The sequence below is a fragment of the Apteryx rowi genome, unplaced genomic scaffold (assembly GCF_003343035.1).
Source record: "Apteryx rowi isolate R43461 unplaced genomic scaffold, aptRow1 scaffold_426, whole genome shotgun sequence".
NCBI lineage: Eukaryota > Metazoa > Chordata > Aves > Apterygiformes > Apterygidae > Apteryx > Apteryx rowi.
In genome coordinates, this window is record NW_020450679.1 from 78,603 (window position 1) to 148,956 (window position 70,354).

General features: G+C 46.9%; 3 protein-coding genes across 4 annotated transcripts; 1 reads left to right on the plus strand and 2 right to left on the minus strand.

Moving 5' to 3' along the window:
• Positions 1-6,012: 6,012 nt before the first annotated feature.
• Positions 6,013-25,278, minus strand: ERP27 (endoplasmic reticulum protein 27). Its single transcript, XM_026076129.1, has 7 exons — positions 25,185-25,278; positions 24,783-24,883; positions 21,222-21,359; positions 17,261-17,377; positions 14,526-14,651; positions 6,774-6,971; positions 6,013-6,066 (listed from the first exon to the last, which is right to left on the minus strand). The coding sequence occupies exons 1-7, from the start codon at positions 25,276-25,278 to the stop codon at positions 6,013-6,015; spliced, it is 828 nt and encodes a 275-aa protein (XP_025931914.1).
• An 832-nt stretch (positions 25,279-26,110) lies between these two features.
• On the minus strand, positions 26,111-35,131 carry ARHGDIB (Rho GDP dissociation inhibitor beta). 2 transcript variants are annotated; one of them, XM_026076127.1, is made up of 6 exons: positions 34,917-35,131; positions 31,083-31,271; positions 30,439-30,522; positions 29,481-29,557; positions 27,910-27,973; positions 26,111-26,935 (listed from the first exon to the last, which is right to left on the minus strand). In XM_026076127.1, exons 2-6 carry the CDS (start codon positions 31,258-31,260, stop codon positions 26,736-26,738), a joined length of 603 nt encoding a protein of 200 aa, XP_025931912.1. In that variant the 5' UTR covers positions 31,261-31,271; positions 34,917-35,131; the 3' UTR covers positions 26,111-26,735. The 2 variants fall into 2 exon arrangements, with proteins under 2 accessions (XP_025931912.1, XP_025931913.1); XM_026076128.1 differs by lacking the exon at positions 34,917-35,131 and adding an exon at positions 33,255-33,418.
• Positions 35,132-51,382: 16,251 nt separating this feature from the next.
• Positions 51,383-52,980, plus strand: PDE6H (phosphodiesterase 6H). The gene is made up of 3 exons (XM_026076125.1): positions 51,383-51,522; positions 51,922-51,962; positions 52,904-52,980. Exons 1-3 carry the CDS (start codon positions 51,383-51,385, stop codon positions 52,978-52,980), a joined length of 258 nt encoding a protein of 85 aa, XP_025931910.1.
• The last annotated feature ends 17,374 nt before the right edge of the window (positions 52,981-70,354 follow it).

A 70,354-nucleotide genomic window follows, 5' to 3' on the forward strand; every position in this document is an offset into this window, starting at 1 on the left:
GATCAGAGTTCACCTTGGTATCCCAAGCAGGCTGGTACCTCCATCCAGTGCAGGGCAAAAACCATGAGGAGAGACAGCCTTGATCTGGCAGCCAGCATAACATCACAGGCTTGGGGACAGCTGTGCTGTGTCCAGTTGCACTCAACACCTATGGTACAGCCAAGCCACTGAGAGCTGGGAGGAGGACACAGCACTGGAGGCGGCCAAGGTAGGGACGGCAACACTGCACTGATGCCATACCCAGGGCCTGGTGTGGACAAGTAGGCACAGCTGTTTATGGGCTTTTCCTCTAATCTGGAGAAATGTGCTGCTTTGCAGCTCGTGGGACTAGCCTGCCTGCCTGGTTTTGTAGGTACATTAGCAGTGAAGGGAGAAATTCAAAGGGGAGAACAAGTACTTTCTTCTTCAGTGTGCATCTGTGGCTTTGCAGGTTTTTCCACTGAGAATACTGCTCTGTAGCTTCCTCAGTGACTGAGCCAAAAGGGGTCAGAGAGGAACTTGATTCACAGACCCAGAAATACCACTGCTGTATTCCCCTCCCCATCATTATCAGTTCCGTACGGTACCACTATCGCTTTCTGTCGCTGACCCTTGCCTGTCCCTGACAACATCACCCCCGGGGCAAGTCCTGTCCTTCTCCTAAACCAGTCTGTGGCTTTTCCCTGCCCTTCTGTTTCGCCCTCATGCAAACCACTTCCCCAGTTGCATCCATCAGGCAATATTTCCCCCCCTGTGTCAACTGCCCCCACATCTTCATCAGCCCGTGGGCTGTCGTTAGTGGTGCTGAGGAGAAGCCATCCTGCGTGGAGGTGCAGAGTGACTAAACCCTGTGGTTTGTCGACCTGGAATAGAGAGCTTGCTCCTAATATTGCTGCCCGGACTTATTGGTTCTGCTTTCTCCGGGACAAGCAGTGGTGTCAACCACCTGTGCCCTTCACCCATTTAGTCTAAGGAGAACAAGAGCTCCTGCCATACCTTCCATTAAATTTCTACTGTCTCCTTCTCCTGGGAACTCGGGCCCAGCTCAGTGCTGGACTGGTATATAGCAAGGAGCTTTTGAAATTTCCTGTTCAAAGTTGGCAGGGCCCTGGCCCCTAACACCGTCACTAGAGAGAAGGTAGGAGGCACAGCCCTGGCTCTGCCGCTGTGACCACCCTGCAGAACACGTCAGAGCCAGGAGCCCTAAGAGGTGTTGCTGCCCTTCAAAGTGGAGGGACCACCTTCACCTTTGAGGTGGTGGGGGGCCTCTCAGCCTCTCAAGGTGTTTCTGTAAGCAGTGTCAGTCCAAACCAGTGGTACTTGCACAGTAAAGTCAGGGCCCTCCCCTCTTCTTCAGGTGGCATCCAAAGGCTGTTCTTGTCTTGCTCCCGCTAAATTCCCTGCCAAATTCCCTACAGCTGAATAACCACTTTTGGCTGGGCCCAGCACCCTGGGTGCGGGGGGACAAAAGCAGCAAAGTTTAGGTGCAGAATGTTTGGACTGAAAGTCTTGGTTCAACCCATAACAGACTGGGGCTAGTTGAGGGGTTTAATTCCCTCACATCCAGCAGTGTTTAGACTTTGGTTTGGGATTACGCTACACAGAAGCGAGGAAACAAATTCTGTGTTCATGGAAAGGAGCAAGCAGAGCCTGCGTCCCTGACAGTTTATGCACCGCATGTGTCCTGTTGACCCCCGTGTTCCCCAAACATCCTTACCCAAGCTGACATGCAGTACAATTTATATGGAGACGGCACTGTACCAACTGCTGGAAAAGACAGGAACAAAAATGACAGAGAGCTGGGCCTTGCCTTGTAGACCTCAGGACAGAAGAGCAGCAAATCCCAGCATCAACTCCTTTTTCAGGTCTCTTGCTGGCCGGTGGGATCCTTGACCTAGAGTCAGTCTCCTGGATATTCCTACAGCGCACAGAGGGGTGTATGTACCTGAAAGAGGGGCTGGGTGAAGCTGAACACCGAGTGGGGAAACCCCCCACCAAGCAGTAGGAAACACTGAGGAGGCGGCTGTAACATAAACCTCTGCGTCCCCAGGGCACTTGCAGGGATCAATGGGAAGTGCCTGAGAGACAAATGGTGCCAGTGCGACCTAGCAGCTGGCTTTTCCCCAGGGAGTGTATGTGGGGAGCACTCCTGGGACCCAACCCTTGCCTCTGAGGAACATTTACACATCTTGTGCCACATAGCACAGTTCAGGAGGAGAATACACAAAAATATTGGTCCTCTTGTTCAGCCTCTAGGTCTCTATAACATCCTGCTCCTGGAGGGGAAGGGTTGAAATCCTTTCTCATAGAGAATGAATTTGAACCTGCATCTTCCACAGTTAACCCCGTTCACTGTGCCCTGGGGTAAAGACAGCAGCTCTTGCAGCCCTCCCCAGTCTAGTCTAGCTTTGCTGTCAAGGAAGCTCAGCTTAGCCTCCTTGCTAGCCAAATAGCGTAGCTTGGATTGAGGCCCTGCTGCAAAGTAGGAGCTCTCACCCCATGGCATCCCCACAATACTGAGTGGGAAGGGAACCCCCACATCCTGCTCTCCATCAATTTGCATCTCATTCTTCCTCCCCTTAAAACAAAGCCACACAGCTTCCCCAGCCAGTTCCGAACATCCAGGCCAAATACAACATGCACTCAAGAGAGAGAAAACCCAGCTGGGAACAAAACCCAAAATAAAGCAACAAAGAGAAGTCGCCCCCAAAGAGGTGTGCAGGTCCCTGAAGCGTGATTCCGTCTCTGGTTTCTATCTCAGGCACAGCATTGCAGAGGCTAAGGCTGCTGCTGAGGCTGCATTTCGGAAGCATTTGAGCTCGGGGATTGAAGCAGGCCCCCAGCACCACACCTTTGGCAGTGTGCTGGGGATGTCTCTACTGTGCAAGTGACAGAGAGTAATGCAGAGCAGGTGGAGGAGGAAGATGCTCTTCCTGTGGTTGCCCTGCGGCTCCCAGAATTGTTAGGTGCAGAGCTCTGGAAGGTGCAGAGGGAATTAAACTCCCCAGTGTACATAGATGAAGCTCCTGAAGAGTGGCCCCTATAATTAGCTGTGTACACAGCTGACAGTCACTGGGGAGGTTGCTTTTGTTCTCAGGCTTATTTGCAGAACCAAGGCTTCATTCACTTCCTATTTTGTTTCCCTCCAGCGCTGAATAAGAGTCACTTTGCTGTGCCCAGGTCCTGCAGCTGTCATGTCCATGCAGGGCCAAGACATGAACCTCAGACACCCATGCAGCAGGTTGGTTCCCCATCCGGTGTTTGGTTTGGATCACAGAGGTGCGTGACACTGGTAGCATCTCCAATGCCAAGGCTTCTCCCAGATGTCTCTGCAGAAGGTCTTCCCACTTTACCTCAAGCACTGCAGAGACAGCAATACAACCCGTCCTAGTGAGGAACAAGCTATAATTGTAAAAAGGAGCAGTTTCCCCACCGAGGGCTACTGCTAGGACATAAAGCCCAGCATGTTCTCGGATTTGGACTGGTATAAATACAGGAGTTCAAGAACGTCACACACCACCAGGATGTTGGAAGGCAGGCGCAAGTTTGCTCTGCCTGGGATCTGAGCCAGTGCAAGTTGAGCCAGCTCTGATCCCCAAAGTTTTATTGCCAGATGGAGCCCAGGCGAGACCTTGCCTCTCTCCAAAGCTCTGGAAAGGCTGAGCTGCTAACCCCCTCACACAGCTCTAGGATCAGAGCCAACTCCACCTGGGCACTGACCACTCCTCCCTCCCGGCACCCCAGAGGCCTCCAGGACTGCCTCACACACGGCACACAGAGGCCCGGCAAGCCTCATGCATCAGGCAGGGGACTCCTCTGCCACAGTCAAGGCTTCATTCATGCTCTTCCAGTCCAGCCCTGCAACCCCTCCCTTCAGCCATGGGCTGAGCCACCAGCCCAAAGCAGTGAGACATTTCAACACCCAGCTCACTCCAGCTGTTATATGAACACTACACCTATGGACCAAACCTTATGGCCTTGTAGGCTCCAGTTGATGGCAGTAACACCCCACCCCCAGGACCACATGCTGGTGGCAGAAAGTCACTGCGAAACCATACCTCAGAAGAGAGTACACCTGAGTAAAAGAGCTCCACGGGCTGAGGGCAGATACCAAACTGAACACCTTTGCCAGACTGAAGGCAGCAATATGCAGCATATAATGCCCCAGACTCACCTCTCCTACTATCCTTAGTTTTATTATCTGGCTGTGGCTAGAAGCAATACTAAAGATCTCATGGGCCGCATGCCACCTGCAAACCAGAGGCTAGGGACTGTTCAGCTGTGAAAAGGGGATAAGTGAACAAAGGTGGTTTTCCCCTCTCTCTCCTCTTCTGTCCATGCACTCTTCTGAATTGCTTCCTTTAGGAAACAGTTCTTGGATATTGTCTTGAACACTTAGCTTCTGAGATCCCATGCTGCCTGCCTCCCTACTGCTTAGAGAAGAAGAGCTCCCCATGCAGGGAGACACAGTTTCAGCTTTCCAATGCACAGCACAATCCTGAATACCATTTTAGTCATGTCACTCTTCCTTGCAAATGTGCAGCAATGCCAATTCTCTATAAATGGGAGCTGTTACAGCAGTGGGCATGCTTTAGGTAAGCAGAGAAGAAGGGAGTGTAGAGTGCTAAGGTAAAGTAAGTCCAGCTGCATGGGTGACAGCCTTAGGGAGAAAAAGGACTTTGGCTTGATCCTCATGGAAAAGGCAAGAACTAATGTGGGGTTGGCACCTGCCCTTCTATTGTACTGACAGCTTCCCTCCTGAGGCCCTCATGGTGGTGGACGACAGTTACTTTCCCTCCAAGCTCCTGACTTCCCCTTCTGTGGCGTGTTTGCCTCATCTACAAGAACTCCTTTCTATTGCCATTTCTCCCTCTTGGTCTGATCTCTGAGAAAAGGCTGAGTTTTCTCAGCCACTTAGGCACCCTGCCTCAAGCCAAGTCTCTCAGGCCCTCAGAGACAATGCAGTCACTGTTTGATGGGAGCATCCGTATGCCATGCCAAAGGATACTGTGCCAAGTATGAGGCAAACCTATGGCAAGCATCTGCTACAGCAGAACAGAGAGATGGCTCATTCACCTCGCCTGCAAACTCCCCACCCCATTCTCCAGGGCTGAAACCTCAGATATCTGAGGTCAATACACAGACAATAGCCTTTCCCATTAATGCAGAGTTGAGACATCCCCTATTTTGCAACATAACTTTCTACTGCCACCACAGCTCCCATTCCTCTTAGCCTAGAGCTGCATCTCAAACTTACTCCTTTTTGGTGCACCAGTTCCGACCTGATGTACCCAGTGCTGTTCTGATCTCATACCCTCAAAGAAATCTCTCATCCTCATGGAAATACCTGTTGGTCCTGAGTCCAATTCCATGGGGAATGACCCTTAGAAACTGATCTGACTGGTTACGCATTGCAAGCCTGGTTAAATAGAGAAGATTTCTGAGCTTGCCCATTCAGAAATCCTTAGGCTTTGTCCTTAAGTGAAAGACATGGGGAGTGGGAAATCACATATTTGCATGAAAATTCAGGCTATTCACTTTCTGCTTTATTTAGTAAAATAAATGGAAAAGTTCATGTGACCTCAGACAACCAATCTGTTCCTAGTGTCAGGAGGGACTGACAGGGGATGCTAGCCTGGCACCAAAAGCAAAAGAGAAGGAAGAAACCATCATGAGGGAAACAGACCTGTCAGTTTCTCTAGGAGCTACAGGCTGTATCTCTGATACTGCCATGTTGCTGTATTACCCTTTGCTCTGATAGTGGTGGCATAGAAGGACTCAAGTGTAGGGAAAAAACAGTGCTCCTGGAGTACAGAGAAAATAGAGTTAGAGCCGGCAAATGAGAAGGGAGGAGAGATTCCTAGAGAGGACAGACAGCATATATGTATATGGTAAGGAGACAAGAAGCCATGGCTGACTTGGCCCCTTATTCCTACTGTCCCAGAAATTCCTGAGCAGTGCGCCTTAGTGAATTCTTCATACATCAAGAACAGGTGACTCTGGGCACAGTCATCCTGCAGGCTGAGAAGGAAATCAGAGTTCCTCATTGACAGCCTTCTCCTCTGGTTCATCCGGTTCATCTTCTTTCTAAAACACATTAGAGCAAACATTTTTCAGTTTTTCAACATGGTGATGATAGGAAATGAGCCAACTTAAAGGCCTCCTCTTGGTCTCTATGCCACTGCCCTGCCTATCCCATTTCAATTGCACAACACAGGCCCCTGACATGTGAGGCATCTGTGCAAGGTGAGCTTTGGCAAAAAGAAAACTCTAACACTGAATGAACATGGAGATTAAATTGTCCTTTCCCCAGCAGAGAGCTCTGGTAGAGTCCTGAATCCTTGTCTGTGTACTCCATTCTGCAGCCTTCTTGACAGATTTCCTTTCTATCCCCACTGTCTGTCTCTCTGATCCCCTCCTGTCTGCTACCAGCCATTGTCCCCATTCCCAGTGTCCAAAAGCACCCTTCATCCTGTATCCCCAGCTGCTACTCTCAGAAAGTAGATGCTTCCACCAAGACCTTTTCATAGTTGCAGAGGTCAGTGAAGTCTACTTGCTGTAGACTAGAAGGCAGAGGTCAATGAAGAAAGAGGCTCTCCAAATACATCCATCTCTGCTCTGCTCTAGACCTAATGCTTTTCTGATATCCAGATACAAATGAAAATGAAAGAGGAGGTGGCAAGAGTGGGGACAAGATCAAGCAACTGAGGGTATTTTCCTCAAGAGCTTTTTGAGCAACAGCATTTTCCCACAAGGGTCAGCTTCCTGTAAACTATACTGGAGTTCCCCTTTACCTTCTGCTTTCTTTGTAAGAAAACATTACAGAAGTCCTGCACATGCTCAATGGAGACTTCATCCAGAGGCAACACATCTCGTTCCTCATCTGGTGTGTGGAATATAGCCAGAGCTGGCAGCTGGGACTTCTTCAGTTTGAAGAATGACACCACTCGTTCGTTGCCCTTCACATTGCTGTCTACCAGGACAAAGAGAATCTGTGATGGAAAGACAAGAGAAAGGGTGAGCAAAACAGAGACTGAGAGAGAAAACAGATCCCCAAACAGTGATCATACAAAGAATAACAGTGATATTATTTCAGTGAGTTAGGCTAGATCTGAGGAGATGTACCAGACTCCATTAGGACAACACTGCCAATGTCTAACTGTTCCCTGCAGTGCATTTTCCCATATTTTATCAAGTTCAGACTCACAATAGCAAACAAAGTGTCTTATTTTTCTTTTTTTAAAATGTATCCACACTATGACAGGAAGGCAGTCTCCATTTCTATTCTCTTTAATAGATGTAGAAACAATATGTCTGCTGTCTTGGTGGAACATGTAGAAGAAGCTGACTCCTCTCCTTGAGTGTCACTAGGATAAGATGATCACATTCTTGCAAGACTTGTGTGGATGGAGAACCAAACTCAACCGCAAGAAGATGTCAGTAAAGTCCAAGGCAACAAGAACTAGCAAAGATGAGAAAGAGTGTTTAGAGAGTACCAAACATGAGGGATGTATTTAAGTTAGCTGCAGTGACGAGAAATAAAGGTGCAATGGTTTGGGAAATGGGAGGAGCTGTTGGCAAGACACCAATGCCCACACAGACCAGCTCAGTGGAAAATCATTCAGAACTGGTGAGAGAAGCCCAAGAATGAATAAACCAGGACGAGAGTGGCCTACAGTTTTCCAGGGTCCCGAATATTCTTGGAGAACAAGGTCAAGCCAAGGATTGGTGACCAGCTCCATGATTTCATTTTAGATGTAGGTTTTATCTGTGATCTTACATGGTGCAGCAGGAATAGATAAAAATTTAAAATTCTGGACCTTGAAAGATTATCAGTAACATGTACATCTCAAAATTCTTTGTTAAATTATCTGTTAATGCTAATTGCAAACATTATATATAAATTTCATAAAATAAAATATATAAACAAATTCAGAAATTCAGTCAATGACCTGATTAAATATTACCCATTGGCAGGTGACATCCAAGCCAAAGAAGCAAACATCCAATTAATATATGTCATTTTATCTTCACTGTATCCTGTGTGATCTACTTGGCCTAGCATGTTATATGCACCTATGCACATGGATATGCCTTAACTTATACCAAAAAAAAGAAAAGTTTAAAAAAAGAAAATTAACGCACTGTGAAGATAATGGGCCTAGTTCCCAGCCTGTGACTCATGATTTTCTTTTCAATCAAGAACACTTAAGTCAGTTCAAAATTTTTTTTCTTTTCTAAAAATAAACCTGGTATATCTCAAATTCTTCACTTTAATAAATTTTCATTTATTAAAAAAACAAGTTTCTCCAGAAAACTTTCTTAGGCAAAAGCCTATGGGAAGAAGAAATAGTTAGGCTGGTGAAAGAGTTAACTGCAGTTAATCACTGTGATAACGAAACAGAAACAGTAGTTTCACTAAATATGACTGATATTTACTACATGCAGTTTCTCTTTCAAAAGTCAACTATGCCCCAAAGACAACAAGCTAATGAGCAGACAGGTTGTGGGGACCTTCTCCCAGAGGGCTAAATTCATTCTTTTGGGAAGAGTAAAACCTCATGCCATTTTGGCCCAACCCAAGAATCTATAAGCTGTGCATGGGAAAGGAACATAATTTCAACTCCACACTAGGTTGACATGAACTTAGTATGCATCCCCATGTCATCTCACCCAATCAGCACACAGACATGCTATTCTTGGTGATGCGTCCCTGGCCAGATATGAGATTATACCCAAAGTATAGCCAGTGTATGAGATGACTGCATTTGGACATGGATTACTAGGCAATCTCCTTAAAGTGCCAAACTGGAGAAAAGGATCTGTGATGAAGGATCTGATCTAAGAGGTGAACATCAGGTTTTCAGATGGAGCAGATGGAATTTGAACAACGGTTATGTTTTAGGGCTCTCCTTCCAACTAGCAAGCTGGAAATAGAGGCTGGTGTTGGAGGGAAGCACTCTCAGAGAGACTGTAGAGGAGATGGTACCACATTTTGACCAAATGTCTTTATGTCATTTACCACTTTTGATCTTCCCTTTGAAAGATCCAATGGACAACAAAAAAGCATTTTGTTAATCAAATGCCAGTCAAGAGGTTAATCAAAAAAAGCATTTAGAATTCCTAAGGTGTTAAATGTTAACACTTTCTATGCTAAAACTCTTCAGCTTTAAAACAGATTAATAGCATTTTAAAATAGTAACATAAACTTTAGTTGACATTCTTCACTTTATCAAACCTCCAGCCTTTTTTAAAAATCCCCAAACAAAAAAGCTGTAAATATTTTATCTATGAATACAAAAACAGAGTAAGAATAAAAAGAAATAAAAAGGTTGAGGTTTAGACCTCCAAACACTTTTTTGTCTGCTTCCATTATAGAAGAAAAGAACTAAAACACAAACAACTGGCCCATCAGCTAGAAAGGCTAAGACAGCATTCACAGTTCTTGACTTGGATGTGTCTAGTGACTCACACTTGGCTCAAGATTTTCAAGGTGCAGAAGTACAGCAAAAGTTCCTTCCCCTCTTGTGAGTGATATTCCAGAAATATAGGACAGACTGCAATTGTATCTGTCCATTGTCACTTGAAAGAAGACACCTTAATGCCTTCACTTGGCTATTAGAATGATTAATTCTTGATAAGAGCTGTGATATGGCACTTTTTTTTTTGTTTCAACAAAAAAAAATTATGCATCCTATGCTGGATATGCTCCAGTGTTCCTGCCAAAGACTGTGTAGTTATGCAGTTACAACTTTGAGGCAGTCAGCATGGTGGATTTGTACTGAGGCCACAAACACAGGAAGCCTGATCTCCCCCAGCAGCTGGAAACCGAGCAGATTTCTAAATGGGGACATTTCCATGACTGATTTCTCCTGGTGGAACTGGCATTTTCTCATGATGAATTTATTTTGTTGAAAGTTTCCCAACCGGCTGTAATGATAAAGAATGAATGCAGCAACTATTGAAAATTATACTGACCACCCTGCAAGGAAAGAACAGGTCTTTTACCCTGACTGTGCCCTTATGCTTCCATGGATAGGAGCCACTGTGCTTCCAGTACTGTAGCCACACTGAAAACTTTCCCAGCATTCAAGGAGACAGAAGGCAAAATGAAAACATGAGCAATTTTTCTGAGATGAAGCAATTTTTGTGATACATAATTTCAGCAATTCACTCTGCTGTATACATATTCCCTTGACTGGTTTCCTCAGTGTCCTCAAAGTGATATGATGCTGACTATTCATGAGCCAGACATGTCACCCTAGCTTTTCATAGATCAAGTTAAGAGGCTAGATCTGAAACTATTCCTGCATTTCCCTCAAGGAGAAATGTATTTTGCATATTTAGGACAACCACATACTACATTTCCATAAGAAAACAGAAACCCTTCCTAGTGGACATACTTCAGTTGTTACTCACATTCTTCACATGAGACAAGATTCATCTTGTCAAACTTCTGCCATTTAAAACTTCATCTGGTCTCAGCCAGTCATCTAGGCCCTCTCTATAATAAGTGGTGAGAGGCATTTTATTCCACCTGTTCTAAAAGGGAAGGAAGGACATGCCTGTCCTTCTCCATCAGCAATGGAAAGAGCCTATGGCCTTAGCTAGGACCACTTACCAAAGTTATAGTTCATCAAAACAAATCCCACTTCTGATGCCAACTCTCATATCACTGTTAGAAGCCAGTAGTTTCATCCAAAAGAGGTTTGTTTTCTGTCTTGAACTATCCTGTACAATAGCTGTTTTCTTCGGTTTTCCACAAAGTTGTTTCATCTTGTACCAGTGTTCTCGTCTGTTTTTGGAGGCCTGCTACTAGAGGCAGTGAAGATATGCTGCACGCCTGAGGCACTCCCAGCACCAGTTCCTCCCTCCACACAATATTCCAAGAACACAGAACACAGTGCGATATTATCTGTGCACTATCACTTGAAATAATCTCTCAGAGAATTTTGCAGACTGGTACTGTCTTGGTGTCTTGACAACTTGATTCCTAGCCCAGTGCTTTTAGAACAAGAAGTTCCTGGTAAATACTAGGATATGGAATGATGTTATTGCTCAAGGAATTCAATTTAATTGAGCATAGTACTCCAATGGTAGAAGCCAATTTCATATTTGCTATTTCTTTCTCTAAGGAAGGCAAACAGGAAGGATGATCAAGCCTCTATCCAGTGTTTGACCTTGAGCTTTATGGAGCTACAGCCTTCATTCTTTGAGAAAACTGCATAAGCAAAGAGATCAAATTCTTAAATTTGAGTAACTTCTCACATAGCTTCTGGTAAATCAAAGGAAAATGAAAACATTAGTCATGATTTTAAAAAAAAGAAACCTATAAAAACAACTTTACTGCAGGTATCTGTCAAGTGACATACACAATCCATGTTTACAAGTTCCCCTGTTTATGACTAAAAGAGACATCTAAGTATTCTCTCTCTCAATTTTGGAGACATCAGTGTCTCACAAGAAAGATAAAAAGTGTATGAATGACTGTCTGCAAGAGGAAGGACACTGTCCTTTCATTTCTATGGAAGAATTCCTAAAGAATACTCAGCAGTTTCTCAGAATTCATTTCTAAATGGGTTCCACATACAAGTTAAAAGCGAATTTGCGAGCATCATTACCCACATCATTTTGACATTGTATACCAAGTATATCAGTTGCAGCAAAAGCTGCTTTTATTTTTCCCAAATAACCTTATTGAAACTTCTGCAAACACCCATGAAGTTCACCAGCTGTAACTGTCATGTTATACTCTCCTACTGTGGAAAGAAAACTGACGACACTTATGCTAGTTTGGCTCAGTGATGCAAATCCTAATATTTCCTTTCCAGCAGAAAGCCTGGATTTTTGGCAGTACTTTTCCAAATAAGCACATATTTGATTGCTATGGGATCTTTCCAAGAAGGCTGGTGGATTCTCTCCTGCAGCTGCAGTGCTCTGAGTTCTGTCTGTTTGCTGTTACCCATCCACAATTTTTTTCTTAAGGTCTGCTACAAAAGTACCATATTTCTTTTTATTCTTGTCAGCTCTTGGTGACTTACCATTATCTAACATTAGCACTTTCCTCTCCAGCTTTTTATAGCCTTCTGGTTCCACTATAATGTCTAGAGGAATCTAGAGTGTCTTCAGACACTCACTACTGCTCAGGGTACAGTTCAGGCTGTTTTCAAATAACAGCCCTCACCCAACCTGCACATTGATTCTCCATTTGAAAGCTTGAGTTTTCTCTCAGACAAAGATGAAAAGACCATAAACCAGAGATGAAGGGACCATAATCCAGGAACTGGCAGTAGATCACTTCCTTCACCATCCATTCTCTTCTCTCAGACCGCAGCAGAGCTGTGTGAAAGGATCGGTACCTCCTCCCCCACTTGGGAACCCTCTCAAGCCTCTGCACGTGCTCTGTGCTGTCACTGTGGAAAAGGTACAACATGCACCGAGTCTCCCCTCTCTGTTCTGGCACTCTGCAACCACTGTGAAACACTGCAGGCTCAGGTGGTACCTGCTTACAGGGAACCTGAACACCTCTCCACTGGACAGCAAGGATTCCCTACTTGAACTTCTGACAACACTAATGCACAGACAACCAGCCTACAGGCTATGAATTATTCATCAGTCATTCTAAATAAAATTTAATTCAATAATCTTGCATTTATGCACAGATACTTTCTGAGCTAAAAAAGGCAAAATCTGCTCAATACTTTGCTTGTTTGAAGTAAATCTGAGTTAACCTGGTAGCCCTAATAACAGATAACTCCACTTGGAAAAATTAGCCAACAGAGATTTCCATGCTACTGTGCAGTGGCTGCTTCTGGTACCCAAACTAATTCAGGTATTTCTACATGACAAAGCAATGGAGACAACCCTGAGTGGACATATTACTCTGCTTACTCCTTTCAATCTAGATCTAAAATCTAGATACAGACAAACAGACAGATGGGTCCTAGCTCTCTCATACTGCTTTGTTAAGAGGGCAGTCCAAATCACAATTTAGTTCTCAGAGTGCAACTCCTTTGGTGGAAAGAACTTGTTATACTCTCAATCACTTCATCTATGTGCCTTGCAGTATCACTGAAGTGAAATGGTAATAGTCAAATCCTCACATCTTTAGTCTCGATATTTTCCTCTGGCAAACTCCCACTGTACTAATTTGATGGGAAAATTCCCTGCATGAATGAAAAAAAAGACACTAGATTTGCTTGTGGCTAATTCATAAATTATCTGGACTTCAGTACAACATTTTATCCAATGCTTTGTAAAGTATTTCTAGGAAAATTAACTCACATCCACGCAGATCTGGGCTTGTCACATGAAGTGAAAACTGGACGCAGCCATATCAGCAAAGGATAGTGATGCTGAACAGTGATGCACTGCATTAGAAGAGTTAGTTGGTGGGAGGAGACTTGTATCAGACTCTGCAGCTCATGGAAGACAGGGATAATGATGTCACTATAGCACATATCTCATAAGAGATGTCTGGAATTTTTCAGAGAAAGGAGTTTTCTTTCATCAGTATGGATTTATCACAGCAAAACACTTTTCAAGAGACCTTTTGACTTTGATATATGGTTTCTGACTGGTCTCTTGCCAACAGGTGGGAGATTGCAAGGTCCAAAGTAGTCCTGCCATGAACAAATTTCAAGACTTTTGAGGGTGCATGGTTCTGAGGCAGCCCCTCCATTTCAAGCTGAGGATATACTTGCTTTTTAATCTGCCCCTTCAACAACACAAGTAGATGCCTGCAGGTGTTCTTGTTCCCAAATCCCAACTTTTTCCAGCCTCATGCTCCACCACTGCTGCAAGCTTCTTCCCGCACCCTGTCTGCCATTCTCCCCTGCCCTAAATGCCTTCCCATTGTTCCAAATCCTCATTTGCCTGTCAGTTCCTTCCTCTGTTCCCTGGACACAAATTCCTCTGTAATTCAGCTGCTGGTGGAGAATCAGCCATAGGAAGATTTACTACTTGGGGAGTCAGCAAAGGGGTGGGAACTGGGGGAAATTTCTCTAAAAATCATCATCTATCCCACAACCTTACTGTGGGAAATCTGACGAACCTATCTGCCATTCCTTTAAAATAGCCCATTCCCCAGGACCCAACCAGAAGGCTAAGAGTTAAGAAGTACCATGACATTAATTGCTATCTGGTCACTTATATAACGCTCCTTGGCATCTTGCAGGCTGTATATACAAAATCACCTCTCACACCAGTGGAATGTAACCACCGCAAGACTGAACTGGAGCAGCTGTTTGTCATCTCCCAGTTGCAAGGGAACAAAACCGGACCAGAAGCAAGGAAGAACAAAATGTCCTACTAAGAGAGTGGGGGAGCAGGATACAGAAGAAATTTTCTCCATAAGGAGGCAAACTGGCAGAAGATGAACAGATCCAACCCCTCCACTTGATTATCCAGCTAATCCTCTTTTCCTCCCATTTGGCTTTTGCTCCCCTATCACACAGGGTAGGAGATGATGTCCCCCCATCCACAGAATAAATCACTGTTCTCCCTTCTCTCCTTGATGGATCGTGTTCATCTCTGTTTGGACTCACCTTCCCCTGGAAGAGCTCTGCTGCCTCACGAAATCTGCGCATGCGCTCAGGATGCTCTGGGGACCTCTTGTCTGTGATCAGGAGGAGATGAAACTGGACAGAACTGTGCAGCAGACCAATTGCTGTCTGCCAAAAACACAGCCATCACCGACATAGAGAGAGAGACATAGGCAAGAGATTAAGAATATTCAACCTGCATTGGATGCATTGCCAGGCAGACATCAATTCTCATATTTTAGCTGAAGCTCCTTTGCAAATAACCCTTACAAGCAGGACAGCTTTCTTTGTAGGAGGGTACGGTAAGCAGCAGAAGGGATCCACTTTGGGTTCTTTGTAGAAGCTCTTAACCTCCTGGTTTCACTTATTCCTGAGCCAAGAGTCTTAAGACCACAAGGGCAAAGCCTCAGGATGGCCAGTGACTAGGCAAGTGGATTGTCTGGATACAGCAAGCTGAAGTCTAGAGGGGCAAGGAAGTGGAGATGGAAGGCCAGCAAACACTAAACCATGGTGCACTGAATCACTGAGGTCTGGCACCTGGCTGAAATGGGAGCAAGAAAGTAGGAAGGATTTGTGGTGTTGGGACTGGTGTGTCCCCTCATTTCCTTTCTTTAGCATTAAGCTGTATGTAGTGAGGAGGATTCCCCAGTAGACCCCATTTCAGCAGCCTCAGGAGCTGGGCAGCCCAGAGACCTGAGGGTTAACATTGTTTCTGCAGGTATCCACTGGGAAAAGTCCTGGAGCTGGCAGTCCCTCCATCCCCTGGGGAAGGGCCAAGCAGGCAGCATACACTGGCCCTCTGACTGAGGAGACTGGGGCTGGCATTGACCAAGAAGTCATTGCTCTGTCTCCAGGCACTGGGCAATTTGTCATCTTACTTCTCCTGTCCTCTTCCTGCAATGCAGCCTCTCCCTCAAACTAAACAGAAGCCTGGCCAGGCTACAGCTGACCTGCTGCCTCCCCCGTGCCACTGAAACCACAGAGATGCAGACAGCCCAGCTCCCCACCAGCACTTCCCTGAAGGAGCAGAAAGTTTTGACACATGCTAAGAGTAACAGTGAAGGGGTCAGGGAGCACACTTCTGCAAGGACTGTGCACCACAAAGCATCTATTTTTTTGGCGGCCGGGACTTACCTCTTAGCCTAATGTTTATCAGGCACTTTGTATCACTTAACTTCTGTGTAGTGTGCAGATGGGGCACGAGATAGTGTAGAGGGGATGCAAATCAAGGCTGAAGAGTGTTAGAAGAACTCACAGGAGAAGACAGGACTGGAAAAATAGAGGATGAAGCCAGGCAGCACCGAAGGGCACTACAGGACTGGGCTGAGAGGGTGCAGGACTAGTGCACCAGTTGCTCTGGCAACTCCCCACAAAGGTGTGTTTGTTCACACAACCTTTTGCAAGAGAGATCAGCATGACTTACTAGCATAGGCTCATCAGCATGGCTGGATCACATCCAACTCTCCTGGAAAGTACACAGGGTGATCATTGCCTAAAAATTGCCTACAGTATGTAGACGAAACAGTAAGGGCCCCAGGATAGGGATAGAAACTCTTGGCAGGGCTTAGATCGATCCATGTGACCCAAGACTTTGCTGACCTGTAACATTCTTAAATGGAAACAGCATATGCACTGGGAATAAATATTTATGAAAATCCAAGTTACATTAGTGGAGCTGGGAGGGCTTCAGGCCTTGGACTGCAGGAGGCACTGTTAATTGCAGCATATTGGTAGGACTCCAGAGGGTCAGGAGAAAACTGGAACTGGAACATGTGTACTGCAAGTCAGACTGGAGGGGACTGGCTGAATAGCTCAGGGACTTCTAGGTCAGGAAGACAGCCTGAGTACTGAACAGGACACAACAACTCAAGAGCCCAAAGTATCATCAGAAATGCGTGAAAAGGAGCAATATTCTAATCAATTGCCAAAAGATACAATGGAGGCTAAAATATTACAAGGATTCAGAAGGACTGGGTGTTTATAAAGATAACAAGAACATCCCTGCTGCCATTATTTGAGTATTTTCAAATGGGCTGTAAGGACAGCTGGGCAGGAAATAGCTTTTCTGTCCCAGGAAATATTCTGTGATTTTGAAATATTTTTTATCATCCCTTATCAAGATGAAAACCAAATCCACTTTTTTTTTCTTTTTTTGGAAAACAGAACTTCTACAATATTTCACTTGGAAACAAAATGGAGTATTTCCAAAACAAAATGCCCTCTCCCCCGGCAGGCTGCACCTGAACTGGGGAATGGCCAGCCCTCTTAGTGATCCTTGGCACTGGTTTCAAAGGTACAGCTTTGAAACAGGTTGTGCCATTCTCCTTTGATTAAACTAAGCCTGGTCAGCACTATTGTAGCTATTCAGAAGTCCAAAAAAAAAAACAAAAAAAAAACAGGAATGACAGAAGTCAGCCTTGTGCCATCACGGCTTCTGGGACACATTGGCTCCATAGTAACCAGCCCACTGAACTGCTGGGATCTCAGGAGAGCCTAAAAATCCTAATCCTTGGTACCCCACTGAATGAGGGGAGAGACACGGGGACCCCGGAATTGCCAGGCAGGTGGAGGGGCAGTGAAGATGGCCAGGACAGGAACACTGTATGAAATAGTCTGATTCTGTTGAACTGACAAATTCTGGGAGTTGCACACATCTGCGTGTACAAACTCTTGGGCCAGAGGAGGCCCGAGGAGAAGGCTGAGTGCCAGGGCAGGGGCTGTGGAGAGCTGGTAGTTACCACAGGGTTGTACTCAGTCACCAGCCGGAGCTCATTCATCCGAATGAAACGAATCATCTTCTCAGCATTGACTTCTTTCCCATCTGTGATATCCAGATCCCTCCGGTCATCATCTGCCTGAAGACATGCAAAGACACCTACAGTCACAGCTGTCCCCTCCCTCAGTACTTCCTCCAGAGGAGCCGATGGGCATTCACTCACCAGTGCACACAGACACCCCTTGGGATACCACCTTTCTCTCCTGCCCACAGCATAATCCCCATTTCACGACATCCAGACCCATTAGATTTATAGATCTGCCTGAGCATAGAGAAAATTTTCTCCCACTCTCCCTCAGTCTCCCAAGGACAAAGCAAACTCATGGCATAATAGGAATTACTAAGGATGCCAGATATCCCCACAGTAGCAGCTCCTACTGCACTGAGACAGGGAGGATTAGCTGATAAACTTTTCTAGGGGCTGGGGGGAGAGATTATTAAAGCAGCCTAACTCCTTGCATCGATCTTGGCTTTACATCGCTCTTTAAAATCTTCATCTGCTTATTCTATTTCTTCTAAAAGTAATAAACATTGGCATGGGGCTGTATGGATTTCCTGGAAACATTGTGCAAGCAGGAAATCTCTCCAATAAAAAGAGTTTTTTTCTCCAGTACAGCAGAAAAAAAATCAAGCCCAGCAGATTTTAGCTTTAGAGGAAAATCCATCTTGCCACACATCTCCCCACACTTCACCCACCCACCCAAATGGTGGTTTAATTTGTTGAGGTTTGTTTGACCTGGTAAACAGAGAAAAAGAAGGCAAACTTTAAATAATAGCTAAACCACCCAAAGGGGCACAGTTGCTGTATAGTAGAGGGATGGGACCATGGGAGATGACTGAGCTGAGCCATAGGGATGCTGGGCTGTGATATGCAATAGGATCAAAGTTTGGGATTTAAAGACCTTTTATACACATGTTGTATGAGGTTCTTGGGGCTAAGGAAATGTCCACATACACACCCCAATTTTATTCCCTGCATCTGTACATCCTCTGAAAGCGCATGTTAGTTTTTCCAGTGGTGGGCAGACATCCAAAGCCCCCTTTGCTGTTCTGTGGTCATTAGCAAGGACTTTGATCTGGCGCTCTGTCTGGCCACCCAAACTGGTGCTTTTCAGACTGTGCAGCCTGACTCCTCTCTCAGATTTGCTCCAGCATAAAATGAAAGGGCATCTCCACTCTAGTGATGGGATCAGGCCAGCGCAACACCTATGTGGGTGAGACCAACCTAAAGCACCCTGTACCCTACAGAAAGCCCTCTCTTGACTTTCATGGGCTTTTGCAAACATTTGGCTTCTATTTTGGGACAATAATATCCTAAATGCATTCTCAACGGTTACGATTCCAAGAAAATAAGGCTGAAAAATATCCTGCATCTTATAGTTTAAGCTCTGGTCAAAATGTCTTTATCACTCCATGTAATTAGCTAATTAGCATCTGTTAATTATGGGTTTTTTAGGTCTATCAGGCCAGATTCTTCACTAGAATAAATCAGCCTAGCTCCACTATCTGAAAAGAAGTCTCACCAGTTGACAGCAGCCCGTCGTGCTGATATCATTATGGTTTAAACGTCTAAGCATTATATGTGTTTCATGCCACACAAAATGGAAGAAGTGGTTTATGCCTCTGATTCACTGCTATCCTGGTCATGCATCTTTATATTCTTCAAATAAGTATTTGACTGCAAGTACCTGTCCCAGTTCTTTTTTCTTTTCTATGACTCCTTAGTCCTACACATAGTATTCAGCAAGGAATAAAAGGAAAAATAATGTGCCTGACTAACTTAAATTTAGGAAAAATTCAAAATTATGCAAGTGAATTGTCAACCACGTCACCTGTCTAGTGTATGTTTCTTGTCTTTTTTTTTTTTCCTATTAAACCAGGATTTGACTGTAAAAGCTGGACTGTGAATGGGGAAGATTAAGTATTATCCAAATTCCAATACCACTTTCTTTTATCAAACGCTGTCCCAATACAATTATTCTTAATATCTGTCACAGTGCAAAAACAAAGGATCTTTTCAATGTTTTGGAAGAAAATCATCATGACTAAGAACCACAAGTGAGATGGGTGTTGCTTCAAATTGCAACATCTGCACAAGGCAAATAAAAGGTTAAATAAAAGGCACTTGCCTACATGTTGCTCATTATTAGATCATTCTCCTCATACTATTTGGACTAGGCCAGTGGTAAACACAGGGCAGGAAATGATGAGAGAAAGGGGAACAAAGTGGCTTTATATAATCTTTGTACGACCTGGATCTAGGTATGGGCCAAGATACCATACTTAGATTCTCTAGCACACAGAGCTTCCTAGTGTGCTTAGAGCTCCATACAGCACTTTATGGGCTTTTATAACATCTTGTACTACCTAGGGCCCTCTCATCCTCAGATACACCTCTCTTGCCCAGCTTTCAAGTGTCACACTTGTGTGATAAGAGGCAACACAAGGAAATTCATATAAACAATGGAATACTTGCTCTTAGCTTTTGTTAATATTTTTGGAGCAAGTACAAGACCCTTCTCAATATGGTCCCTTTAAACTGGAGCAAACAAAGCTTCAAATTCAGAGTGAGGCACCCAAAATTACAGCAGGAGTCAAAAAAAGTTTGAACTTGTACAGCATCCATCCCTAAGAAACTGCAAAGTAATGTTTTGAATGGGTCCATCCCCAAAGCATAAGAGCTAAGACAGAACAGAGTGTGGATCTGGTTTCAGTCACGAAGGAAAAATTGTGCATCCAGAGAGACAGTTTTGCTTGCCTGAAGTGACACTTGGCAAGGTTTGATTTCAAGCCTGCTGTGTTGATCCATTGTAACATGGTCTCTAGATGCTTTTCATGTGTCTCAGGAGTCTTTCCAAAACCACAGGAACACCAGCCAAGTAACACTGAGCTCCAGGCTGGTTGCTTAGAAACAGAGACATCATTCTTTGCAAAGCACTGGGTGCTGGACCAGATCCACAGGGCACACATTTAAAATGGAGAATCTCATCACGTGTCATAAGTGCTGCATGTCTTAGGGATGCATGCTCTGTAAGGGAAAAGCAAAAGGCCACTTTGGAGCAGGAAGTTCTACGGATATGCCTTTTAGGTGTGCAGGTAGACTGACTGTTAGTGATAAGCATTTTTTGGCTTGCTAGCACTAAGCAGAGATGAATAATCTTTAGTCCTCTTCTTTATCAACAGAGATTTAATTTCTTTTGTAATGTGATTACGGGTCATTTTTAAGCTCTTGTTCTAAAGCCTCTCTCACTAAAAATAGTAGGCAGTGTCACTTCTATTGAATTTTAATTCTGTAAGTATATCCTCTTGTATGGCATAATGTTTACCTGGAACTGAGCATTCCTTGAAAATAGCCCTGGGATCCACCTGGCTTAGCTCTTTACAAGGCACCGAGGCAACACCTGGTCTCTGTAACACCCGCCCTCTGCATCTCCAGCGCGCTTTACGCATTCAGCAGGCTGCACAAGCAGGACCCGTTACACACGCGCAGAATGCCTGGCCCTGCTACGCGTTTGCCTTCTCCTCTCCAAATATCCTCCGCCTACGACGGAGGATATTGTCCCACCGTGGCGGGACCGCTGCGTCCCATGTGCCACGTGGGGGATTTGCAGGGCCCTCCGCACCAGCAGCAAGGCCGCCAGGCCTTCGGCCTTCACGCCGGCTGCGGGGTGCGAGGCCAGGCACCCCCATCGCCGCTCAGGGCGCCCGGATTTGAAGAGTCGGGTGCGGGGGCCAGGGTGCGGGGGCCCTGGGGTCCCCCGTCCGTGCCTGCCTGCCTGCCTGCCTGCCCACCAGGGGCTGCTGGGGGTCGCCAGGGTGCGGGGGCCCTGGGGTCCCCCGTCCGTGCCTGCCTGCCTGCCTGCCTGCCCGCCAGGGGCTGCTGGGGGTCGCCAGGGCCCGGTGCAGCCCCGCGGCCCACGCACCCTGCGGAAGAGGGCGAGGGTGCTCGCCGGGGCGTCGTACTGGGACCGCGCCGCCGGGCTGGTGCTGAGGCCGAAGGGCACCTCGGGGATCAGGCCCGCCGCCAGGCGAAACTCGGACGCTTCGGGGCTCTCCAGCTCCTGCAGAGAAGGGAGGGGAGGGAGAGGGAGAGGGAGGAGGGAGGATGAGGAGCGGCGCCTCCCCACCGCCCGCCCGGACGTGGCGCGAGGGCGACACCTGGCGCCCGCCGCGGCCCCCTTGCCCCACTGACTGCCCCCTCGCCCCACAGCCTGTCCCTTCACCCCACGGACTGATCTCTTCGCCCCACATCATCCCCCCTCAACCCACCACCTGTCCCCTTACCCCACTGTGTGTCTCCTCGCCCCACAGCCTGTTCTCCTCACCCCACCACCTCCCTTCCTCACCACACACCTGCCCCCCTCACCCCACCACCCGCCCCACTGCCCCGGGCTGGGGTGGGAAGCCAAAGGGGCTGGTAGGGGCTGGGGTCAGCGGCGAGGGGCGAGCTGGGCTCTGCAGTCCCGGGGCGCCCCAGACCAGCCATGGGCAAGGAGGGGCTGGGCAGGAGCCCCAACCACACAGGGTGTGAGGGTGCTCGCCCAGAAGCCCTGCCGTTGCACATGGTTTCTCTTGCTCCTCCATTTGCCCCACAAGGCCCAGCAGGGGACGGGGCCCATGTGTGTCACTAGGTCCCATCAGGGCCCACAGGGACTGCGTGCGTGCACCCATGTGTGCGTGCACCTGCACGCGTGCATCCATCTCCCCCGCAGGGCCCTTCACAGAAACAGAGCTCCCAGGATGGGGAGGTGGATTAAAAGCAGCTCCTGCAGCAGGGGTGGAGAGCGCCTTCCTCCCCATCTTGCCCTCCCGTTGTCTCCTTCCCCGCACTGCTGGGATCCTGTGCAGAGATCCCTCCCCCCGACGCCTACCTCACCTCACAGGGACAGGGAAGGAAAGGCACCGGGGCGGCGATGCCAATTACCTACTTTGTCATGTGCTGGGAAGCTGTTCATCGCAAAACCACAACTGCCAGGCAGCTACAGCAGTGCGGAAATCTCAGCTTGCGTTTCTTTTAAACCTTGTTTATTATTCCCATGCTCACAGATAAAACTGTGATGATGTAAGGCCCTAGAGCTCTTAAAAGGCAGGGGAAAAATCCAGAATCCAGAGGTATCACACTTAAATATATACATCTTTTACATATATATGTATATAATAATTTTAAGATAACCTCTTGGTTCTGGAGTCAAGGTTTACAATTTTTAATGGCTTGGGTTAGCAACAAAATATCCTGGTTCCCTCTAAAAAACTGTCTAAACGTATCCTCTAAAAAGTAGCTAATACAGATATATTAAATGGTGGAAATGTGCAATTTCTCAGCAATTTGGGATCCATTTTCTTTCATGCAGTGAGAGCATTAGCTACAGCCCTAGCCCATATTAAAGCTTCCACTGCTGTTTCCATTCTGAACTTTTCTTTTGAGTGATGTATCTCTTGATAGTTCTACTTATTGGATTCAAATTCTCAAGATACAGTGTCTGCTTGGAAATTGTTTTGTTTTTCTTCTTGGTTTCAACAGTCAGCTCAGCTGCTTGCGAGCCCAAAGAGAATGGAAAACAAAATTCTTTCCTCATTCAAAGAAAAACAACTCTCGTGACCTGTTTTGGAAATGCCAGCGCATCAAAATGGCTTTGGTGAGAGAGCTAAAGTATGGCATGAAAATAAGCTCACTGAGTTTTGGAGCATTCCTATGAAAGATGGGGTCTAATAAGGCCAAGTCTGACCTTTTCGTGCGTGCACACTGGGTTTCTGGAGCAGTGTGCTGTTTTCTCGTCATGGCATGCTGTTCCCAGTAAGGGAGGCCATGCTCATTACACACAGCGCTTGCAGAGCTGCATACTGCAGTGAACTGAAAGGCTGCAGCAGAGAAATGATTTATGGTGAACAGAGAACATGGACATCATTTGGATGAATTTAGTCTTGGGCAGAGGGCCAAGACAAGCCCTCATGGCACACATACCTCCTTATCTACTGTTTAAATGCAGCCCTGTTGTGTATCACGCATTGAACGCAAGACACATTGCCGCTTCTGCCTCATGCTCGCTGCCGCCGAGGTTGTCCCCCCAGTGCAGCAGTCTCTCCCTGCTCTAGGATCTGGCGTGCCGAATGTGATCAGTGTCCTGTTAAATCTGATGGATGAAATCACGGAGCGGGAGGAAGGTCGTGGTGGTGCAAGACACCGGTGGCCGTGCCCCAGCGTTGCTTGGCCCAGAGAGCAAACACTCTCCCTGCCACAGCTCAGTGCAAGGCCTCTGCCAACAGCAGGCGACAGTGCCCTGGGTACAGCCCGGCCACAACATCAAACAGTTACCCTCTGTGAAGGAGACATCTGAGCACTTTCACTCGGTATATGCAGCATGCCTCGCTGGTTTGCCAAAGCATAGCAAGAGCAGCCTCCGAGGGAGCTCTGCATGCCCACAGGTGCACAGCATGCAGCAGCTGATGCTCCGCGATCAGTGCGTAGCACGGCCGCTGGGGCACCTGCCTCCGCACTGACACACTGGTTGCTGCCCATGCTGCACAGGCAGAAACATTGTTCCTCGCTCGGTGATGTTCTGTGAGATGCCTTTGCCCTATACCGAGGGCATGACTCCCTCCCTAGGCTGCTCTCCAGCCTCAGGCACAGGGCAGGAGGAGGAAAGGAGCTATTTTTGAATGGATGAAGTCTCTCTCTGACAGAAGCCATGAGGCAGTACACAGGCAGCAGGAGCCCAGAGCAGAGTTCAAGGAGAGGGGAAAAAAGGTGCAGTGGGAGAACTCAGAAATAGCAAAAATCCTGTTGGCCTCTGCTTTTTGTTGCTCTAACTCCATACATGTTTTTGTCTCGTTTCATAGGGAAAAATATTCATGCCATTTTGGGGGAAAGGGACACCCACCTATCAGTCATTCTTTAATATCTTTGGCCAATTTCAACTGAGTTTAAACACAGAAAGGCAGAGATCACAAAGCTATCAACTTTGGGGAAACAAAGCAGACAGATAGAGAGACCATGCTAATATCCACCCTGAGGGGAGGCTGCAGCATGAGCCCAAATCCTCCTAGACTTCAGAAAAACCACACCAGCACTCCTCCCTGAGACATGACATCCTCGGCTCTGTCATGCAGGCAATGCCTTGCTCATTTTCAGTGATTAAAGCAAACAACCAATGTTCCCTCTCACCCCTTGCCAGTTCACTGTATTTCTCAGCCACCCACATTCCCATTTTGTTTCCCCTGCAGCATTTCCATTCCTCCTCCTCCAGGGCTCCTACAGACTCCTACACATTCCTCCCTTGCTCCATCACTCTCTCTACACATAGACCAAATTCCTGGCATTCTCCTTGTGGCCTGTCGCCTAATCCCTCCACGTGTCTGTTACAGCCTCAGCATCTTTCCAGAGAGGGAGCTGCCTTTAGAAGGTGTTTACACCACATCCAGCCCCACACTCCCATCAGGCCAAGCCACAGCTAACACTAGAAAAAGGAGAGGTGGTTTGAACATACCTGGAAGAATCCAATGACTGCCACCTCTGCGCCACTGATGAAGGCTTTGACGTCCTCTGTATTGTTCAACAGCACAGGTTTCTTTGCACTTCCAGCCATGCCTGGACAGGAAAGGTCAGGATTGGACAGAGAATACATAAAGAGCAGCTCAAAGAAGTTCCCCCACGCACTCACAGGCATCACACCCTTTACATGTTTGCCTGCACTCTCAGCACACCTCTCCCAGTACAACACTTGCATAGCATACCCTGAGGAAGCAGGCTCAGCATAAGGAGGCCTCACTCAGCATCCTTCTCCACTCCCTTGCAGACCCTCATGGACTTCTCCCCCCTAGAAACCTTTGTGGCACTCCCCCCCGCCAGACCCAGACTTCTCCCTGAGCCAGGAGGAAAGCTCACTTACCATGGGATGCAGAGCCTCTGTCATCAGCACATCCTGCTGGGGAGCCCCCGGTGAGGAGGATAATGAAGAGACATGTGAAGATGGAGGTGCCCATGATCCCAGCTTCCCTTCTCTTCACCATGCCACCCTGCTCTGGTTCTCTACTAGGCAAGTGACACGTCAGGCGTTTCTTGGTGGGAAGGGAGCAGCTGGCCCAGGGCAAAACCTTCAGCTTCTGAGATAACTGCCTGGCAGGGGGAGCACACAGATGCCTCTCTGTTGTGGAGACATCAGCCTTGGAGAGAGCCCCACCACCAGTTGGGTTCTCACAGACACTGCCCATCACCATGTCCTCCTCATCCACAGTGTTGGGCATCTCAACTACTCAGCGCAGCTCTCCTCGCACCCACACAACCAGGCACCATAAATTGCTAAGAATAGCCCTGCTTGTAGAGGGAGGCCATTGCACTTTCCTAAGCGCTCTCCCACAAAGGGTCATTCTCCCTCACACTCGGCAAGTAGGACAGCCAGCGGGACAGGCAGCTCCTGCGTTTGCTCTGGCCAATGGGAAGCAGCTGCCATGGTAAATGTTAAACATGAGAAGGGCATGTTATAGCTCCCTGGGCTCATTCGGTTGCCACCCTGCACGAGAGGTGAGGGCTGTCTAGTCCAGAAGTCTGCCCAATCATGGCCAAGACTTTGGGCTTCAAAGGAGGGTTCATGAAACCTGCAAAGAAAGCAGCTCTGAAATAGTTTCCTTATAGGGGAAAAATGCCTCCTGGCTCCCTATGCATTAGAGTTTGGCTGATGTTTTGAAGCAGGAGTTATTTCCCTTCAGAAACACACTCTTATGCTTACCTATAACACATTCTTCACATAAACCTCACTGCAAAACTCTGAAGGACAGCACCAGGAGATCTACTTCAGGAAAGAATAAGACACTCATGCAGAAAAGAAGAAAGAAACTGGTTTTATTCTTGGGACACTGAAGTCTTGTTACAGCATCTAGCTGCATCCCCCTGACTGTTTTTTGCCTGCACAAGAATGGATTTCAACAGGGTAGGGCACCACATACAGACCAGGAGACCATCACGGGAGGTAAGCAGCCATTTATGATGAGTCAGAGCACATGGCAAGTGTAACTCAGATAGGGATTTTCCAGGGACCAGTCCGCCCTGCCAGGAGAATCGAGGAGCTGGCGAGGTGACCTTGTTTCCTAGAAAAGGCACTTCTGGGACCGGAGTTGGTGTAGAAGGGGACATGGAGGCAGCAGGAGAAAGTACTGGGAGCAGGAGAGGGAGATGCTTCCCAATTTAACCCATTATGTGTCATGATGGGGCAGTGGTGAGAACGGGAGAGTTATTTTCAGTGTACCAGAAGAAGCAGCAAAGGCCGTCTGCAGGCCTGTGCACAGACTGAGGCTGGCACAGAGCCCCCTGCATCCGCAGAAGGGGCTGTGAGGGCTGCGGCCAGCCGCAGTGGCAGGAGTGGGAGCAGCGTGGTGGACATGACCCGCCTGGAGCCTGGTGCAGGAGGCAGGGGGACGGGAGGGGGAAGGCAAACTGAGTGAACTCATTCGGTCCATTCCTTTTTGATGGACAGGTTCCACTCCCAAGTGAGATGGTCGTGCTTGTCATCATCCGTGAAAAAGGACTTGTTGTGGTAGGTGCCTCGGGCCAGCATACCCTTCGGGGCCTCTTCAATCGGCGTCAGGAACTCGTACTCCTCTGGCCGCGGCCCATAGCTGCCAACCATGAACGTGGCTTTATCCACTAGAAGAAAACAATCCACAAGGGACGAGCCTCTCAGGTGGGGAATAAACAAGGGGAGAAGAGACCAAGAGCATGAGCACAGATCACAGATGGAAAGCAAGCAGTGCGGAGAGAAAGGGACAGAGGTCAGCAAAGGGGACAGAATCAGCAGAGGAAACAAGAAATTGGATGACGTGAAGCACAGGAACAGCTGAATAGATAGAAGGATGGACAGGCAGATGGACAGATGGGCAGACAATTCAGTCTGTACCCTCTCTCATGTACACGCTGCTGGAAGGGAGTGGATATACATAGCGTATTGCTAGAGATCTCTCTTGATCCCTTCCTACTTCTCTTTTAGTGAGAAGACAATGCATCTATGCTGAATGGGATGCCAGAGCCTTAGAGGTGGCTGCATGCAGAGATGTGAATGTAGGATACATATGTGAAATGGGGCTTTCCTCTGCCTAGCCTAGGCAGGGCAGCACTGTACAAACGAGAGAGGTGATGGGCAAAAACAGGACCCCGCGGACAGTGCAAAGCTTCATAGAGCAGCTCTGCGTTTTGCCACATGCCTCTGGAAGACTTTTAGGGGGTGATAAGCTCTGCAAAGGCTGTGCACTCTATAAGGGGTAAGACAATCTGTGGGGCAGGGTGGGGGGGTGGACAGCTCTGTATGGAGAGGAAATCTCTGTGGCAAGCACTGTCTAAACAGTGTCTCTGGGGACATCTCTGCTGCAGACTGTGGTATAGCATACAGATACCAGAGCTGGCTTGCAGGGAGTTCACACAGACACAGGAAGCAGTTGGCCTGGGTGACTCAAAGTTCAGGCTAATGCACTCTGCTGGGAAGTCTCCTACGTGGCAGCAGAGAGGCCGATTGGGCCAAGGGGGGCTCTGTCCCAGCCCAAAGCTGCAGGGGACACTTCTGTGAGCAGAGGGGGCTTGTGGGGGTTGGAGCATTGGTGTGCAGGGCAGGAAGGTCTCTTACTCACCCTTCACCCCTGTCCGGTAGGTGTGCTGCACGTATTTCAGTCCTGACACAATGTCCCTGTTTACCTGCAAGAAGTGACCAGGAATAAGTGTTACAGCGACAGTTTTGGTACACTTATCTGTTTTTTTTCTCTCCTCAGAGACATGCCCATCTTGGCTCCCTACACCACTGCTCCCAAGGGCCCAGCAAAGGACATGTACTGCTGAGGGGAGCCCTGATGTTATTCCTCTACAGTCTCCCAGAGACCTGTGGCATCATCTGTGTGGCTGAGGGCATCTCCCACCCTTCCCCATCTTTCTCCTGACTCTGAGGTTGACTGGAGCGCATCAATCAGCTTCCCAGGATGGGCTGACAAGGGCAAACCAAAGTGAAGCAGGGAGTTCCCAGATAGTACTTTCCATGTTGAAAACTGAAAATGGTGACTGGAGTCATCCCTTTAGCACAAAGAGGTGGACAAGATTAGCTGAGCTCTCCCTGCTGCCCTGTAAGATCAATGGGGAGCTGGCAAGTTTCTTTTCAAGACATGGAGGGACATAGTTTTTGTCCATAATCTTTCCTCAAGTCTCCCAAGGATAGCCTGGACATATCCCTTGCTGTCCCCACCCAGCACACACTGCCTCCCTGCAGCATGATTCAATCTGGAAACAAGATGGGCAGATCCTTTTACATCCCAGGAGACAATTCACATGGTGCCAGCCCTTTCCAGCTTTGGGACTGAGGGAGGGAGTTAGAATAACTTGTCTGGTTCCAGGCGTCTTCTATCAACAAGGCTGAGATACGTATGGAAATGTTTCATAGCACAAAGAAGGGCTGGAGGTGTCCCTGGGGACAAAGTTATCTCCAGGACAGTGAACAAGCCTCAGAGAAGGAGGGAAATCTTTCCCACAGAACCCACATATTAACACTTTCCCTCTCTTGTTTCAGGAGACCTATCCGCCTTTCACTTTCTCTGCCAAATCCAGCTTTGTTTGCAACAAACATTTGTGAAGATAATCACTTCAGTGCTGGATGCCACACTCCACTGTGTCCATGTTTCATTTCCAATTGGAAACAGGCGAAATGGCTGACACATGCTGATTGGGAGAGGGGAAAATGAGCCTGTTTGGGTATATCAGGACACAGAAGATTTCAGATATCTTCAGCCAAATGCTACAATATTTCATCTTTTTACGCATTCATTAAGCCCAGCAATGCAGACTGAATAAGTTATAAAAGTACTTCATAGAAAGCAATCTTCTCCTTCCCTTACATTCCCACTATGTGTGGATTAAAGATTTTCTGATGGCTAAAAATTCAAGCCAAACTTAGCCAAAACTACCTATCTGGTGCCAAAACTACCTGCTGTTCACCATCATGGATGGATAGGAAGCAACTTTTTCCAAAAGATGAGCAAACAACAGCAATCCCTGGGAAAAGCTGGTCCTATATTGAGTAGAATGACACCTAAAGCTAGGGGTGCTTTCCTTGGGCCTGGCTTTCTGGCAGGCATGCTGCCAACTCTAATTATCTGATAGACTGCTGGTGACGGGCTTCAGCAACTGATGAGAAGCAACCAGAAGGAAAGCAACTCACTTTGAAGTGGATCTTAACTCTGTATTCAACTCCCTCCTTTAATACGAAGGTCTCTTTCTTCAGTGCTTCAAGGTCACCTGTAAGGAGAGATTCAGGCCATTAGTTAGAGGAGAGAGAGACCACACGCAGGGGGCTGGGATGGAACTGGGATTGGTGTGGGAGGTGAGCATCCCTTTGAAAGACTGCATGCCTGGAAGAAGAATGTACAAAGGTCTGTACAAGCATTCGCACTGTGAGCATACATGCACAGAAATGCCTGGGCCTGCGTATGTGCATGTGCTGTGTCCACATCTGTGTAGGTAATGCACGAATAAATACAGGTCAGATATGCATGACGACATTTATGTACAGACTCACAGTTAGGTATTCATGGGAGTGTATAATATGTTTCACCCATGCCCAGCACCAGGCTCGGGTGAGCGGGTGATAGTAGCTGGGCATGTTTCACAGCTCCTGCCTGGTGCACGAGGCTGCCCAGGCTCAGCAGGGCTCTGCGTGGTTTCAGTTGAACAGGAAACCTCTCTGCTGCTCCAGGCCCAGCTTCCTCTTACTGCTAAAAAGCCCATATAAGGTGAAGCCTGAATCTCTCCCCATGTCCCCAGGAGCCGGAACTACAGTATTGCTCGATTCTGAAGTTTCAAAACAGTCTGTTACCCTAATGACTGCACATGCCTTGTGCTTGTGAGACCTAATTGAAGGGAAATAAGAGCAGAAAGCAAGAGAAACCCAAGAGCTCCTAGAGCACGCTAAATGAAGAAAAAGACCCTTGACACTTTCCTCTGTTACATCTCCTTGTCTTTTTCATAAATGTGTACCTTAAATAAGCAACAAGGCTAAGGTATCCCCAGGGTTCCTCTACAGCCTGCTGTAGCATCCCCAGGACAAACTCCTTTTCAATTTGAAGCATGCCAGGGCCTTTGCTTGTTCCCCTGTGTGCCCGAGGAGAGTCTTTACCTACCTGTAAGGTCCATAGTGATTGGTCCTGGAGCAGAGTCACATACCAGGGTGAGTCGGGTGACCACCACGTTGGGAGCTGTTGGGTCTGCAGGGTAGGAAAGTTAGGGGGAAGCTGTCAGCTTGCAAAATTAAATGTGGGGGGAGGGAGGGGAAACTAAAGAAACATGGTTGCCTTCCCACACAGACACTACACTTGCACAACAGGGCCCATGCATCTGCACCAGTTCCTCAGCAGGGATCCCTCCAGTCACCATTCCAATACCCAGAGACCCTTCCTCTACAGGAGACTCCCTTCTTAAGATCCTTCTGAGCAGCAAGGTCCCCTTTAAACGTATACCGGTCCCCTCCTGTTTCTCACCCCTCAGGAGCCCCCCAAGGCTAACACACCTCCCACCACAGGTCCCTACCCTGTGCTAACACTCCCTACTACTTTACACCTAATGGTCAGGGCATCCTTCCTACCTCCTTTCTGTGCATCTCTCTACCTGCCCATCCCCAGTCCATCCCCATCCCATTTCAGCAGAAGCAGTGTGCATGCCTGGCCAAACAAGCTCCCTCTTGTCTGGGGCTATCTCACCCCCTGCCCACAACACACTGTTGTTATGCATCACCCCAACCTCTTTGCATCAGGGCACTCCAGCTTACCTGCCACTACGGGCCCATCTCCCAGCAGGGACTTCTTGTACTTAGCGAGGCTTTCGTCGTCCTTGTCCAACTCTTGCAGCTCCTGCAGTGTTTTCTGGGGAGGAGGTTTGTAGTTGAGTTTCCCATCCAGCTCATCATCATCTTCCTCCACATGAGGTTCTTGGGTCTTCTCAGTCATGGTCACTTGGTCTGGGTAACAGAGGACGGGGCAGTTGATGGGATTGCTCCACAGGGAGGTAGCGTCCCCGGGGGCACTTGTTCTGGGCACAGTGCAGCTCAGTCCCCCAGGCTGCTGGGCAGCCACCTGGTCCCACCACCGAACTCAGTGGTATCGTCACAGGCAAATGGCGGCAGCGATCAGCTGCAATGCTGACGCTGCTGTGCCGATACTCTGGCTTCAATACAATCCCCCTCCTGCCCCCTCTCGTCTCCCTGCAGGCATGATGCGCACACGCAGACCTACACCATTCCTCCCTCCTGGGGAGGAGGCTGCGGGAGCTGAGCCTGAAACCAGAGTGATTTACAGCCACTCTGTGCAGCGTGATTGCTGGCCAGCAACCCTGTAATTACAAGCCACCACACAAGGCTTCAGCATTCACCAGCTATCTGGCACAAAGAGCCACAGCCAAACACCAGGGCATGGAGAGACATGAATATAACCAAGGCTGGAGGTTTCATTCGCCCTCTCGTAATGGGGTTCTAAGCCCCACTCACACAGGGTTTCACAAAGAAATTAAATACCTGATAGCAACTCCCTTATGTGAGCAAGTTAATGAAAGCTCTCAAGAAAACAAACCCGCTTCAGTCTATCTGCTTGTGTTCCTGGTGTTCGCTCCTAGGAATAGCTCACTCCACTACTGGCCAGGTCTCCTTCCTGCTGAGGAAGCATGAGGCAGGTGCCTGCAACAGCATCTAGCCCAGCTGCAGAGTGGCTCTGCGTACCTGCGCTTTGTCAGAAAGGCTTCTCGGGAAGGAAAGGAAGTCAGGCTGGAGCCCACGTTCACGCTGTCAGCATTGCTGGGACACAGGCCACTAAAGGCAGGAAGACAGGGAAGCCGCTTGGGTGGCGTCCCAAATGGGAGCCAGAGTGGGGAGAGATCAATGGGCGGGCAACCAGGCGAAGTGTGTGAGAGAGGAAAGCAGGAGACAAAGGAAGGTGCAAAGGAAGGGGAGGTGAGGCAGGACTGTGTCAGGTCCCCCTCACTCAGCCGCTGGCCCCGTGGAGCCAGCCCCATGCTCTTGGCTACTTTCTGATTCTTCAAAGAAAAACTAAAAAAATGAGCAGTGCTCTGGTGCAGTGGATGATGCAGACAGCCAAGGCATTCCTTTCTGTATGGCAGCAAGGTCATCTGGTCGAGCTATGCAGATCTCATTTCATGTCACTTTATCCTCATATTAACTCCTTTTCCCAGTCCCTGGTTATTTGCAGTTCCTTCATAAAGCCCTTTATCCCTCTCCACAGCAGCCCTTTATCCCTCTCCACAGCTACAGCCCTAGTATTTGCCCCTGCTCCCAAAAGTTAAGTTGGGAGCTACTGGAATAGCTTTCCTGCTCATTAAAACAGAAAGGAAATAAAAAAACATGCTACAGCTCAGGGTGAATCAGCAAGTGGAATCAGGCAGCAATGAGTAATACGCAGACCTCTAATTGCAATCCCAGTGCAGTGAGACCAGCGGAGAAAACTCAAGGAGGGGTGTGTTGGCAAAGGCGCTTAGCAAGTTACAGAGGGACAGAGAAGGACCAAACAGCACAAGAGCAAGCAGCCTCAGCCCGGCATGTTAATGGACAACAGCTATGATGTAACATTCTGTTGCAATGCCATTTTGCGATAAGTCAGGAACCAGTGCAGGGAGAGCAGCTGAGGGGGAATCCCAAGGCAGAGGGACAGGAAGGAAGGAATGTCCCAGCAGACAACTGCTCTGGGCTGAGTAATACCCAGCCCTGGCTCTGGGAGTGCAAAGGACACCTGAGTACCATGGGAAAGGCACCTGAACTCACCCTCATGAGGAAGGAAACCAGAAGCTCCCTCCTGAAAGAAACGACTGCTCATGCCCCACACCCCACTGCTCTGCAGCCTCAGCATAGCCACCTTGCAAAGCCCCCGATCCCCCAGAGCTGTTCCACACCAGGCACAGGGTGCGATGAGCTGCAGCAGCCCCCATGAGGTCTTGCCTTCCACTTTGGCTCCAGCTGCAGATCTGAGTCATCTCCACTCTCCCAAATTTCTTCACGATACTGGGCTGCATCTGCCACCACTAGAACCACAGAGCAGAGCTGCCCGTCTGCCCTTCATCCTCCATTGAGGTTTGATGGCTTATCACAGATGAGGGAGGGACACAGGAAAAGGAGACAGAGATCTCTGCAGCCCCTCGCCGAGAAAAGGAAAAGAATAAAGGGCTGGACCGGCTGGTTGCTCCCCATCTCTCAGACTGTCCCCTCCCCTCATACATGCAGCAGAGACTTTTCCTGCCAGCCTGTGTGAGCAGCTCACTTGAGGAGGGGATGCTTTTAGGGCTCTGAAAACCTGGACGGGCAGCCTGCAGCACCAGCAGCTCCTAGCGGATGGCACCAACCAGTCTCTGCTCCCACAGGAGCAGAGGCCTCAATCAGACCCTGTTCCAGGGTTTCTCCCCAAACTGTGGCCCCGTCCCTGCCAAATTCCCAGGCAAGGAGGTGGCCAGCAGGAAGCTCACGCCTCAGCCACCTCTGCCCCTCTCATGCACAGCAGCATCCCAAGGCTAGGGGAAAACACCAGGGGTGGAGGGGAAGAGCATGAAAAGCCAAGGAGAGGGAGCAAGCTGTTCAAGGGGAAAGCTAAGGATGGGCACGAGGCCTGGACACCAAATCTGCTTGCTCCAGTCCTGGGACTGGTCCTGCCTTCAAAGAGAAACACGCTACCAGGTTCAGGCACCTGAGCCTCTCCAGGGTGAGGGTGTGAGTGCCTGTCAGGGTCCCTGGGCTCCTGTGTCAGGGCTCAGGCCAAGGGCCAGGCTGGCAAGAAGAGCCCCCAGGGGCTCAGGCCAAGAACCTGACTAAAAATGAGAAAATTAACCCTATAAATGCTTTACACAAAGAGAGACGGGGCTGATTTGCGGCCGCATTTTCCTTGCTTTCCTGCAGCCCCAACTCACAGTCGTGCATCACCAGCACCTCTGAGGCCTGGGGGCTTTCACAAAGCCACAAGGAGAGGGACAAAGGCAGAGTTTCGGGACTCTCTGCCAGGGAGAGACGGCTTCACGAGGCCGAGGAAACATCCCTGCTGCAGGATGTTAGCTGTGCAGGGGGGGTCGGTGGCTGCTCCACACCTGCAGCATGTGAGGGTGGGAGGCCAGGAAGGGGGCGTAGGCATCACTTCAGCCCCCTGTGCTGCCACTGGTCCCCCCCGGGCACAGAGCGGGGGGCGCAGGGGCATCACCGCGTTCATGCGTCCTCTGCGCATCACATTCGCTCCCCCGAACCGTCCCCAAATCTAGGGCTTATCTCCGGGTCTGGCAGGGAGCGTGCAACTTTCCGCGGTGGAGGCGTAAGGCCCTGGCCCTAGGGGCACCCCCGGCGTCCCCTGGGGGCAGCAAGGGAGCCGGGAGACACCTCGTGTCACCCCCCCCGCCACCCCGGGGGTGCAGGGCCGGTCTGCCCCACCGCGCTGCAGCCTCCCGCTTCCCCGTCGGGCGCCGGCAGGGCCCCGGCGCCCCGTTCCCGGGGCAAGGCTGGGGGATGGAGCCCCGCGCCGGGAACAAAGGCGCGAAGTTTGGCACCGCCGCGGCAGAGCCTTTCCCTCTCTCCCCCCGCTGTCCACGTCCCCCCCTTCCTCGCCTTGGCCGCGCTCATACTCACTGGCTGAGCGGCGTCTGCGTCCGGGGTCCTTCTCCGCTCTCAGCTCTCAGCTTTGAGCTTTGGCAGTTGGAGCAGGAAGGAAGTTGGTGGGAAAAAAAAAATAATAATAACGCGCACACACACGCGAAAAAAAAAGAAACCACCAGCAGCAGCAGCAGCCCACTCGAAGAGGAAGCCCTGAGCAGCAGCGTGGCTGTGCATGCTGCAGCGCGCAGCTTCTGCGGGACGTGGCGGGGGCCGGCGGGGCGCGCGGCGCTGCCCCGCGCGGCGCTTTGTGCGCGGGCGAGAGCTCCGTGCCGTGCCGTGCCGTGCCGGCCGCTGCGTTGCGGAGCGGAGGGGAGCGGGGGGCTCTTTGTTCCTCAGCCCTGTGGGGTTTTTTTTCTTTATTTATTTTTCCACTTGCTGGGGTGCAATGAGGGCAGGTTTCGAAAGCTCGTCCTGATTTACAGCAATTAAAATGAGAGGAGCATCAGGCTGAGCGCATATGTGCAGACATGGTGGGGGGCGGGGGGAGGATGCAAACGGGGGTCATTGCAGACGAAGCTCATTTTTCCTGGTTAACACACGTTACCTGCTGCTCTGGGTGACTGCACTTAATAAGTTAATTGTTCCCATCCAGACCAGTTTCAAGCATCAGCTACCTCAGGAAGAATAAGCTCTCATTTTGCAGGGATGTTTAAGCGATCTGAAAGATTTTACACCATTTCCTTTCTGAAATATCAGAAGATTTTATCTTCCTCTTTCACTCACAAAGTGCCCACTTAGTTCTTCAGTGACATAAATCCTTCACACACGCACTCCTCGGTGCAGAATTTAAAAACAAATGAGATCATTGGTTTCCAACCTACAAACGTGAATCTGCAATGATCGATGGACTGCTTTTAATGCATTTGAAGAAGCAAACTGAGCAAAGCAAATCTATTGTCAATGGGCTTAAATTTACTGCACAGGACTGACATGTCCATTAGAAAATGTTTAGCCTACACAGATTTTAAAGGGTTGCAAACAACTAAGAGAAATCTCTGTCAGGGATGGACAGACCTCAGACAAGGGGGACTGATTCTCCCAGCCTACCATTGCTTTAATTCAGGCTATGGATGCCACTTTGATTCTGAAGTCGTGCATTTCAAGGGACAAACAGAGCATTATAAACAGTAAAATAAGTTTGGGTGGTGATGGCAGGGTCTGTAGCCTCAGAAGCATTTTAAGTCTCCATGAATTAGCACAGCCACCAACAGAAATTATTTTATTCTCTGCTGCTATTTCTCACTCCCATGCTCACCCTCCACGCAGACTAGCACATGAGTGCTGAGCCGAGTACAGCAACTGAGCTGTCTTAAAACTCACCTGGCAAAAATAAATAGGCAAATAGAAAAGTACATATCCATGTTAAGCCCAGATCAGTTTCCTAGCCTGGTTTGCAGTGTGACCAAACGCTTGTTCTAGCAGAAGGAGAGGGATTGTGTGGGCAAGGGAAGGAGCAGATGGGGATGGGGAAAGGACAGAGCAACTTCCTTCAGAGGCAGCTCCAAGTTAGGGTGCCTCAAATTGTTCACATGAACAGTCCTGGCCTGGGAAAGGTGTGAAGAACTGGATGTGTTAACTACAGTGAGCTTGGGGGAAAAGGCCTTATTGTGCAGCCCCTGCATCTTGTAGATCATCTTGTCTTGCTTACCGTGGTGTTCAGACTAACCCACTGATTTCAACAGACTTCCCAATTTGCACTGAGGGACCAGAACACCCTTTGGCTGGGAAGGTTGAGGTTATTGTATGCTCATGGCTTGGTTGAAGATTTCCTTCGTTTTAGCAGTTGTGTACAGAGACCTGTGCAATTGTATCTCTGGCATATTACAATCATTTTTGCTTGTTATTTTTATCTCTTTTTTTAGTTGGAGGAGATAAATATCATACTGCCTATGTTTTTATATATCAAGACCACTAAAAACACTTTCATAGAGGTATAGGGATGTATAGCTGGGCACCACCATAGGTATGTGCACTGAACCTATATGGGAATAATGTTTGCCTAGTATGCAGGAGAAACAGGTTTTACTCCTAGACTGGAAATTAGCTTGTATGCAATCATGGGCAAATCATGTCATTGCCCTGGGCTTCATCTTCCTATGGGTAGGAGAGGTGAGAAGGAGCTGCAGACTTTGGATATGCACCATGCCAAGCAGATGGGATCTTCATCCTTCCAGTCAGTGCATCCAAGAGCCTGCTGGGCAGCCACGTCACTGATCTGCTGGAAGAAAGGTACCTTTTGAACTGGGTTATAGCAGAACATCACGAAAAGCAAATCCTCACCACCAAGTATTTCATCTCTGACAAATGGATACTATGTGGTGAAAATCATCTCCTGTCAGACTTTGTCCAAGCACAGCCAATTCTTGTGTGTGGCAAAAAGAGGCAAGGCCAGCGGATAGACTGCACCTGCTTTATTGCAAAAGAAACTGACATTTCAAACGTCTGCTTAGTTAGAAAATATTATTTTCTACTTAAAATAGCATTACTAGGTGCTATTTATTTTCTCCTCACTGATTACAATTGGTTGACCACATCAATACATGTTATCAACCACTGATGTCTAAATTTATTTCAAGTGAATATCCAAAATCTTATTCAAATTTTTAAAGGCTTGTCTTTCAACTATATAACCTTTACTCTCAACAGTCTTATGACTTCCATAGTGTCCTAGTTTCATTGGACCCACCAAATCTTGTTATTTCTTAAAAATCATGAGATTAAAAAAAATAGACATAGCATTTTTTTCTATTTGGGTTTAGGCTGGTGCCACCTCCAAGTTGCATAAACTGTTCAGTATTTCTGGGTTTGAATTTTTTTAGACTGGTGGTACATTGCTGCTGTATTTTGTTAAACTTCATCGCCATGTTCTACATAAGACATGGCTGCATTGAGGAAAGGAACTACCCTATAGAGGCTATTAGAAGTGGTTATTTCAGCAAACCAACTCCTGTTATAATCCTTTGTTTTTATCTGCTCTTTAGTTCCAAAGCTTTTAAATTTAGAGATGAAATTTCCCAGGGTAGAAGTTCTGGGGGAAAAAAATTAAGAAAGAATTCAGTATGGGAAGGGAATATACTTTTTTTTTTTAAACTGTGAGAGGGTCTACAGTGTAACATTTTTTTTCCTGCTGCTTGTGTAAAATGGTTTTGGAGCTATTCATTTGCATTTGTACAGAGCTCAGTACATAGTGTTACTAACTTAAATTTCACTCTAATGAATAATTTTGTTGACTCCTGTCACTGTCATGAGCTTTGCTTCCCCTTCAGACTTTATACAATCTCCAAGAAGACTAGAGGTAATACACTGAAAGGACAATCTCATGGTGCAGCAAATTTATGTCAACAGAGCTGCTGCAAGGTAACTGTCAGTTTTGACTGCTGATGTCCCTAGGATGGGTAGCATCCCTCACGACATGCAGAAATCCTTTATCCGCCAGAGATCACGGAGGGTTAGTCAGGCCTGAGGGAGTCACATGGTGATGGGACACAGGGGAAGGCGGTGGGTGAGGGCACACAGACATGGGGCCGTCCCCCGCCGTATGCAGGGGCATCCACTGCATCCACAGGTGCCAGCTGGCTCCCTGGTAAACCCAGCACCACCTGCAACTGCCTCCCAGTTAAGCAGGATAAATGGGGGGATGCCGCCACTGAAGCATGAATTCATTCAGTATGAGTAAAACGCAGGCTCAAGGCACCCGAGGATTTGCTTTAAAAGGCAACATCCTAAGGTTGATCGTGCTGTGCCCAGCCTTCTTTGTGCCACCAGCCCCTCCAAAACCGCTGCAGAGGAGAGTGTAGGCAATGGGGTGGGAAGGACAGAAAGGGGATGGGGGTCAGACATGGTCCCACACAAGGGAGCCACTTTTCAGCATGGAAAGCTAGCTGAAAGGGGGGACACACTTTGGGGTCCAGAGCACCTAGTAGGGTTTTAGCTGGGTTTTCCACCCCCAATCCCATGACAATCCCTTCAAACCACCTGGACACAGGACATGAGGGATCTCAGCTGGGTGAGAAGTTGACCCCTGAAAACATGACTGGGTACTCCATCGCTCCAGCTGGTCCAGAGAAGATTTCCTTGAAAGATGGAGAGAAGACTGGAGGTTTAATGATTGTCTAAGTGGCTTTCAGGCCAGTTAAAATGCTGTTCGTATAATTCCCACCTCCAGCCTGAAGGTGCACAAAGAGTTCAAGTGCTGCTCCTGAAGGACTCGCCTCCCATGAGGAGGAGTCAGTTGGTCTGGGGCAGTGAGGGAGGAAGGGCAAAGCCAGCAGGTAGGAGGACGGCAAGGCAGAGGGAAGAAAAGGATTTAGCAGGGATAGGAGAGTAGGGGCAACATGGAATCAGTTTTTTCCAGAGGCCAGTCAGAAAAAGGATGAGGACTGACAGAGCAGTCCAGTAAAAGAGAGAGACAGGGCTGTGTATATGGAAGAAGGTCTCTGCCACTGGGGAGAAGGGGTCTGTCTCCACCCCTTGGGGCTCCAGGGCCCAACATGGAGAAAAGCAAGTTTATCCTCCATTCCTCTCACTGGCTGTTGTGCCAAGAGCCAACATTTTGCAGTGGGTGGTGTCCTAGAGAAGTCCTGGACCTGAGCTGGATTTGACAGAGGACCAGATTAATTTATGGCCTCTCAGGTGGTTACAAAAGGTCAAATCTCAATATGTGTAACCAAATCTCAGCCCTAAACTGCTCACTGGGCAGGGTGTTAGGGAGGTATTTATCCTAGCACTCCTCCTTGCAGTGCCTTTCCTCCGACACAGCCAGAGCTGAAGCTGGGGCTAAATTAGTAGTTGTGGCAGATCCTCTCTACCTCTGCTGGCCTGAGAAAATCTCCCCTGCCAGCTGCACTCTGCCCTGCCCATGCTAAGCATCCCTCAAGAGAGGGAGTGCGATTTTATACTGGGAGTTCACGGCTCAGGCTCAGGCTGTGTCAGGACCCCCACTAGCTCTGCCAGGGAAAGCGTGGGCTGCCGCGCAGGCAGGAGCCCCTGAACCAGCATGCCTCCCCTCCCAGCTGTGCTTCCCCTCTCCTTTTTTTTTTTTTCTTCCATAAATAACTTTCACCTCTATGGTTCATGTACACCATCAGCTATGGACCCCGCTACTAAATCTTTGTGCGTGCAAACCTTTCTGAACATCCTTTGTGCAACACCTGTATCCCCAGCATGCAATGATAGCCCCTAAAGGATTCACTGAGTTTATGATGTGCTTAATGATACTTGACTGGATCCCAGAAGTGGGTTGCAACTCCAAGTCCTCAGTACGGAAATAGCCTTAGAGACTTTCCAGCAAGAGGCTTTAATTCACTTTATAGAGGTGTGCACCTCCACTCGAAAGCAAGCATGTAGGGGTTCTGAATTAAAAGGAAGGTCAGAATCTCTGACCGAAAGGCCATAAGAAACATTAAAACCTAAGCATTTTCAAAATCCCAAGGGGAGAACAGGAGGCTTAGTCTCTGGCAATATATCTGAGCAATAAAAGAAGAAAATTTAAAAAACTGATTTACATTTCTGTCCCCTGCCTTTTTGCCCTTCCACAGTCATTTCCATCAGGGATCTGCTATTGCATCACGGCTAGAGCATTTAGCATCCGTGTGTCCAGGAGGGGAGCAGCCACCCAAGAGACAAGATAATGGAGCAGGAAGAGCTGCCTCCTCTGCCCATTAGTGGAGTGTTCCCAAGGAGAAGGCAAGAGGCTCCCCAGAAGCAATCGTTCCTGTTTGAAAGGCTCAGCTGTTACATGAAAATATCGTAATAATGGTAGCAGTGGCAAAGAGCCGAACTGAATAAGATTGCATAGCGGTGCTTTTATCTGGTAGGAGGAGAAAAGACAAATACGTCTGCAGCATGGTGTGAAAGCAATAGGAAGAGATGTGTCCCCTTAAGAAGAAGAAAGGAACATTTTACCAAAATGTTTTAGAAGGGCCATTCTTGATTGGGTTGCTGGTTGCCAAGGAGAAAGAATTGATTGTTCAGAAAAAGATGAGAAAAGGAGCTGTCAGGAAAGAAGACATCTGGAGCTGACTTGTGCACAGTTTCTTCTTCTTAGCCCAGTGACACTGAATCATTTGCTGCTCTGTTTTAAACTGAATAAAGCTCTGGAATCATCTGATTTCAATTTAAATAAAAACACCCTCTTACAGTTTCTTCTTTTTTTTTTTTTAAACAAGACAATATTCCTTCCCTGTTTAGTTCAATGGGTGATCACTTTCCATGAGTGCTACTGGATCGTTCAGTCACTGCTTACAGGTGTATGGCATGTAGTTCACAAAGAAGGAATCAATATAGAAAAACAGAGAAAAATCTAAGGAAGATGCTTGAGATGACGCTGTAAAACCAGTGTTATTCGGGTACATTTTTAAGAGCAACCACATGTTCTGCCCTTCTGGCAGTCACATAGATAACAAAAATAAATACTTGGGCTTGATCAAAAAATGGAAAAGCCTGTTAGGTCATAGTTCAGTACTTTATTGTTGGGTTTGTTTTGTAAATGGCATTCAGGAAAAAAAAAAATTTATAGAAGAAAAAGGCAGAGATATTTTAATTGTGGGCTGAGTAAAAACGAGGAAGAAAGGAGGCTTTTTAAAGTGATCTAGTAGATTCAATACCATTGCAGCTGTACCAATAGCCTGGATGCAGACATTAGGCAAAGTTAGCGTATGGAAACAATACTCACTAATGTTACTGCTTTCTCATGGGACAACTCAGCAATTAGTGGGGGGATGCTCTTAAACAATGAATCATGTAGCAGTTATAAAGTACTGAGCTTTTTGTGCTGCATGGCCAAGCACATCAGTCCCCACAGGAGATGTCTGGACGGCTGGGTCTCATCTGCAGGTCTATGAACTTTCTGTACATCAGTTTCTATGTTTACAAATGGGGCTGATGAAAATATAGCTCCATGCTTTGAGATCTTTGAGTGAAATGTGCTATCTAACAATGAGAGGATTCATTCTGTTTTTCCTTGTATTGATACCAATCAGGGAGAATAGTCTTGTGAGTGTTAGGTGGTAAGACCATTCATTATCTGTTCCACAATAGGCCAGACACACTGCTCAGAAGAAAGAAAATGTAGCTCTAATAAAAAATGAAGTGTGTGACAGGCTACATGGGTTCTATATCATCTGCTATAAAAATCCCCAGCACACAGCATGTCCTAAAGTGTTGGCACCTGGGAGCCTGAGGCCTGTAATGATGTTCTGACATGCACAAATTGAGCACCCTTGGCTGAGCAAGAAAAGCAGGGAGCTCTTTTTTTCCTGAGGAAGCCTTGGAAATGCACCATGCCCTAATTGCTCAGTCTCATGGCACAGGTTTGGGTGAACTGTCCAGTGTTACGGAGCACCCCCATCGCAGGAAGCAGTGGCAGGGTGGCAGGGATGTTGCTGCCACTGTGTTGTGACACCAGCCTTTGCATTGCCCCCCAAGGTGTGCTACAGCCCCCTCTGCCTCCCTCATGCCTAGCGGAAAAGCTTCTCTTTCAGGCATTTTTCTCAAAATTCAGAGAAGTGAGACAGCTCCCTAGGAAGCGGGCACAAGCACATGGAGGTGAGTGTAATGCTGTGCCTGACTGGGAGATGGTTCAACACACAGTGTCTTTCTCCTTTCAGGGGAAACAACTCCCCAGCCACTTGGCTTGTGGACTCACTCATGTCCCCAGTGCCACCCAGCCTCTAACATAGGCAGGGACATTTCCAATAGTTCAGCTAAAACTTAGGGCTTGATTTCTGTTTACTCAAAGGACCTTTTCTCCAGACTGACCCTGGAAGTCTCTCTGTAGAGCCCTGACAGTGGAAAAACAGACCACAACCTCTTTCAATCTCTGCCCCACTGCCAGACCAGTCTCCAAGGCCTGAGTGGAAACGGGAATCAAGACCAAGCTCTTTTGCAAGCTGAGCCCAGAGACACTCAGCATAACCATTGTATCAAGAAGCAGGCACAGATTTCCAAAGTCAGCAAGCCCTGCTTGCTGGAGGTTGTTATAGACACTTAATCCTGAAACCAGAGCAGTGGTGCAGGATTTCCTGAAGGAAGAGTGATAAAGCTCTCCAAAAGGGAGACTTCTCTGCAACTCTGATGGACTGATTTGCATGCATTCAAACAGCCAAATATCTGTGCCAGGCAAAGCCCAGTCCCCTAGAGCTGTTTCCCTTTTTTCACGAACGCAAATGAGAGGCTGCTTAGGAACATGATGAGCGTGGGGCAGCGGTCAGAGCTACAGCATGTGATCTTCTCTTGCAGATACCTTGGTACACCAAGTTTCTCACTGAAATACTGTTAGCATGACAACCTCACTGGCCTTCTGCAAGACACACAGACAATCACACTCTGAATCCAGGCCTTTCTCTAGCCAGGAATTCAACAAAGCTTGTTAGGTTGCCTATCTGCCAGAGGGAAACCTAGGTTTAATGCCAGATGCCTTGGAAATTCCCTACTCATTTCTAGTCAAATATGTTTGTGTGGCAAGTGATAAAACTCTATCAATAAGGCACAAAAGGCTCAGGAGCACCTGGCATAAGCTTGCAGAGCTGTGTTTCAGAAGAGTTAACGTGGCCCGTGCCAGCCATCCGCCCTCATCCCCTGCATCTCTGAGCCTGAGCCTCAGCTGGGATTTCCTCCCACAGTCCCACAAGCTCAGCCAGGCCCTGGAAAAGTCGCTGTCTTGTAAACTTGTGTTTTCTTTGCCATTCAAGCGAACTGCTATTTCTGGTACAACTATAGTTACCATAGCTACCAGCTCATAAATAGGGTCAGAAACCTTGGGGCTCTTTAAGTGATTCCTTGGAATAGGGAATAATCTGCCCAGAGGTATTAATGGTTTTAATGCTCACGGTTTTCCTCCGGGGCCACAAGGACTGCGCTGACTTGGCCCTGCAGCTTCTGGCGCAGCTCTGGTCTGGTCTCAGGGACAGCTGCTGTGGCCTGAAAGGCTGGTGCTGGCTTTCCTGGGATTGCAGGGCAATGGGAAGAAGAGCCTGGAGAAGAGCTGGGTGGGGCAAGGAGGGACAGGAGCTGTGGACCGGGAACAGAGCAGGTACGCGATTCCTGGGCAGAGCTGGTGCCTGTCACTCTGCAAAGAAGTTGGACCTGCACAGCCCCCAAGAGCAAATGCCACCCTGTTTGTAAGGGAAAGGGGGACAGAGAGACAAAGAAGGTGGAAGCAGAGGGGGGAAATGGCCTGGGGATAGCAAGAGGGTAAAAAGCAACACAATAAGCAGGACTGATTGGGTACTTTCTGCCACGTTTTTTCTCAGTGGGAAAAAAATAGCTTTTTGTGACACAATGGAAATTTTCTCCCACATGTCCACTTTTTGTTTAAGAGAAATGAACTAGCTTTCCCTGGAAAAAAAACAGGAAAACAAAGGGGATGTTTTGAAAACACACAGGCTGAAAAAATATAATTTTTTATGGTTAAAAAAAAAGAAAGCCTGTAAGATTTCAAAGCAAAAAAGAGGAAAAAAAAGGAGAAAGAAAACACTCTTCCCGGGAAGACTAGAGGGTTGCAAAGACGATTCCCCAGGCAGCTCTAACTACAGAAGAGCAGGCAGCAGGGGAGGGGAAGCACCCAGAAACCTGCCTGCGGCAGATGGAGGCCTGGGAATGAGCAGCGGGTGCGGGATCCGAATCAGCTGCCAGCAGGCTGCACCTGTTTGTATCCACACAAGCAGGTTCCTGCCCACAGGAATCGCTGCTGCTGTCAGGAGCTGCTGCACGCCATCAACCTCTGAGCGTTTGTGCACAAGCTGTAGTCATCGCAGGGATGAGCCAACACCAACACGATGCTGCCCCCGTCCTCTTCCCGGGCCTAGAAATAATTGCACAGCCCTTCTGAAGCTGCGTGTCTGTCCTCAGACATGCAGGAGCACTGAGTGTATTTGCTGCTTCTCTTCTGGATGCGAAGCCCCAAGGCTATGTTCAGGTTTTATTTCCCAGTTTCTCTGTGCCCGCTCAAGAGCCAGGACCTTATCGATTGTTTTAAATGGAAACTAAGAGTCTCACTGAGGGATTTAGCTCATCTCACGTCAGCCATTTGAAAGGCCAGAGGCTCCGGCTATCAAGGCTTGTGCTCAGCACCGGGGGGCTGCCATGCTCCAGCCGCCTCTGCCAGGGGCTGTCGGGTCAGAGATCCTGTCTCTTCTCAAGCATATTTGGTCAGACCTAAGGGCAGCATAGTGCTCCCAAATCCCTTCCTCCAGCCTCAGCATTAAACACCATCACAACTTCTGCAAGGGACTCCAACAAGATGAAGCAGCCTGGCCATCGCTGAATGAAAAGGGACAGTCTCTCACTGGTCGTCCCTCTGCTTCCTTCTGCTCCGCAATACTCTGATGTTCATTATGCAGCCCCTTCCTCTAGGAATACTTTCAGCCCTGCAAGCCTTGATCTCGCTTTGTGAGCTGGATCCTCAGCAAGTGTAAATGAGTGGAGCTTCAGCAGCACCCACGGACCTTGTAGGACTGTTGCTTTGCCCTGTGGTTAGGCCTCAAGCCACAGAGCTGTAGTCCATGCCTGAGGTGCTGTGCTGCTGCAGCTGAGGATGAGGATGATCTAGCAGGGCCCTGGTCCTTCTTTTTTCATCCCCAGACTCCCTTCTTTTTCCAAATCTCTGACAGTGATCTCTCAGGCAGCACAATGGGCTACTAAAATGAGAAATACAAAGCATCTGATAAAACAATGTGTGTTACAGTCAAGGGAGTTGTGTAAGGTTTGAATTCAGCCTGAGACATCCTTTCTCAGATAATATCCTTACAATTGTAACACTACCAATACCCATGCATGGCCTTTAGTTTCTCACTCCTTGCCTGCCGCCTTTGCCGCTGTGAGACACAGACCTCGCTCCCCTGCACTCAGCACAGGACACCTCCAAGAGACCTAGCTGTTACCCTTAGCCCAGGGCCTGAGACAGGCCACCCCATCAGCTAGCCTACCCTCATGCAATACTAAGGTCCTCCTTCTTTTCTCCACCATCCCATCTGCTGGGTGCAGCTAAATTCACTGGGTCTGTGCAGTATGTCTCGGTGCTGTGTCCTGTGACTCACTCAAACTGACTCACTGCTCTCAGCGCAGAGCTGATGGTGTGCACCGCACTGTCCACTCACTCCTCATCCCTGAGGTTCTGCTGAGGAGCTTCTCGATATGCTCTGCAGTACAGGGGAGGGAGATGGGTTGTCTGTGACCAGCTCCTCCCTTGTGTGTGTGTGCGTGTGTGTGTGTGTGTGTGTGTGTGCGTGTGTGTTTGTGTGCCTACAAGCAGTGGTATCACACAAATAGCAGGTGATTTCCTTGTTCCATCCAGAGATTTCCCCATGGGAACCCCCAAAGTGTTCCCGGGGGATGCTGCAGGCAGGGGTGTGCTGTCCCGTAGGAGCACACGAGGCTCTGCTGCTCCCCCAGACCTTGCTGGAGCTGCACCTGCAAGGAGCCGGGGTCAGAGTTGTCCCCACATGTCTCCCCTCCGTCCTGCCCATCCTTGATTGGCACCTTGTGTCCTGATGTCACCTGGTGGCAGCATATATCTGGAGAGGAAGGGACACCTTGAGACATTTTCTACACAGGCTGGAGGATGGGAACTGAATAATTTGCAAGGGGAGCACTTGGCACTGTGAGTATTTCTAGGAGCTCAAAGCAATAATGAGGGTAGAAGGGGGAACAAAGCAGGAACTGACTGCAAAACTCAGAGGAGAGGAAAGTCCTGATAAAAAACCCATGGGGAAAAGTTTGGATTTTTGTGCTTGGAAAGTGGAAATGGACCCAATAACTAAGAAAGGGAGTTGTAGTTTTTGTATGGTCATTTTCTATTTCAACTTAACATTAGGGCTCACTGCCTGGAGTAAAAGCAGGTGCTGCAGGGGTGGTTTGTCTCAAAGTTTTGTGGCTCCGCAAGCAGCCAGCTCTGTCCTGAGTGGGACCGCTCAGTTTGTCATGCTGCACAGCCCTTCAGCCAGGGCTTGCTGGTGGCCCTTGGGTTTGTGGACTCAGCTGGCCGAGCCTTCCTGTGCACAGTGCCATGCCAGGGGGACATCTGAGGAGTGCTAGTTATAGCACACGGTTGTCTGGACTTGTAGCTGGTGTTTCCTGCCCAAGTGCCCAGTGGCACTAGCAGAGCACGTCGGTGGGGAGTTAATGCTGTGCGATGTCACATCTCTGGTGCTACTGAATCCCTTCTTCAACCAAGACCTTAGACAGTCTTTCCTATGATTTCCATCAAGGAAGCAGTTGTGTGAATATAGTGAATATAGTGTGAATATATTGTGAATATAGTTCTGCTTGAAATTAGTTTATGTCTTTTCAGTTGCATCCTCTTTTATTTCTTCTTGATCTTAAAACTGTTGCTAGAATAAAGGGTCCAAGATCCTGTGTAAAACAGGATCAGAAACGGTTGAACTTGCATGCATTTGTTCCATCCAGCTCAAGAGACTGAGGCTGGAGCTGTGAGACCCCTGACACCTCACAGACATCTTACACTGGATACAATATTCTTTGATGAGAGCCTGGCTGCAAGAATGATGCCAGCAACTCTCATCAGGTCAACACCTGAGGGTGCAAGAACCCTATTAAAAGGAATGTAAAAAAGAAGGTATTTCCTCCTGGATGCTGTCTATTCCCAGCGTAACACTGCATGGAGGGTCACAGCTCATGTGGGTTCTGTATCTTGCACCCTTGAGACACCATGAAGACAACAATGCACATGGAGGAGTCTGTATTTGAAGGTCTCGGGGGGTGGGGGGGATCAAATCCCACACCGAATCTCTCTGAAGAAGGTCATGCAAGGCATCTGTGTCATCTGTCAGGGAAATTTTCCATAGAGAATAAGAGATTAAGGGGGTGGGGGGAAGGGGGAAGATTAAAGAGATGACATTTGACAATAGTACTCAAGCCTCTTTAAGTTCAAAGAAAAGTAAGAGAAGGACGATTAACCTGACCAGCAACCCAGAGGTGAAATATCTGACACAACTGGGTTAAGAACATTACTGTGTATTAGGTATAATTAGCATTTGGATGCAAGCAAGGCTCTTACCCAGTGGATTAAACCCCAGACTGAGCAGAAATGCTGTCAGGGACAATTAGCTAACACCTTATCAGAGGAAGGGGCAGAGGAAGTGTGTGGAAGAACATCTTGTTGCTCATCATCCTTTGTGTCCACAGCTAACAGCGCTCACCCGGGAGCTGCATCCCAGTGCCGGCGGCAGCAGATGAGCTTTGGTGACAGCCCAGGAAGGCAAGGGGAGGTGAGGCAGCACAGCACTTGCAGAACACTGCAGGAGGAGACCCAGTCTCACTGAATGCTTATCAAGCCATCTGGTGTGGTACCAAGGACTATACAACTACCCACGTACAGGGAGGTGGAAGGCTGGGAAATACTGCTGGGAAGCGGCCGTGGGTGTTTCATTTGTGCCTGTGACCCTGGGGAGTCTGATCGCTCACATCTGGCTGTGTGCAGGCTGATTCCCAAGCTGTGGGACTGGGGCAGCTTCTAGTGCTGTTGGGCAGCACCCTCTCCAGCACGAATGGAAATGCCTTTGTGTGTGTGTGGTGGAAAGTGAGTCCCACCAGCTCACCAGTGGGAGGGTAGCTTGATTTTTGCTGTGAGCTGGAGGCTGTGCTGTGGCATTAGGGTTGCTTTCCATCCTTCACCTTAGTTTAGTGATGAGTGGGGATAATAGGTATGGGGAGGCTAGTATGGAAGAAAAGACAATTGTCCTTTTTAGCATCATTGAATGCCCTTTGTTGAATTCATCCAGGTGAGAGAGAGGATGTAGTGTGGTTTGATCAGATCCTTTCTCCTACCAAATCCCAGCTATGCAGTATCTGGCAGGTGGATACAACTCCTTAGGAGTGAGCTAGAGGGAAACTCCAAGGACTGAGTCTTCCTGTTAGCTATTTCTTCACTGAGTGATGGCCAGGGGCAACACACGGACTTAAGAAACTAAAAGGAGTTGCCCCTTGAGGAAATTTTTGTGATTAAAGTACTGTGCTGGCAGAAAACAGGGGGCTGGCAAAGCAGGGTGTGAAATCACTTGAACACTGAGCTCAGCTGCCTCTTACAAATTTTGGACATCAGGCTAAAGGTTGGAAAAGTTAGCCCTTTTGTTCCTTCTGTTGCACTCTTGGGGGTGGCCCTTGAGAGGGGTCCCAAGGCTCTTCACATGTCAGAGGAACTGAAAGTGCTTGGAAGTGGGTGTGCGGCCTCGTATTTCAGGAGGGGTATGTAGCACTGCAGCCAGGCACCCTACTGACTCAAATTTCTCCTGAGACCAAGGCATGCTGCAGACATCCCATAGAGCACAGGTTTCCTGTGCACAGCATTTTGTTGTAGAGCAGTACTTTTAAAATTCCTCCCTGGTCCTGAGGAACAGTGAGGCACCAAATTCTCTCTTGATGTAGATTCACACAGCTCTGTGCAACTTCAAACCAGTGGCCCAAAAAAATGGAATTCAAGAGATTTTGGAGTAACTCCCAGCAGTGCAATCGAGGTCACACCAATCACTGCACTTCTGTTCCCACTCTGTAAAAGACGAAGTTAACAGTGTTTGCCTGTTTTGCCACAGCTCTGTGAGGATAAAGCTGTAAATACTGGGCAACTGCTCAAGTACTTGAGAGATGGCAGCCACATAAGTAACTTCTAATGATTTTGGCTGATCCCTGGGTTTGTGGGCATGTTGTCACTTAGGAAGCATGCCCTCCTGGGCACTGTGTGCTACAGGCAGGGAATAGCATCTGTGCATACTTCAGCTGCAGACACAACCATCTGCCGCTCCATTTGCGACTGCTGGAACCTGTCCAGCCTCCTGCAGCTGAGGCAGGAGCTCTACCACAAGTGGCAGAAGAACTAGCATGCCTCTATGTGCTATCAGTAGGATCCATCCTAATGCCATCACAGATGGAAGGATGTCAAGGGGGAAGTATTCCCAGAATGCCACAGATACGGTAACACGGCTCTTGTCTTCACACTGGGTTCACAGTGACACAGAGAAGTTGCTTGGATGCTCTTTCCTCTTGCACCTCAGACTTTGCTTTCCGGCACTTGGGCCATTTCAGGCACTGCCAAAGACATGAACCTCAAACTAAGAAAAGAACTACCTCATCTTGGATGGCATGTGTGGTTCTGAGATTAAAAGTCTGAAGTGTCACTGGAGGTGAGACTGGGGATTAGGCCAGAGCACTATGGTGACACAATGGGATTAGCTGGCCTTTAGTACCAAAATCCTGAAGCTAATTCCATCAGCTATCAGCACGGCTGCACAGGGACATACTCTGGGAGAGAGGAGTTATGTCATGGTCATGGGGAAGAATGTGACTTCAAGGAGGGGGTGGGGGGAAATTCGCAATTATTTTTGTCCACAAATGCACTTGGGCAAACCATTCTAACATGCTAATTAGCATGAAATTTGATGAGAGGCTGGGAGCTCCCCCTTGGGCACTGGTGAAAGTCACTCCTGTCCTGCCAGGGAAGGAACCAAAGCTGTCAGGGCAGCAGCTCTGCCCGCCTAGGCAGCAGAAAGGTATCTCCCACATGAGAACTGCTCCCTGATAACCACTGAGCTCTTGCAAAGTGGAGCTCTGGCCTGACCCACGTGCAGTCAATGCATGTAATATGATACTTCAAATCATCAAAATGGATAACACATCCTGGGGAAAGTTACAAGCTCTTCTCTCCTGAGAAAAATCCTGAGAAATGAAGTGCTGCTTAAACTACAGTTTGCAATGCTTTGCCTTAGCCTTCTTTAATCTTTCAAGCATCCTTTGCTATTTCCCAGAAGGTTTAGACTGACAAATATGAGGCCACAACTGCAGCTGCGTCTAGACTAAGGGTCCATGTAGCTCAGTATCCCATCTCCACCAGTGTCCAAAAGGCAATGTTTAGGCAGGAGTATAAGAATAAGAGAAGCATACCATGATGACTCCCAAAGATAGGATACTTCTCTGAGCCAGAATTGTGTCTTTGTGGCTCCTAGTAGTCATATTCTGAACTCATGAGTAAAAACACCAGCACTGCTGTTGCAGGACAAACTAGAAGACAAGCAACCTTGGCATTAGCCTTCCTATTTTGTCCAAATTGTTGGACCAGCTGCTGCAGCAATCCATCTCCAAGAGTCCAGCCATGTCTGAGAAAAAAAGAAGGCATAACTCTCCACTACTCTCCAGGTCACCACACTGTGGGGTTAAGTGTCTTTTTGTCCCTATCTGGAGTGTTCATGGTTTCACATCCTAATTCTAGCACACAGAACAAAAGGCAATGCTGTCATGCTACTCTGTATGTATTGAGTCTTTCCTTATGTTTAATCCTGTCACAATACAACTCTCCATAATTATTTTGTCATCTGACTATTGGTACCTAAAATTATAAGCAAAGTGTCGTGCCTTTGTTTCAGTCCTTGCAATTATCTTACAGACCGAGGGACCTGAGAGAGGAGTGTCCCGACACACGCAGCAGCTCAGCGATGAGTGAAAACCCCCCTGCCACTCTCAACCCTGGAGATGCTCCAACTGGTCCCACCACACCACGCAAGGGGCCGCCCAAGTTCAAGCAGAGACAGACAAGGCAGTTCAAGAGCAAGCCTCCTAAAAAAGGAGTAAAAGGGTAAGGGAGTTCATGATCCCCAGGGTAGGGAGACAAGGGCGTCTTTCCTGCCCACTCGCAGAGTCTGGGGGCACTGTAGCGGTGGCATCCCACCTTCCTGGGGCTCTGCACAGGGGGAGCTCTGGCAACAAAAATAAACCATTTTCATTGGGTCACTGTTAAGCAGGGCTCCTGAAGCACAGTTGCTCCCAGGAAGGAGCCAAGAGGCTTCCCCGCAGCCCCAGGGAAGGTCCCATGATGTCAGCCGCCCTGGCCTGGCCCTGACCCAGAGCTGTTCCTCCTTGCCCGCTGCTCACCCAGCCGCTTTCCCAGGCAGGGTAACTTGGGTCATGGGCAGACTCCCCTTTCCTGGTTGCTGCCAGTCCAAGCTCACCACTTGTCTGCTCTTTTCTCCCATAGCTTTGGAGATGACATCCCAGGCATGGAGGGACTGGGGACAGGTAAGTGCTGCAGGATGTTGTTGTCACGGATCTCATTAAAATAGCAAGTGCAATCACACTTCTGCATGGGAGAGGACAATCTGCGGAGTCAGGCAGCACCCTCGCTCCCTGGCCTCTCTGTAGCTCTCAGGACCATGGGAGAAGTCTAGCACTCCCTCCACAAGCTGTCATGCTTATGCTCACATACACTACAAGACAGAAAGGCCATTTAGGCATGCTTCAATTTTTGAACACTTTCACTTGGCTATGAATGTGCTTGTTTGTCTTTGTTTTCTGTTAATACTCTGACTAAAAATTTCAGCAGCATGAGGTTTTCAAAGAAATGCCAAATGCTAAGCTATTAATACAGGAAAATCACAGGAACTAAATCTCATGGTTAAGTATTTGAGTAAGTATTTGATTCACCAGAATCCTGGTTTTCAGAACTTTATGCACCCACTTGGGGTTGAGAAACACACACTGGATGACCTGCGACAAGTCACAGCTTCTTAAGCTTCAATCACAGCTGCAACTATTAATGAGTTACAGATCTTGAATGTTGTAGACCAAATTATTCAGCATCTGATTTAAGGTAACACATGTCTTCGAGGAGATGCCACAGTCTGGCAACAGGCAGTTTAGAAGAAAGGGAGAAATCACATAACAGGAATGAATTTTCACACCAGTCTACACAGTCACTGAAGAGAGTATAGGATATATTGGTTTCCTCTTGTTCACAGAGAAAGATGGCACAGGAGAAAATACAATGATCTGGTTAAGTGTGATAGTGCCAGATTTGAAGGGCTTGTCTGCCCATTTAATCTTCAAGTAGAGGCTCATTTTTCTTGTTCTTCCCATCTCTTAATGTTTCCTCAGTAAATCTAAAAGCCTTTCTATTCATACAGAAGAAATCCAAGATGTGCAATGACCAGAACCCATTTCTCATTCTCTCTCTTTTGCAGATATCACCGTGATTTGCCCATGGGAAGCTTTCAGCCATCTGGAACTGCACGAGCTGGCCCAGTTTGGGATCATCTAAAGCCCCAGCATCTCTCCTGCTGTCACTTGGTGACTCCACAAATCTCAGCATGGTCTTCATCACCTTTGACACTTACTTTTGGCCCTTTCACCCATCTGCTGACATTTTACTGCTCATGGGCAGAGTGGCTTTGTAAGAGCTAGCTATGAGCAATTTCTTTGCAGATCAATTTGGCAAAGAAGTTATTCAGGATCTTGAACAGACCTCACACTTCATGTGATGAAACTACTGAAAATGTCTCAATGTCTCCCTGTAAAATAGCCTGTCTTCTCCCACTGCTGCAGATCTTCATGTGTATGGAGACAATGGGATACTGCATTTGAATTTTTCCCTTGGTTAGCTGAGATACTGTGTGCATGAGTGTGCATGTACATCCATACCTAATTATACCAAGCCCATCCTTTTTTCTTTCTTCTCTCCCTCACAGCTTTCTATATAGGATTTCTGCAGGTATGTCCCCATGTTATCTGAGCCATCTGAGTTGCTAAGAATATATCCGTAGAGAACAGAATCAGAGAGTCACCAGTCCAGACACTAGGACATTTTGCAATAGGAGGAGACCTTTCCCCAGGAAATCACTTTAAGGAATCTACTCCTAAGATTTACCTCATCAGCAAAAGGGCTTGGAAATGTTCCCTCTGCTGTACTGCTCATCGACTAGTCAGCAGCCATGAGATTCTGGCTGTTCGAATAATGTTAAATGAAAACTTGTGGTGTCCAAGATCAATAAGGAAATGTATTAATCCTACCAGTCATTCCTCTTGTACTCATGAGTGGTTGAAATTCTAAAGAGACTCGCCAAAGGACGCTGCTTTCCCTCTTTTCCAGTGGGTAGCCTCTGTGAAACCCTTGCACTGTCCCCATGCCCGTACATAGTTATAAGAGGTGTTTTCCTCCTCAGGACATATTTGCTGTTGGTTAAGAAGACAGAGAATCATTACAGTTTGTCACCAGACAGTGCCAGCAGTCCAACCTTATCTAGCATAATATGGTGTTGTATTAGTTGCTTCCTCTTCCTTGTATTTAGCATGGGGCAAGTCTCCCTTCATCCCACCTACGCTGGTTCCCATTCACTGCAGAACAGGAAGGCTTTTCTCTTCACCCTCTGGCAACTTCACGCTCTAGAGCTGGCTTGGAGAAGCAGTCGAATGGCTGTTTCCCAGGGAGAGAGAGCAGGCAGCAAGGCAGGGGGAGGTTGGGATACTGATACATAGGCAGTCACAGAGTGATTCCCTTTAACCTGACTGATTTGTGCCTCCTGGTCCCTGGCAGCCCAAGTGCTGGTGAGTGGTGAGGCACTCATGCCTGCTTAAATGATCAGGGAAGCCCCCAAGACTCCCTACTGCCCTTGCATTAAGGAAGGGCTTTTGTTTTGTTCAGAGGCAAGGAGCAAGCATTGCTGTAGCTATGTGATATTCACAAGAGGAGATATTTTTAGTCATTGCCTTCAGCTTCACAAAGCTTGTTGTATAAAAACGACTTCCCCTCCCTCAGTTTATCTTTCGTGTGTTGAACATGTTCATGGGAATAAGGAATGGTTGTGGTGAGGAGAGCAAGTCCTTCCCCTGTTCGTAGTCATGTCTAGGAAAGATCGATCCCCACCCATAAAACGTTGCTATAAATCCATGGCTGTGCTATAGTTATCAGCAACTGTCATTCAAAAAATAAAAGCCAGCAGTTTTCATTTAAAAGATAGCTTCAACACCAAAAGCTAAAGGAAATTCTTGTCGGCAGTCCAGAGTACGGCTTTTACTTTTCAGCATTTCTGCCATTAAGAAATAGCAATAAACACAGAGGCAGTTCAGAACAGCAGCACAATCACTGCACACGAGTCAGGTACCATTTGGCTAACTGCAGTACACAGCTATTTCCTTTGGCAGAAACAGTCTGTCCTCTCTGCTTACTCCTAATTTCTCACATCTTTCTCACCTTTTAAAGCTTTCCTTATTTCCCTGTGTGTTCTGTGTAAAAGTGACATTTTATTTAGTTTTTACTTGTAGGAGACTGATTTCATCTTTTTTTCAAGCTCATGTTCTAGCTCTCTCCTTTTGTGTTTAAATGTGCATGTTCCTATGTCAATGCTTGTGCTTTCCCTCATGTTACACTGTCCTGTGGCATGTGGTCCTTATTTCACCTTCTCAGTCTGTTCTCTTCTTATAAACTATCTGGGAAAAGACCCATTGGATCCAGTTTTGGATCAGCAAGAAGCTTTCTGGCTGCCTCTGTTATCACTGAGTTCTGTTTTTAAGCAGGAGTATACCAAGAAGAAAAAATTTGGATTAGTCCCTTCACTCCTTTTTTCATCCCAGGCCTTGGGAAAGCAGTACAAAAATACTGAGATTCCCTGCCAGAAGATACTGGGGTATCTGCAAAGTTCTTCTTAGTCCAGGGACTTAAGTGTTTCAGCAAACAGGAAGGTACTGGTGTAGTTCCACCTCTCTGACTGCCATATTCCCTGCTCCCATCAGAGAACTACTCAATTCTCCTTCCTAAACCAGACTAATAGTACACACATACCCCAGCTTTCATGCATGAATGAAGAGCTTTTTCTGAAGATGTTCTGAGCCACCACAGCTTGTTAGTTATTTTTAAACTCTTTTTTTTGTGCATTGAAAGGGATTACATTTGTTTCTTGTAAGGAATTCTGAGACATAGAAATGGAGTCTTAAAACATCCTCACAATTGTTTTGTCTGAGGTTCTGAGGATTTTTCTAAAGAGATATATTCCCTGGAACCTTAATTTAATTTAATTTCTCAAGCAGTGAGAGTTGGCTGTGATAAAAGGAAGCAGGGGTGTTTAAATGGATCTTTGAAGGTCTTCAGTCTATATACATTGTAATACGTTACTCTTTGTTCTTTTACTATAAAACAGGTCAAAAGCAATAAAAAATAATAAAAGTTGTTTTAAAAATCCTAAAAATGTAGTTTGTCTTACTTACAAAATATATCCAGAGAAAGTCAGATGACTTAACTTTTCATTCTAAAATCCTTTCATTGGGAAAGCTCTGGCAGCTACTCACCATGACAGAAAACTAGCTACTTTATCTCCAAACAATAGGCAATAAAGTCTAACTGTGGTATCATCTGAGAAGCAGATGTTCTCTGAGTGATGATTTGTGTATTCTTGGGTTGAAATCTTTGGCCAGTTAGGTCTGTTGGGACCCTGCATGCAACTGCGTGTCAGTATGTTTCCACCCCACAGCAATAAATGACTCAGAGACGTGAATACCACTCAGTTCCTTCTCAGTGCCTATGACTGCAAGACAGAGCTGCAAATTATCCTCTTCCTTTGCTTGTTATTGTTGCTGAACTTTCTAAATGTTCATATGGGTTTGAAGTTGGTTAGAGTCAAAGGCCTGCTGCTACATACTGCTAGGTGTCAGCCTCAGAAAGTGTTTTCTTTAGTGCCATCTTTGGAGATTTTTTCTTGCACTTCATCACTGACTGCCTAATGCAAAGTCTTCTGGCTTTGAATGTTGTCTGTCCTGTGAGGCACAAACACCAGTTAGCCAGGAGTCTTTTTTGGCTTTGCATAATTCCTTTCCTAACAGCACTTCGAAAGCCAGTGAAACCTCCTTTCATATGGTTAGTGCTACTTAATAGGACCGACTTTAAAGCTGGGTTTAGCTGATGCCTGGACAAATTCTGTGTCATACCAAGAGTGCCCTAGAAGATGAGTCACATCCTCACTGCCCTCAGTTTCACAGCAGTGAACAGTGAACAGGGTAGTGAGGCAATTAAGTAAATCTAAATCTTCGTAGATCTAGTATGAATTTTGGGAAAAGTGAGAACCATGTCTCTTACTTTTCCTCTCCCCAAATGTTTAAATCACCTCAGGAATACCAATTTTTAAAGAAATCTTCAGTGTAAGTTGGGTTCTTTAGGAGATCTGAAATGCTCAGTGCAAGATTTCTGTCCTCCAACCATGTGCAAAACAATGCCTCACTCAGTACCAAGTCATTATCACATTTTCCTATGATATCAATCAATTTTGTATGGAAGTATCCCACAAACACTAACAACTGTATTCTGACAATAGCTGTGTGTGCTGTTTGGGGCATTTCTCAGTAATATAAATGTGAATCTGAGACTGAGAGAGAGTGATGTCAAAAGTATCCATTATCTTTAGATCTCCAGTACCTGCTTTTTCAGAGTGCTTAGCATTATGTCTTGATGCTTAAAATGCAGCTCTCACAGATTTTGGGTGCAGCTGTGAATACTCACTATTTCTGGCAGTGAGATTCAAGGCCTCAGACTGGACATTCAAGAAATGATGAGCGTATATTTTGAGAGCATTTATGCAATGTCTAATAGGAATGACTTGTTGAGCATCACTTGGGGTGGGCAAGTTCTTCCAGGCAATGCTCTGCTTCAGTACCACAGCATCACTGTAATGCCCATCTGGACAGAGCTGAAAAAAGGACATAAGATCATGCAATTAAAATTAAAGATGGTAGCACGTGCTTATGAATATGAGACAGGGTTATGAATTTATTTTGCACAGGCAACATTACCTCTGGCATTTCCTAATACTAGACTGCCTAACTTGGAAATCTTACTCGCAACTCCAATAGTGCTGCCAGGGGTTGTTAAAAGTGGGCTCAGCTTTAGCACACTGAAGTTGGGAACTTGCACCTCCGGAGGTTGTCCTGACTGTCCAAGGCAAGGAGTGCTTATGGCTCCCGTACTTTCCCACAACCAGCTGTAACCCACATGTAGGTGGGGCAGGAATGGCTGAGGCCACTGTGGTGAGAGCACCTCTCCACCTCAACCGTAAGGATTTAATTCTATCAGCCGCAACTTTTAGCTTCTCTTACAAAGCTCTCTCATTTTTATATGGTTCCTTTCCCTCCTTGAAGTTTAGCACACCTACAGGAGGATTTTTAGACTTTGTTGCTCCTGTTGTGTGAAACGGACACTTGCGCTATGAAGGCTCACTGGCTTCAGGCATTTACAAACACCTTCTTGTCTCCAGCATTTTTCTGAAGGCTTCTCTCATATTCCTGGAGCTGTGAATGATGGGGCTAAGCATAGCAGCCACCAGCACGTATGCAGCATACACCAGCCTGCCTTATGGCTGGGAGGACCAGAGAAGGGGCACAAATAGCTGAACTCCACTGTCTGATGTAAGAGTGGAGAAGGCCTCTGGTACCCTGCAAGCTCAAGATGGAGGTGAGGATGTAGGCATTGAAAATGCACATAGGAAGGAAAGAGTTCCTTAAGAACATGGCAGTACACTAGGTGGGGACAGCCCAAATCAGCTCCAACAATAGCCGGATGCCACAGGAGAGATGACATCTCGGTCACCAAAAGGCAATCAAGACATCAGGTGAGCATGGAGCAGCGATGCCGTGAAGGCCCTGCTCCATGAGCTGCCTGCCAGAGCAGTATGCTCAGTTCTGCCCTGCTGAACATGTCAGACAGGGTATGGCAGATAGCCAAGGAGCACTTGCAGGAGCTCCAAGCCTGTCAAAGTAATGAAGAAAACCATCCGTACAAGGCACCAACCATCTATACAAGGCACCCACTGAGTCGGTTGAACTTGTTCCGTAACAACAGGTCTAGCTCCAGCTGGGAGGCAGTGACCAAAGCATCCAGGAAGAAAGACAGCTCAAGGAGAAATATATCAAGGTGTGGGAGCAAGGGATGCTCCAGACTACAACCACAACAGCCACATCACCACAGGTGACAGAGTAGGTAACCAGGAATAGCATCAGTGGGAGAATCTGTAGCTTATGCTATTAGAAAAAGACCAGCAGGAAGAACTCAATAACCTGTTTCCCCTTTCCATCCTTACTTTGCCCTCTACCGACTGTGGTGAGAAGTGAAGCATTAGAAGGAACAAATGATGGAAATCCCAGGCCTGTTAACACCCTCTCCAATGCCAATTAATAGCCAATTAATTAGGCTATTAAGCTCACATTACCCTGGGAGAATGATGTCTGCAGATTTACAGAGGGTGAATAGGAGCAGAGAAGGTTATAAACAGACAGGAGACAGTGCCAAATCCCGAGCTGCACAGTGGCTTCTACCCCACAAGTAACCCAAGAGACAAACTCACTTTGCTTTGACAGCATCCCACACTGGTTTCTTTATGCACAAGGTGAAGGCAAGTTCATTCTGGTCATCCTCCAAGCTAGTTGGGTACAAGCCAGCTGTAAGCTGTACCCCAGACAGCCACCTTGCATCCCAGCAGCTGCAGACATGGGCACCGCCAGCTTGCATCTGTCTGCACTAGGGGAGCTGGATGCAGGTCTGAGAGTAAAAGAAACAAAATAACAGCAGGCCAACAACTTGGGATACAGCAATCAGTTTTAGATCTGGCTTTAACCACTGCAGTGCTGGGATCAAGGACTCTCTATGCTAGGGACTTTGTAAAGACATCACTGGGAGCTAATGAATTAGTAGTAATTCTGGTCTCTAAGCCAGTGTGTTAGCTCAGCCTGTGGATACTGAACTTCAGTAACGAGGGAGAACTTCCTAAAAAAGGCACAAATGGTTGGAGATGTCAGTACATGGCTAGATTACATATACAGTCGGGATGGGGTACACATACACTGAGGCCTCTGGGAGCAATTCTTTCAAACATAAATTTTAAGCAGAGGGAAGAGCTGGTAAGCACCAGTTCCAGAGGAGAGCAAGGGGAAAGCAAGTCAGCAATGAAACTGTAATGAAACATGGTCAGTAAATGAAACAATTATGGACTCAGTCTACCTAAACAGAAATTGCACCACAAGGAGCTACATTATGAGAAATCTGAGAAGAGCTTAACACTTTTGCTTCCACATCCAGAAAGTAGCATTTAGTTCTAGGCATTTTGAGGATGGAGGCTGATAAACTCTTAAACTTTCAAAGCATATCAAGCTGACATAGAAGGGGTAGGTAGAGGAAGGAGACATACAGATAGAAAGATGAAAAAAAGGAGGTGCAAGGAATCCACAAGAAGCAGGGAATTTGCTCCAGTATGCAGAGCACCCTGAAACAGCCAAGTGGAGTTGTGATTCCCATCTGGGGGTAGGTGTAGGGTAAAAATAGCAAAGGAGGAGGACAAATATTACCTAGGCTGACCTAAGGAAAAGCCATCTGAACATAACAAGACAGTAAAACTTAAAACTAGATGTCATCAAGAAGTCTTAACAAATGCCTTCCTTGGGAAAGCTGGCCTCTCCTCCCATGGGAAGCAGGGAAGCTGTGTTATTTGGGACATTTGTAACTGTACTGTAGAAAACATTCAAGAATCCCCTACAGAGAACATCTGGAATGAATCAGGCATAATTCCAACAGTAGGCAGGGCAGTCACACTGGGCCATCACCATTGCTGCTTTCTCTCAAGCTATACAGTATAAAGAGTATAGAAAACAAGGTTTTTTCATATGAAATTTATGCTTACTCATTACAATATCAAAGTTAAATACACAAGTAACTCTGTTCAGCAGCCGTCTGTAAGCTTCTGGTAACAAGACGCAAACAGACCAATAAAGAAGCAGAAACATGTTAATGTGATTGAAGAAAAACTTTTGAGGTAAGGCTTCACCCCTGCTCCCTGTTACCTGTCAGGATTTCTTATTTTTAGAAAACCCAAAATAGCAAGTATAGAGACTATTGGCTCAGACACGCGCCCCTGTTCCCACAGAATGAGCCCTCGGAGCCATGGGAATCACTGGTTACCTGCCCTTCACTCTCAGCTGAACAGCTCAAATCACCTCCCACGGCCACAGGGCTGCTCACCCACACTTCCCATTTCATCATGAAGAGCTGAGTTGGCCCAAATGGCGTCCCATTTGCCATGAGCTACGAAAGCATAACGTAGACATGCACGTAGTAACTTGCAGCCCTCAGCATCCCTTCTGAGGGCTGAGGCCAGGGCGTCTGGTGATATGAGGTGGCCACCCCCATAGAGCACCGTCCCCTTGCCAGGCTTGGTGCCAGGGGGCTAATGCAGTACCCACAAGGGCTAGCACTGTGCCCCCCACACAGGGAGGCTTCCAGGGCCCGGTAGCAGCAGGACAATTCAGCATCACCTTCGCTCACCCTCTTCCAGCCTCTCTGGAGGTGGGTCTCAGCTCACCAAAAATAGCTTAAATCCACAAACATGGCAGGAGGAGACTTCAGCTTTTGCATTTTGCTCTCTCATTTCCAGAGTCACGTCCAGATTTGCCAGGCTTTCTGCATCTCTTCATGTCAGCCGCATGCTCCCTGCACGCTCCCTGCCTGCATGCTGTCTGCTCTCACTTCTCCGTCTGCCTCCCCCTGCCCTTTCCTGCCATGTCTGTCTCCTCCCTTCTGCACACTTCACCTCTTTTCTGCCAACTAACACAGTTCGGCTTGCCATTGATAACAGCCAGCCTAGTTCTCCTCACATACCCATATCCCTAATCTCTTCTACAGGCCTCTTTCCTACAGCACTGGTGGGCCTTTGCTATGCTGGGGGAGCAGCAGCAGCAGGAAAAGGATGTTCTCTAGGGCAAAGGGAGCAAATGCAACCAAAAGCTCTTAAAAAAAAAGAACCCCCCCCCCCCACACACACACACACAAGGTTCAAAAGAAACAGCCCTGAGATACACGAGATATTTTCGCTTTACTGATGAGCAAGAACTGTTTCTTGGAATAAACCAGTGGGATTTTAGCTCCATATCCTACCTTTAGTGCCAGATTTCTCCTATTTGGAAGATACAAAGTGCACCTCCTTGTATGTAATGCTATGCTATGTAATGTTTTTCCTTGAATCCACTCTGGGATGATTCTTCTGAAACCGGGAATAAAGCTTTGCGGCTTTATCCCAGCCACGTAACCTGTTTGCATTCATTCATGCTAACGCCTAATCCCCCTTTTAATCTTAATAAACTCTTTAGTGCAATGATATCCTATGGCACTAAGATATACAGGTTAATTCTTTGATTCAAAGCCAGGGGTCTCTCGGGATTTTCTCCACTGACTTCCACAGGCTTTGGATCAGACCAGACTCAAAAAAAACCCCACTTATTTTATGTTCTTTAAGCATTTTATGCCGCAAGCTCCAGGGTCCCCTTTCTCTTACCATTCCTAAGATGGGCACCCAAAGGACTTTCTCAGATTCGTTCTGTAGAAGCTTTGACCATCTTTTGTCTCACTCCTTTCTGCTGTGAACTACTGAACTACCTGACTGAATATGTCCTATGGTTTTATATCCTTCTAACATGTATCTTTTCTGCTGTTCCTACATATATAAAATCTTCATTCAGAAAAAATTCAAGTACTGTTTAGCCTGAATAATTATCTACCCTGATACCTAAGATGCTCTTATGTAACCCGGCAGGAAGGAAGGATTTCCTCACCCTTCCTGCTGTGGCCCCTAAGCTGATACAGTGATTCAACAGAATTTTGGAGCCCTTGAGTGTCCTGCCCCAGAAGAATCTTATCTCTTGATCTATCTATATTAATCAATTAAAAACAAGATTCCCAAGTTTATGTGGAGGAAAATGATGGCGAACAAGTACAATATGAACTAATTTGCAGGCAGGAGGCAATTTCTGCCATCTATATAGAGCAAATTTTATCTCACTTCTCTTGAAGGACTTAGAAAAGTCACACTGTGAGATGACCTGGAATTTCTTTCTGAGCCCCAAAGAAAGGTCCCAGATGGTCCCAATAGTACAAATCTTCTGGTTTGCTCTCAAACTGTAATTGTAGCTGGGGGCTACCCAATAGTGCAAACAACTGTTCACTGCCTTTCATGTATCTTCAGTTTGACATTACTTAAAAATGAGAACAGAGATCTGTCTCCATGGCCACTTCAGTCCCTTGGCATTTTTGGTGAGGTACTGAATGTGCATACAGACAGGGTAAATGAGCTCAGGATTGGACCCACATCCAAAGAGAGTTGCCATAGCTTAAAAAATTACTGCTCATTGACTGGATTACAGTAGATGACCTCTTTGGCTGCTCCAAATGCAAAGTAAAACACAGTCTGAGGTGGCTTATGCTTGCATGCATCCTTTCTGCTTGCAGCAGGCTCAGAGCCCAAGCACAGCCCATTGCTGCAGCTCAGCTGCTGAGCAGCACTCAGTAACCTGAAATGGCTTGATTACTTCGAATCACTGATCTATAACCTCTATTTGGTTTACTAAAGAGATGGTTAAAAGGCTATTTGGTCAGACCCTGCAATATTTTCATGGAAACAGACTTCTGATAGGAGAAGAGTTTTTCCTCCAGGCAGCAAAAGTAAAATCAGATCCAGCGGCTGGAAACTAGTGTTTGACAAGCTCAGATAAGAACCAAATTGCTCATATCTGACAGAGGAAATAATGAACCTCAGAAACAACTTTTCACATGATCTGTGCCCTACATGCCTTCAAACTAAGACTATGTGACAGGATAGAGAATATGCTGTGGCTGACATCTGCGGCTCAGGCAGAAGTTCAAAGTTCTTGTGCAGGGCTGCTGGGAAAATTTTCAAGTCTGTGACATACAGGAGGGCACTAGGATGATCCCCTCTGATCTTGATAATCTATTGCCCGTCCTGACCTGTTGGTGCAGCAATGGGAGCCCAGCAGCCACACAGAACTGTGTTTAGATGTGATAGCCTTCACATTCACACATACGCACTCCAAAACTGTTTGGAAAATGGACATTAACACATACATTATACAAATGTTACTGAGTCTGACACAGACCCTGCAAAATTTCTAGCCTGCTGCTAAGAGACAGACAGAATGGGACTTCATTGCTTGGCTTCATGTCTTCTGCATGTACAGCTTAAATCAGAAATATTTGGAAAAGCATAGGAAGACAAAAATGTCTCTACCAAATCAGAAAAAAGATCGCTCAAGCCAAATATTCTGTCTCCAGCTGTGGCTAGTAATGGATGCATAGTGGAAAATACAAGAAGGCAGAAAAATATGACAGTATGTCACGAACACGATCAAGCAGCTTCCAGTGATTTGCACTCAAAGAGATCCTAAGCCAGAGAGGATGTCTTTGTATTTCATAGCACTCGGTAATTTTTTCTTTATGATTCAGTCCAGAGACTTGCTGAAACAATATAAACCCTTAGTATCCACAATATCCTGAGGCAAGGAGTTCACACAATATACTTGTTCACATCTAATAGAGAACTAAAGAAAGGTCTCTTTTTCGGTATCTCTGAATATAGAAAAAAACTCATTTTTCTTGTTGCCATCTGTCACCTGCAAGTTTCCTTGATACTTGCCTTGGGACAGATAGTAGTAATATGCTGGTCAAAGCAAAGTTTTCCTACTCCTCCTTTCCCAGTGCCCCACGGCAGAGAATGTTGTGGCCTTTCATTGTTTGGCCACTTTATTGACAAAAAACGATAGGTTCCAGGTTAGACCATTGCTGCTTGAAAAATAGTAAAAGTTCTAAATCCTTCCTCACCTGAGGAGGTTGGGAAACTTTCTGTCTTTAAATAAGGTTACAATATGCTATAGTAAGTGACATTTGGAGGTTGTCTGTTTTTTTAAGTCAGTGTTACTGAAGAGCAGCATTTCAAGAATTCAGATGAGGCATGGTGACGATGAGCAGAAGTTACTGGCAGCCTGTGCCAAGTAAAATAATCTTTACAATTACTGCATTCTCTCAGTAGTTTCAAGATAACCAAATAGGCTTTATGACCTTCCCCAGGACATAGTGTCAACCTCTGCTGCTGAAAATTGATCTTGCTCACCTGAGTTCCCATACATTTACTATAACTGGTAGCAAGGCCAGTTTCCTGAGTCTTTAGGAGAAGCTCAGCTTCTCTCTTGTGCCCTGCTTGGAGCAAGTGTGTTACACAGTAACATCTGTGGTGCACTGTGAGAACTGGAGCTATTAACACAGAAAATCAGGGTGAATTTGGTCTGTTTTCCCCCTTATATTTTTATGGGACTTTTTATATCCACAAATATGAGAAAACTCCTTTTATGACAGTGGTATTCCTTAAGAGGCTGTAAAAATCGAGCCCTAAAAGCACTGACAAAGCCCTTCCAGCCTGTGCTTGTTTCTCAAGCCCTGATGCAACGCTGCTCTGAGTGAGGCGATGCCAAGGGAAGATGCCTCCTGCCACAGCGTCACGATCCCATCCTGCTATCCTTTGCCATCTTCTAGCCTTCATCCATTTTTTTGTTGTTGTTGTTGTCCTGCAAGTCCAGCTGAAAGCAGGGAAAGGAAATCTGGAGCGGCTTCTGCAGTCCCAAACATGCTGTCAGAATAGCCTGGCTGCACGACAGCTGGCTTACAAAGTCGCAGGTGGCAGATCATCACTTGCCACATCCTTGAACATTTTCCCCATCAGTGGCGCTGAAAGTTCCTCATCCATAAAAACATTCAAGGAATTTTTAAAAGATAATGAGAGAGGAACCACAGGGTTATTAATGCCTGACATCTGAATGCAGACTGGGGAAAGCCCTGCTACATCCTACCACCGAGCCCAGCATGCACAACAGGAGCAATACCACCCCGTCCAGGGCCAGGAGCAGTGCAAAGGGGGCTGGATACTCATCCACAATGCCCAGTGCTTATCTCAGGATAAATTCCCCCTACATGCAAACAGTGACTTGTACTAAAGTAAATGCCACCCGTTGGTGTGAACTTACTCACAAAAGAGCAATTTTATAAAACAGATTTCATCTTGTAGCAACTCACTTCAGCACTGTTACATAAATAAGAACTTATTCTTACTGGAAGAAAAGATAGGAGGCTTTTCAGGAACTATAATCATATTGTTAGCACTATCAAGTATTATCTGAGTTCCCCACAGCTGCAAAAACAGCAGTTTGGTCCTGTTTAGGCCAGTGAAATCATAGTCATGACTTTGCATGACACAAGCACGGAGATACAAATAGCTTATTTTTATTTATTTTGTTTTCTGACCTCTATAAAAACAAGCATCTTCAAGACCATGTGACTTTGCCAAAAGTTAAAAATACAATTAAAGAAGAAACAGCCTCAGACTTCTCCTAATCCCAAGTCAAAATAAAACTAGCCACAGCAGAGTAAATCTAGCCAGTATTTTCTGCTCTATAAATATGAACTCACTTACCTCACCTCACCTCACCTCCCAAAGAGGTTGTTTCAAATGGCAAAGTAAATTAATAAATTAACTCATTGTCATACACTAAATGTCAATTAGTCCTTTTGCTCTGTATCAGGTTCTTTTTGCCATGCATCCCCCAATGTCCTGACCTACAAAACTTGCTTTCTTCTTCAAATAAGCTACAATTGCATATGTGGATGAATCACCCTGGTCTCACTGCTGAAAGAGATGCTGCACCCCAGGAATCTGCAAGGCACCAGGAAAATGAGAATTATTAAGTGATTTTCAGTCTGTGGTCTACAGTCACCAGGGAGTTCATGAACTATTTTTAAAGGGTCCAGGAAAAACAACCAAGGCAAGCATGACTCTTGTCACTAGGCTTTAATTTGATAGCCAGGAACTCATACCCCATTAGAAGATTTCTGGAAACATATTGGAAAAATATAAAAGACATCATCCAAGGTTAGAGGTGGTCTAGAGCAGTCCATACACCCATCTAAAGAGCATGAACCTGCTTCACACATACCACTTTTGGGATTACAAGCATTCCAACCAGCTGAAGCATGAAACTCTGGTGAATGTCCTTTGCTTCTCAGCAGCATTTTGCAGCCCTTGCAGAATTCTCACTGCTGCAGCTATTTTCTCAGCAGCATCTACACCAGATAGTTTAAAGCTAGTTCAGTGGTTTCACCACCTTTCTTGTGCTACTCTGTCTGAGCTGTAGTCATTTCTCTAAATCAAGGGGCTCTGCTTTCATGTTCCAAGTAGGAACATTATTGAACTCTTTGTTTCTGCATTGTAGATTTGTTTTGCTGATTTATCAAGGCAGCTCTGAATCTTCCTGACTCATTAAGCATCCCCAGGTTCACTCCATAGTGTCCCAGCCTGGGTGCAGCCGCTTTGTGACAGACACACACAAAAAACCCTCAGCTGGGTGAACTCTGCTGGGTTAACATTTGTCATGTTGTCTGCCATATCAGTGATCTGCTTGGTACAGAAGCAGGCAACAGAGCGTATCTACATTGCACAACAGATGTCTGTGTACAGATCACAGAGTTAATGCCCACCCAGATAGCTCTGGATTGAGAAACAGTCTAATACTTCAGCACAGCAGTCTGCCCAGCTAATTTAGCCCTATAGAGAGATGGAGTCGCAAGTGAAACTGCTGTACAGTTCTCCAGATCCAAATTGCTATCTCTGCATAGCACTGCATAGATATTCCAGCTCTGCCTGGAGCCAAATCCAAGACATCTGTACTACGAAATTTAGACATGCCACCTATGTGCTATTCTAGAAATCACTGGAGAAATTCCAGAAATCATTGCAGAAAGATGCTGAATATTTTACACAGACCACATCATCTCTAGAGAAAATGTTTGCATAAAGAAATAAATCAGCTTAACAAAATATTTTCCATGCTCTGGTGCAGCAGTGTAACACAGCCCATGTTAACGATAGTGTTAGAAATTTAGCTGGTACAAGAAGATAGTCTTTTTTGCCGTTTCACCAGGGGATCATTTGGTGAAACTTCCACCTTGAGTTAGGCAGGAAAGCAGACTGCAAAAATCTGTGTTAGCTTCAGAATGGTTTGTTTTTAGGCTATCACTGCATGCTGTGGAAATATAAATTCAGCCTCCTGCTCCTTAACAATGTATGCATTTAGGATAGCTGTTCTCTAAACGCTCTGGTTTATTGACACACTGCTGTAGAAGCAAAAGTTGCCGTCAGTAAGCCTATACTGTCTGCCTATTTTCCCTTTCATAGAACAGGTTCCTAAACTTTTCCCTTCCTAGAGCATTTTCCCCTGTCCCCACTTCTTCCCCTACTTCTGTGCCATTTTGGAAAGTTGGGCACTGTTTCTCCCAGCACTGGTCTCACACAGTTTCTTCTGATCAGCCTGTACTTTACAATTTTGGAGTGTATTCTCAGAGCCAAAGGAGCCTTCTGGCTGGACTGCTTCTTACAGAGGTCTTCCCAAGGCACAAGGCTGTTCAAAGCCTGGTTATCACACTGGGTTCATAACCTGGATGACTGCATACTAAACTGCAGGCAATCTTTAGTTCAAGTCTGGACCAAGGCTCAACTCACATTTCTGTCTCACTGCTACTAGATGCCTTAGTCCTTCTCCCCCTGGCCTGCCACAAGACCCTTATCACCCCAGGCTGTAGTACTTCCATTTACTGTTTATCCACTCTTTGACTACAGACAATTTCTATGAAGTTTACAGTTCAGGAAAACCTAATTATTATTTCATTTTAAAAAATCAGAAAAAGCAACTGAATTGATGCCTGCAAATAAACCTCATTTTCAAGAAATAGTCACGCATTCCCAAGACAGCAAGCAATGCCCAGTCCAGTGTGCAGAGGGTAGAGGAAGAGGTAGACATGCTTACCTCAGACCCACTGCCACATTGCTACCTTGTTTGTGAAAGCACATGTATTTAAACTTTAAAATAATGTCTCTGATTTAGTAAGCATCTGAGCCAGACCTTTGGAGGCTCGAAGTACCACCATAGACTTGCCCTGCATTTTTCCCCAGCATTCACTATAGGTAGCTATCAGAAGAATGACAGGTATATGAATCCTTGGGCTGACCCGATATGGCTAGTCTTAATGTCTTAAGCTGACTGTTTCAAAAGTTAAGGAAAGAATGTCTCCTACTTCTGATGTCCCTATAGTCAGAAAGAAACCAGTGGAAAATGGTAGAACTGGCAGACTGCCCTGGTGCTGGGTAGAAGCCACAGTAGGCAGAGCCAGCAGAGAACTAGCAAAAGGGAAGGGCAGGACAGGGCAGGACAGGGAAGGGAAGACGTGACCAAGGGGAAAAGACAGAAAGATTATTTACTATACACTCTGGAATTCAAGCTCGGGCCCAGATGTGTCCGAGTCTGTGGGCCTGGTTACAGCAGAGCCACAGAATAATGAAAACGTTAAAGGAGCCCCATAGGTGGGCCAGGCCCCCAGCCTCCCCAGGGCCCTGTCCTCTTACTGGGATCATGTTAGGCACCATCTACATACCAGTTTTCTATGCCTAATTACACCAGAGCATGGTAGAGTCCTCTCTAAGGATGAGATTCACCTCTCCTAATTTTAGGTATCTACAGCACAACTGCCAATGGGGATCTAGTCAATGAAGCCAAAAGAGGTTGAGGAGGGATTCATCTGACCCAGTGCAGACATCTGCATCAGGGTCACATAGATCACACCCTAGACCCATACCCAGTTATATTGACTAAATCTCTGCAGACTAACAAGAATATCTAAGGTGTCTAGCTCAGATGTAGACCCTTGCATGTTACTAGATGTGAGTGTCAAACTAAGAATTCAAAAACAAGGTAGTCCAGAATTCAGTGAGGACCAACTCTAGCACAATAATGACAGTGATAATCACATAGATAAGTACTCGGGGAATACAGACAAAAAAAACCCTTGTGGGAACAAACCAAATGCTCAGACCACTACAATGACCATTAGTTAAACAGCATAATTTTGACTGGCATTCCAAAAACATCCCAAAACCCTTAGGAGGGTTCAAAATTTCATTGTGCTAAGCACTGTACAACCATAGAATAAAAAGACTCCCTATCTCTGGCGAATGTATGCAGGAGCAGTAAGATCTGTGCATGGTTGCCATCCATTTTCTCTGACTTTTTTCTTTCCCTACCATTTCACATGGGGTTCACACCATCACCCATCTCTCCCAAGGGGTTATGCTGGAACACAGTAGCATGATTTTGGAAAGCACTAGGCTTTAAACTGGGTTGCCTCAGAAGAAGGCATGCATTGTTGTTTGCAAACTTTCTGACTTTCCAAGGCCAGGTTCATACCATGACATTTCAGGTTTCCTTTTGGGTGATAGCAGGTTGTTTCAAAATGTCTCAAGAGCTTCAGCCAAGACTTTACAACAGAATGAGGCAACAAAGAACAATATTAGAAATATTCCCCAAGTGTGTTAGTGAATTGTTTCCTTTTTGTACAAAACCCAGAGCATTTGGGGAAAAATGTGAAGGAAATAAACTCACTCTAATGATAAATCCTCCAGAATTCCTTTTTTTAACTGAGCAAACACAGGAAGGAATTTAAATACTCAGACAGGCTTAGTGCAATTTGTTAATGAAGGCAGAAAAAATGTAGAAAATGTGTTTGCTTTTTCTGTACTCCAGGTTTAACTTCAGGTATGTGTTGAGTACCTGTCTCCATGTATGTTCAAGAGTTTTTTGTTCAGTCTTTAAAATAAGGTCACTTGGCTTTATAATTCAAACAGCAACACCAAAGATACGCAAGGGTTTATTTTCTTCGCAGTTGAAGTTTTCAAAGAAAGCCCAGGAGGCATATTAAAGTTGGAGCTGGGAAAACGAAAAAAAGA

What these genes read in the sequence shown, in the direction of transcription:
- ERP27 (XM_026076129.1), bottom strand. Translation starts at nt 25,278, where the DNA reads ATGGGCACCTCCATCTTCACATGTCTCTTCATTATCCTCCTCACCGGG. An exon ending in CAGTCATTGGATTCTTCCAG is followed by an intron (nt 21,360 to 24,782) that starts GTATGTTCAAAC and finishes CCTTCTCTGCAG; the next exon opens with GAGCTGGAGAGCCCCGAAGC. An exon ending in TGACTGAGTACAACCCTGTG is followed by an intron (nt 14,652 to 17,260) that starts GTAACTACCAGC and finishes TGTTTTTGGCAG; the next exon opens with ACAGCAATTGGTCTGCTGCA.
- PDE6H (XM_026076125.1), top strand. Translation starts at nt 51,383, where the DNA reads ATGAGTGAAAACCCCCCTGCCACTCTCAACCCTGGAGATGCTCCAACT. An exon ending in CCTAAAAAAGGAGTAAAAGG is followed by an intron (nt 51,523 to 51,921) that starts GTAAGGGAGTTC and finishes TTTCTCCCATAG; the next exon opens with CTTTGGAGATGACATCCCAG. An exon ending in CATGGAGGGACTGGGGACAG is followed by an intron (nt 51,963 to 52,903) that starts GTAAGTGCTGCA and finishes TCTCTTTTGCAG; the next exon opens with ATATCACCGTGATTTGCCCA.
- ARHGDIB (XM_026076127.1), bottom strand. Translation starts at nt 31,260, where the DNA reads ATGACTGAGAAGACCCAAGAACCTCATGTGGAGGAAGATGATGATGAG. An exon ending in AGATGGGCCCGTAGTGGCAG is followed by an intron (nt 30,523 to 31,082) that starts GTAAGCTGGAGT and finishes CCTACCCTGCAG; the next exon opens with ACCCAACAGCTCCCAACGTG. An exon ending in AATCACTATGGACCTTACAG is followed by an intron (nt 29,558 to 30,438) that starts GTAGGTAAAGAC and finishes CTCTCCTTACAG; the next exon opens with GTGACCTTGAAGCACTGAAG.